The sequence below is a fragment of the Linepithema humile genome, chromosome 3 (genome assembly GCF_040581485.1).
Source record: "Linepithema humile isolate Giens D197 chromosome 3, Lhum_UNIL_v1.0, whole genome shotgun sequence".
In the NCBI taxonomy this organism is placed as follows: Eukaryota; Metazoa; Arthropoda; class Insecta; order Hymenoptera; family Formicidae; genus Linepithema; species Linepithema humile.
The window spans coordinates 11,719,818-11,791,906 of NC_090130.1; the positions used below are offsets into that span (position 1 = coordinate 11,719,818).

General features: G+C 37.2%; 3 protein-coding genes, 2 long non-coding RNA genes and 1 pseudogene across 5 annotated transcripts in view; 2 read left to right on the top strand and 4 right to left on the bottom strand.

Moving 5' to 3' along the window:
• LOC136998328 (uncharacterized) overlaps nt 1-1,566 on the bottom strand; it is a 4,433-nt gene extending 2,867 nt beyond the window's left edge. The window contains exons 1-2 of the mRNA XM_067350858.1: nt 380-1,566; nt 1-320 (exon numbers count right to left, since the gene is read on the bottom strand). The exon at nt 1-320 is cut by the window's left edge and continues 2,867 nt beyond it. Of these exons, the coding sequence (XP_067206959.1) occupies nt 1-71 (71 nt within the window). The 5' untranslated portion in view covers nt 72-320; nt 380-1,566. The remainder of the gene's footprint in view (nt 321-379) is intronic.
• A 5,248-nt stretch (nt 1,567-6,814) lies between these two features.
• Nucleotides 6,815-8,389, bottom strand: LOC136998330 (uncharacterized). Its single transcript, XR_010888895.1, has 2 exons — nt 8,258-8,389; nt 6,815-8,064 (listed from the first exon to the last, which is right to left on the bottom strand). It is a non-coding gene; the product is annotated as an uncharacterized lncRNA (long non-coding RNA).
• LOC136998331 (uncharacterized) lies at nt 8,354-8,873 on the top strand. Its single transcript, XR_010888896.1, has 2 exons — nt 8,354-8,633; nt 8,786-8,873. It is a non-coding gene; the product is annotated as an uncharacterized lncRNA (long non-coding RNA).
• Nucleotides 8,874-21,173: 12,300 nt separating this feature from the next.
• LOC136998329 (putative nuclease HARBI1) lies at nt 21,174-23,212 on the bottom strand. Its single transcript, XM_067350859.1, has one exon. It carries the CDS (start codon nt 22,897-22,899, stop codon nt 22,015-22,017), a length of 885 nt encoding a protein of 294 aa, XP_067206960.1. The 5' UTR covers nt 22,900-23,212; the 3' UTR covers nt 21,174-22,014.
• Nucleotides 23,213-39,477: 16,265 nt separating this feature from the next.
• Nucleotides 39,478-41,869, top strand: LOC105669646 (uncharacterized). Its single transcript, XM_067352004.1, has one exon. It carries the CDS (start codon nt 39,647-39,649, stop codon nt 41,282-41,284), a length of 1,638 nt encoding a protein of 545 aa, XP_067208105.1. The 5' UTR covers nt 39,478-39,646; the 3' UTR covers nt 41,285-41,869.
• Nucleotides 41,870-54,525: 12,656 nt separating this feature from the next.
• LOC105669645 (uncharacterized) lies at nt 54,526-60,345 on the bottom strand (annotated as a pseudogene).
• Nucleotides 60,346-72,089: the final 11,744 nt, after the last annotated feature.

The window sequence follows — 72,089 nt, forward strand, 5'->3', positions numbered from 1 at the left end:
ACTGCATTTTTTTTATATTCATACGGAATACGTCCATCTGTAGTACATATAACTTTAGGATTTGCGTCCATAGCTCACCTTCTTCCTCTTTATCTCCTAGTTCGAATTGCTCTGCTGTTGGAATATCGTTATCGTTTTCATAATCTAAAGATTCTTCTACTTCCATTTTGTATCTCTCATCGCGCATTTCTTTCAGCATAGATTCTATTTTATGTGCCATTTCTCGTTCTTCAGATGTTATCGGACTTGTTGATAGATTAAGGGCCGAAAAAGTTACGTATACTAACATTATTACGTTAAATGGATTTAATTGAACCATTCTGAAAATAATAACAATTAAATATTTCTCCTTATTTGTGTACAAAAAAATAATATCTACTTTATAGTGAATTTGCTGTTCTTTTTTTGATGCTGTTTTGTATATTGTTTTTTCGTAATCACTAACAAGCGCACAACTTTAAAGCGTAATATGCACTGACGGGATATGACAACACGCTGCGCTATAAATGCACTCGAAATGCGACTATAAAAGTGTAAAATAGAGGGGATGTTTTGGCAACAACTTTAGTGAACTTTGTTCTTTGATCAGAACATTTTTCCGAATGTTTCATAACATGCTAATCTTTATTTCTAATTTTATTTGTCTTATCAATTACACATGCACGACAAACATCAATTACACAAGCGGCACAAACGATGCGTTATGCATATATATGCATATATCGCAGCGCGACGCATATAGTGCGACATTGACAGCTCATTTCTGAAAGATGCGATTTTGAAATATAATAAAATCATATATGGTTGTATTCAGCGTAAAAAATGCTACAACTTTTGTAATAACAAAAATTTTGAAATTTGTAAAAATAATAAGAAGGGGTGAGGGTAAATTAAAAAATATAAAATTTTTTAAAAATCGAGCTATGCGGTTATAAAGCTCATAAAAGACCATGCAACTTTTCTTCGAAACATTTTTTGATATCTCTTACAGTTTTGACGATATTCAGTCAAAACCAAAAAAACCGTTTTAGCTTGTAGGAGTTGTTTCAACCCTAAACGTGCGAGAAAGCACATAAAAAAAAATACGTGTCTCTTATTTTGAGCTACTTTACAACATATTTAAAGCTCGTCAAAATCGGAGGGGGACACTTGGGTCCCTTTCCTTGTAAGTGCTACATATGCCTGGCCTTTAGCAAATATTTTTTTGCCTAAATATATTACAGCTCTTTCAACTGTTGTACCTTGCAATTTATGAACTGTGACTGCCCAACTTAAAATAACTGGAAGCATTGTTCTTTCTACGTTTCCATATCCTTTATTACCTTGATAAACAACACTAATTGGGGAAATACCAACCCAATCGTTAGATTCCTTTAAACTGTTTCCTATTGTAGGATCATCAAACTGAATAAATATTTTTTTAGGTAATTCGCCCTCTTCCAATTGATCTCTTCGTAAAGCCGGCCATTGAAATCCACGTACGATACCCATGCTGCCATTAACTAAACCTTCACTAACATTTAAATTAGATCGCAACATTACACGAGAATCTATTGCGAGTTTCATTGTATGTAATAAACCACCCGTATTATTAGGATCAATAGGAATTGCTGCTGCAGGAGGCCTTTGACCATAAGTTGCAGGCTCTCTTGATTCATCTCGAGCGTTTATAACATATGTTTTTTGTGTCTTTGCTAGTTCTTCGATCATTTTATTATTATAACTGTTAACTAACTTTCTAGTAGGAAATATACGAATAGCTTCACCATCGGCAAATTCATTGATTAAAGGAACGTATGTTTTGTTTAGTAACATTTCATATTGTATTATATTCAGTTGCCCAACTCGCAAATTATTTAACAAATCAATAAATTCTACATCATTTTGTTGACGCATATTAGTCTTTAATTCACATAAACCAAAATATCGCCATAAATGTGGCTCTCCTTGAAAGCATGCAGATTGTTTAAAACACCAATTTCCTTTTACAGGTGGTAATTGCATAATATCTCCAAACAATAATATATTAACACCACCAAATAATTCATTATTATTTTTAAATTCCTGAAGACGAAGATGAACTGCTCTTAATATTTCATATGAAACCATTGATATTTCGTCAATAATCAACCATTTAATATAGCGCCATTTACGTCTGGCATCTTCAAGACGCTGCCCTGTTAACTGTCTGTATACTGTAGGTTTTCCTTTTTCTACTGCCAAAAAGAATGCACAGTGTAAAGTACGTCCATTAATTAATCTAGCTGCGACACCAGTAAGAGCAGTCACTTCGACGAACGTCGGTTTAAATAAACGATCTATAGTAGGGACATAACATCGTTTAATCTGTTGTACTATCATTTTTAAAAGAAACGTTTTCCCACATCCTGCTCCTCCTGTAATAAACAATCGTAAAACTTCAATAACTTGGCCTTGAAGTTCTTGTTTAATATGATTAGTAATTGTATTGAATAAATGAGATTGTTCTATATTCATACTTCTAACATTTTTTTCAAATTCTTCAACAGATATAACATGATCTATTTCATTGAAATCATCATGCAAATCAAAATCAATATTATCATCATATTCTTCTACTATACAACGTGCGCGATCTTCGTTTCTTACTGTGGAATGTGCATTAACTTCATCATTATCAAATGCAACAATTTGGGCTATAACTTCTTGTAATTCCCGTTCTACAAATTGAAACTGCTCAATATTCTGTTCTCTACGTAAAGGTCGTAATAAATGACGCTTTGCATTAAATGCTTGTTCTGCTGATTCATATTCTTCAAGTAATTCTTCCTCCTTTCTGAAAGGAACATGGGCTACTAAATAACTATAGAAATATGCTTCTCGATTAGCAGTTTGAACAAAATATCGCGTTCTTAAAACTGCATGCCGTGTACGTTTTTTCATTTTTGTACCATCTTGCAAACGAATGTATTTAGTTGGAATGACGACATTATTTTCACCATAAACTTCAATATCTCCATCTTCTTCATAATTATCAAATCGTGATACACATTCATATGTGATAGCAAATTCAGCTAAACTGAGATCACTTAAATTCTCCGGACGTAAACAGTAACGATCAAATATATTTGCGTATATATCATTCATATAACCATCACAACGTAACATACGATAACGTTCTCTTGGAAAGCAAGTGTTTAGAAAAACAACTTTTCGCGAACTATCACGTAATTTTAAATGACATAAACGGAATGCGCATTCACAAGCAGATACTTGTCTATGTCGAAGTATAGTCATTGATACAGCAAATAATTGTTTTCTTATGTCCCCACCGTATCTCTGCACTCTACTAATTGCATCTTTAATAGCTTGATCTACATCTTGAGGTTCGTGTTTAGCTGCATATTTAGCTATATAATACGCTATACCTGTAACATTCCCACAAGGTTGTAAGTCCATGTTACCACTCCATAATTTAATAATTACAGGATTGTAATTGTTAACATAAATATCTGAAGAATTACGTTTTAAAATACAAAAACGTCCATTATGACGGATAGCTTCATCTGGTCCTAGCAACTTAGTTTTATCACTAATTAATCTAGGAAATCCAAATCGACATTGACTATGTTGTCTATCTTTGTAACATGTAGTAGTATGTTTATGTACTTGAACGCGTGCTATAAGTGAATCTAATGCCTCATCTCCTGTATGAGATGTACAAGATACAACTTTATCAATAAGAGCAATACCATCTGGAGTTTCAAATGGCGGGATTCCTTCATTCCAGCATAACATATGTAAATGTGGACTACCTCTATTTTGAAATTCTATTCTCCACCAAAAATCTATTAATTTCCCACCTAATAAAGTGTTGTCATTCTGTAATACACGCATAATAGCATGGACACGAACCATAAAATGTCGAGATAATGCTACCGGATGTTCAACAACTAAACGTTGTTTTTGATCGAATGAAAGATCATCTACATTCTCTTCTTTTCTTCCTGCTGCAATTAAACATGCTTGCAATATATCTTTCCAATTTAAATCATTGCAACTTAATGTTAAAAACCATTGTGGGGGGCCTAAATTACGCACCATAGCAATTAAACCACTACATACGGTTTGCCAGTAAGCATTAGAACCACGTAAAGCTCTCATATTGATATGCAAATTTTGTACAAGACCTTCTGGTATATTATTGCCTTGTCTTAGTCTAAGACATACACCAACATTTTGTCGAGCTCGATAATATTCCATAACGGATAAAGAATAAAAAAAATAAATAATCATTCCGCTGAAATCTAGAATCCTGACACATAATGCGTGCTTGAAAATAATCTAATGGCGTTATAGAATATGGCCGTGATGGCTCGTGAAGTCCATTTCGTCCTTTTGGAAAGAGGAAAAACCAAGCTAACTCTTCAGCTCGAAGTTCAGTATACATTTGTATGGGTTCTGTAGTCTTCCGTCGTAATGTATAATATGGAGCATTTTGCACTTCAGCGTTTTCAATAACAGATTCAACATCGGGTATAACTTCATTAATGGGTCGTAAAACTGAGGATGTTATAATACAATTATCATTATTCCTATTTTCAATATTTTGATCAAATTGTGCAATGTTCTTGTTATCAATATTTTGATCAAATTGTGCAATGTTCTCGTTACATTCATGAATGGGAATATTTAAACGAGTAGTTTGTGTTTGATTGTGTTCATTAGAATGTATACAAGGACAAACAAAAGTTATAGTATATTGATTACCGAAAGTATTATTTGAAGATTTTGGTATAGTATTTTTCAACATATTATACATTGATAATATTGTTGGAAAACGAATCAGACATGCTGTACCATTTTGTGCTGGTCTACCTTTTGGTCCTCTTGAATGCGAATCAAATATCCAAAAAGTATTATCGAATTGAAATATAGCAACGGAAATTCCATTGGCAGTTAATATTCCATAAATTTGATCTTGAAAGAAAATACTTAAAGCATTTCTCAAATTTGGAAATCCTTCAGCGCTATTATCATTATATAAATGTCCTGATATGTTTTCATTATTAGTGATTAAGAGAGTAATAATATTCCCAAAAATTTCAATATCTCTATCTAGTTCATCAACTGATAAAAACTCTCTGTCAATTTCAGCAAAATGAGGCTCATTGCGCTTTAATAGACTTTTTAAATATAACGCATCTCCTATCAATAAAATATTATCAATAAGATTTCTTGTCCAAGTCGAAGGACAAAGTAATAACACATAGCTATTGCAACTACTGCATTCGCCATACATTGTTTTCCTCTTGTTAAATCAGAAAATATCTCGTAACCTTGATGCATAGAATCTCTGATAATTGCTCTGTCCCCAGATATTTCTATTAAATCTATCTTGCTTACTTCTTGAGTTTCTATAGCAAAATTATTTATATTCCCATAGTTAATTATATCATTATCTTGTGCTACAATTACTTGACATATTTGTGAAATGTCAAAATTTGTAGCGTCAAGATTAATATTAACGTTTTGATATAAAGGATTATTTTGAATTAACCACGATAAAGCAGCTGATAAATTCTGCACGTTTACTTGAAATTGTCGGCATTGTTCAATATTTTCAAGTTGTTCACATACAATAATCATGCCTGTTTCTGCAACTGGTAATGGTAATTGTTCTGAGATTTCTTCAACATCACGTGCGAATAAAACAGCTTGCCCTCGAAAACCTGATTGACCAAATCGTCCACCTAATTTAATAATTTTTATAAATGGAACGATTCTTGATAAAAGTCTTTGCTCCATATCACTTAAATTTCTTATAACGTCCGGAATGTCATCTAAAAACATAGCATTCCAATATGCTTGTGTCGGAACTTTTTCTTTTTTTATCAAATTGGCACAACGAAAACATGTAATTATATCGTTTAATTTATTTAATTCTTTAGGCAAAATATTCACATAATTGTAGCAGACATTGTCGTAGTACATATTTGTTTCTTATAATATAATTTCCTACAAATATCACAGGCGATATCTGCAAAAGACCATATAGTTGAATGAAATTGTAATAATAATTTTTCTCTGTGTGTATCAATAATGGTTTGTTGTATTAACGGAGTTTCCTGATTAACCTGATTTTGTAAAATTTGAGGATTAGATGAGGGTACATTAACAATAATTATACGTTGCGAAATTAGTTCATTACTTATTATTGTACATATTCTTTTTTGCCTTTTTTTATGTGATTGCTTTTTCGCTTTCGTTTGTAAAATTTGCTTATTATTAGCTATTAAAGAACATGTTGTTGCTTTTCGCGTTCTATATAGCAATTGATTTTTCGCTGCTTTACTTTTGCGTCCAATATTTTTTTTCTTCGTTCTTCGTGATACCTGAAGAAGAATTAATATATGTAATATTTATATTACAATTTCATATTAATAATAACTAGATATAAATAAACAATTTTTTATATATACATATAATGGGTATAAACTATAAACTATAAATAATAAAACACACAAAAAAATATTAGTAAATAAATTATATAAATATATTCTTGAATTTATTGATGCCTCTTCAATTGATGTCTGATGTCTTATTAAACTGATTATCACCTTTTTCTTGATTTTTTATTCTTAATTTAAATCCATTGATGTTCGTTTAACTAGTGATGGTTTAAGATTTTTTCTTTTTCAAGGTAATTTCTTTCTTTTTTTTCTGGATAATAATAAGGCGCATTATTGCTGCCAGTATGCACATTATATAAGTGCGGCGCAATCATGCTGCCAGTATTGTATATGTATAGCACAATCGTTCCTTTCTTCAATACATACAAATTATAATAATAATTATGAATGAATAATAAATAATTGAATATGATACTATATAATTATATATAATAATAATAAATAAAAAATTATTATATACTTACATTTCTTACTATTATGCAACTCCACATACAGCAAATATTTTTTTTCACTATAATCTTATTGTAATATTAACATATAATATTAACATATAATCAAAAGATGAGACATAAATAAATGATGTTAACTTTAACAAATATATATAATAATGTAAACTTATTCAATAAATATAAAATATATTATATATAATTCTGTATAAAAAGGTTTTAATATCCCAAAACTGTGTCACAAGAAATTTCCTCAAGAAATAATTCATACATTAAAGAGCCAGTATCATGATGGTAGATAGGAAAAATTAACCCTTGTTAATACAATGTCAAAAGAAGACATAATCCGAAACATAATACATAATAACGTACAATAAATATCAGATATAATATTTATAAAGAGGAATCAAGAGATATAAGATCATAAGGTATTAGCGTTGAGTTCCAAAAGAGACATAAAACTATATTATTCAGTAAATAAATTCAACTCTTTTTATCGATTTATCAGTAATGAAAATCGTCTTAGTGGACTGTATTATTTTGCAAAAACATGCTCGTCAATGAGCAAACCACAATAAAAGAAAAGCAACTTATAAGTCAAATGTACCGTTCAAATAATAAATCAAATATCTCTCGATTAACACAAAGTCATATCGCAAAAGGTTAATACTATATTGTAATTTTGAGTCGACTCAAAACGCAAAAGATAATACTTATAATACTTAAGTACTATTTATACAAATAATCTTCAATTATTATATTAATGTAATAATTTTAAAAGAGCACAGCAAGACTCTATCGCAGAAGTTTTACATCAAACGCTATGTCTAGCGATGTTCAAACGTAAATACAATAATAATATTATTGAGTCACAAAGAAATAAATGTGATAGAAAAGAATCTCAATCATTCCACATTCTTCGTTGTGAGGTAATGAGTCGCTCATTATTGCAAAAAAAAGGCCGCACCTGACCTTTACAAAATAAAGGAAAAGATACACTCACCGCAAGACAGGCAAATGTATATTATGTTAAATAGTTCAGTCAAGGCAAATTATTCCGTGCATGTGTGTGCAGGTGTGTTCCAAAGAAAAGCCAAGCATTCGTCCATTCCAAGATACATGCAAGTGGGATAGGTCTCCAAAGAAACAAAGCAGGCTATCCTAATCTGTTGTAAATCAAGAAAAGAAAAGAAAAGACTTAGATTTTCTCACAGTCTAGAAATCCGCAAACGTAGTGCTGCGTTAACTTGTAAGGTTAACTCAGGCTTGCAATGCTGTATAAATACAGCCCATCCAGCGCCTAATGGCGATCGGCAGGAACACGCTTACGCGTGTTCTGTGCAGCAATGATCAACTCACCTTGTGATGTGACTATATATACAATGGCCAGCAAGGGCCGCAACTCTCTATAATGGCCGGTTTATGCTTCGGTCTTAATCTTAATATTAAGAGTTGATAACGTAGAATGCCATAAGGGCGTTTATACTTCCCTAGTCTTAATCTTAGTCTTAATCTTAATCTTGGAAAGATCCCATCTTTTAACTTTAGTCCCTAATGTCCTAAGGCCGGGCCAATGAGGTAAGTCTGACGTCCGACGCAGCACGAAACCGCGCGAAATAATGGTTTTCGATTCTTGTAAAATACGAAAATGAGTGATGCTGATTTAATTGAATGTGTCCAACAATTCGATGTTGTTTGGAATAAAAAAAATCCAAATTATAAAAATAAATTAGTGGTGAAGAATAGTTGGAACGCTATTGGAGAAGCGCTAAATTTAAGTGGTAAGTTAGTATGTAGAATCTAACCTAATCTAACTTAAATTGAAAGAACAAAAACTGTGTAGGAGTGTTTTTATAGTTTTTCTATTACAATTTGTGGTTAGGTTAGGTTAGGTTTTGTTACATTTGCACATGCGTAGTCCGAATTTCCAGGGAAGCATAAACGAGTCCTTAAGATTAAGTTAAGACTAAGACTAAGATTAAGATTAAGACCGAAGCATAAACCAGCCATAAAATGGCCAGCAAGGGCCGCAACTTTCTATGACCAGCAAGGGCCGCAACTTTCTATGACCAGCAAGGGCCGCAACTTTCAATGGCCAGCAAGGGCCGCAACTTTCAATGGCCAGCAAGGGCCGCAACTTTCAATGGCCAGCAAGGGCCGCAACTTTCAATGGCCAGCAAGGGCCGCAACTTTCTATGGCCAGCAAGGGCCGCAACTTTCTATGACCAGCAAGGGCCGCAACTTTCAATGGCCAGCAAGGGCCGCAACTTTCAATGGCCAGCAAGGGCCGCAACTTTCAATGGCCAGCAAGGGCCGCAACTTTCAATGGCCAGCAAGGGTCGCAACTTTCAATGGCCAGCAAGGGCCGCAACTTTCAATGGCCAGCAAGGGCCGCAACTTTCTATGGCCAGCAAGGGCCGCAACTTTCTATGGCCAGCAAGGGCCGCAACTTTCTATGGCCAGCAAGTGCCGCAACTTTCTTCAAAGAGATCCCAAGATTGAACAACGTTCTATGTCGCGACGAATACACGACGGCGACTAGACTCGATTCGTGCACGGCACGCGCAAGATGATGCAACGTACACGCGACGAACAACAATGACGACACGCGCGATGAACAACAAAGACGACACGCGCGACGAACAACAAAAAGCGACTAGACTCGTAACAAGGTCTTGGCGGATGCCGGAATGCAATCCAGGCATGGCGCGGCCGTTCCTCCCGCATCGGTAAGCGCCACTCGCGGATCGGAGACGAACCGGCATATAGTGCCGCTCGTGCTGCACGCTTTGCCTTAGTGGCGAAAAAGCGCGCATTTTAAACAAATTCAGTTAAAAATAAAATATATTATATATAATTCAGTTTAAAAAAAATTTAAAAAAATAAATAATATTTACCTGTTTTTTTTTTATAGAACACCCATTTTTTATATGCAAATTCACTATTATATGCAAATGCACTATCACACTATGTACACTCGCGACAAGAAAGTTAATAACTAACCTAATCTGCAATGTCCGCGCCGCGCGCCACCATAAACTAATAATAATTTCTTCCTCGAATGAGAAAGTATTGCTGCTTTATTTGCAGTGTGGCTTCAGTTCAGCCCTCTGAACTATACAACACCTTCCAAATATCCTTTGGACATCTTTTGGTTATGTTGTACTGTTTTGGTATATTATTGTAAGATTTCCCTAAGAGAAGGCGCTATTGTCGCACGAACCAACTCTAAGTTATTAAAATTCTCTATTCAAATACGAATTTCATTGGTAATCAATTTGATCCCTAGTTTCACTTGGTAGCCAATGAGAGAGCTCGTAGACAAAATAATACTGTTTTTATACTTTTTATTCACAGCACAAATAACAATAATTATACGCTTTAAACCTTTCTTAATTAATAAGAAACCTATGCACAAAAGATGAAATCAAACTATGCTGTAGTTATCGAGAACTAAGATAACAACCGATTCAAGCTCGGTGAAACGCATACTCCCTCTTTTGCGCCAACTTGCAGTTGGCAGCAGTCGGGAGTAAAAATAACTAGATACAGATGCAATTATTTTAAAAAGTATACTTAAGAAAAATTAACTAGATAGATATAAACACAAATATCATTTTTAAATTTAAATAACTAGATATAGAAACAAAAGTAACTAGATACAGATGCAATTATTTTAAAATGTATACTTAAAAAAAAATTAACTAATTGTAGATATGAATATAATTTTTAAATAAATAACTAAATAAAGATGCAAAAATAACTAAATACAATCTTATCGATGCTTATTGGTTAAAAAGCTGTAAGCGCAATAAGCGCAATAAATTAATCCTTTTTCGTAATATATATACATACAAGTTTTTCTGAAAGGTTTTTTTATTTAAATTTGGCGTCATTTTCTGATGATATCTTTTATAGGCAGAATATATAGCGAATTTTTATTTGGTATATACAACTTTTTTTAAAATATATACATACAAGTTTTTTTGAAAGGTTTTTTATTTAAACTTGGCGTCATTTTCTGATATCACCTCTTTTATAGGCAGAATATATAGCGAATTTTTATTTGGTATATACAACTTTTTTTAAAATATATACATACAAGTTTTTTTGAAAGTTTTTTATTTAAACTTGGCGTCATTTTCTGATATCACCTCTTTTATAGGCAGAATATATAGCAAATTTTTATTTGGTTATATATACAACAACTTTTTTTGATTTGGTTATATATACAACTTTTTTTGAAAGGTTTGTTATTTATTAATATATATACATTTTTTTGTGGAAGATAAATTTTTTGGAAGGTTTATATATACAACAACTTTTTTTGGGAGGTTTGCGTGTATACAACAACTTTTTTTTGGTATACAATAACTTTTTTTGGAAGGTTTGCGTGTATACAACAACTTTTTTTGGGAAGATTTGCGTGCACTTGGCGCCTTTTCTTTACCTTTTTTTAAAAAGGTAATTTGTTGAAACTTTTTTGTAAGGTAAAATACACAACAACTTTTTTGTAAGGTTTGCGTGTTTATATATACAACAACTTTTTTTGGGTTTATATATACAACAACTTTTTTTGGAAGGTTTGCGTGTATACAACAATTGGAAGGTTTGCGTGTACTTGGCGCCTTTTTTTTACCTTTTTTAGTATATACAGCACGTTTTTTTAATAATAAACAATTTTTATTAATTTGGATATTTATTTACCCAATTTTTGAACAATTAGCTTATCTAAATTTCCTGTGTTGGAATTTAGATATTAAACTGATAGAAAAAGTTATTACATCTTCAAATTGAAGACTTCAATATAATTACCCGTCTTTTGCAAGTTTTATATATAGTTCTCATGATTAAAACTTAAATACGAGATAGATAGCGCATAATGCGTCACATAGCGGCAAGCGAACGAACTAATGACGATTCTATATACAGGGTGTCCCGTAAAGACCGTAACAACGCTTAGGGGTATATTTCTGAGATAATTCTGAGCAAAAAATCTTAATACTAAAATACTCAGGGTGTAATGGTTTTTGAATTAGAAGCATTTAAAGTTAGCGAATAAGATAGCCTGAAATTTGCGCGCTCAGGTGTGTACAACGTAATGATAAAAGCGAAATTGACTATCGCTCCCTTGTTGTCAGTATTAATATTTGGAAAATAAATTTGCTAATACATATTAACATAAATATTGTTTATGCAATTAAGATTTTGTTGAAAATATTATAAAGAAAAAAATATTATGATACACAAAACGCAAGCTGTCAAAAATTACATTTCTTTGACATTTCTTTTTATCTTACAGATATTTGTACAGAATATTGTGATATGTTACTCATTATTTGTACAGAATATTGTGATATGTTACTCATTTATGGTAAAATGAAGAAGAAGTGCTATGTAATGTAGAAGAACATCCTACAATGAGTATTCGTGAAATTAGTCGTCAAGTTGGAATGTCAAAAATAATGGTTCATAAAATATTAAAAAACAATAAAATGCATGCATTTTATTACTCAAAGGTACAACATTTATTACCTCAAAATTATGCGCAAAAAGTCTTTACATATTCAATATTATTTAATTATTTTTAACTGTTATTAAAATAAAATATTGTGAAACTATTTCAATTATTTAATAATTTTATTGTACAAATATCTGTAAGATAAAAAGAAATGTCAAAGAAATGTAATTTTTGACAGCTTGCGTTTTGTGTATCATAATATTTTTTTCTTTATAATATTTTCAACAAAATCTTAATTGCGTAAACAATATTTATGTTAATATGTATTGACAAATTTATTTTCCAAATATTAATACTGACAACAGGGGAGCGATAGTCAATTTCGTTTTTATCACTGTACGTTGTATACACCTGAGCGCGCAAATTTCAGGCTATCTTATTCGCTAACTTTAAGTGCTTCTAATTCAAAAACCATTACACCCTGAGTATTTTGGTATTAAGATTTTTTGCTCAGAATTATCTCAGAAATATACCCCTAAGCGTTGTTACGGTCTTTACAGGACACCCTGTATATCCATACGATATCTTATGTACATCCATAAATGTACCTACATCAGCGTATATCGTATGTATGTACGTTACATGTATATACATGGAATGTACACGAGGTATATTCTATGTATATACAGGCAGCGATCTCGTTCGAATATACATTGTATGTATATCCATACGATATCCTATGTATATCTATAAATGTATCTACCTCAGTGTATATCGTATGTATATACGTTTGATGTATCTCTATTTATAGAGAATTTAGTGATTGCTTTTCGGAAACAAGTCGCAAAATTTTACGATTGTCCGATACACGGTGGCTTTCTCACCATTCATGTATTGAAAGAATTCTTGAGTCTTGGGATTCTCTCAAGCTTTTTCTTATTGATATAATGTTGTAACGGTGCGTATTTTTTCGCCTCACGGGCGGTGCGTAACGATGCGGAATTTCGACGGTGCGTAGGTAGCAAAGCGGATTTTTACGATGCGGAATTACGACGGTGCGTAGTTAGCAAAGCGGATTCTTACGACGCGGAATAACTCGCCGGTTTGCCAGAATTTGTTCGTGTGATTTTTCGGGAGACTCTAAATTAACAAAAACAAATTAAAGTAACAAAATAAATATTTATTCAAGAGAGCATTTGGATCAATGATATAATTATAAAAGAAAGGTATAAACATTTAACAATGAGTACATAAGTAATTCCTTATCGGTTAGACGATTTAATGTTTCAACGGTATAAATGGGTATAATTCTAACTGTGAACGAATGAACAACTATCGGAATTAATCGGATAATAAATAAACTGCGTAAATCGTTGGTGCGCCTTTGGTTGAATAATAAACAACTTAAATTATTTAATTTTAAACTAATCGTCGGTCGGTTCGTACAGTACGGAGTCAAAATATTAAAAAATAAGCGATACCGCGTATATCCGAGCCCTGCTGAGTCGTCGACGGTTGCCGGTGCGCTGTGTCCGAAAACAGAGAGAGTCTTCTCTTGTGCGAGGGATATAGGAAGTCGAACACCGGGAACACCCGACCGAGGCAGAGAACGCCCTGCCCCTAGGACGACGGGAAGTCGGAAGTCGAACGCCGGGAACACCCGACCGAGGCAGAAAACGCCCTGCCCCTAGAACGACGGAAAGTCGGAAGTCGAACGCCGGGAACACCCGATCGAGGCAGAGAACGCCCTGCCCCTAGAACGACGAGGTATAGGAAGTCGAACGCCGGGAACACCCGACCGAAGCAGAGAACGCCCTGCTCCTAGAACGACTATCGAGATGGGAGCGAGTACGACCGGAGCTTCAGAGTGCGCCCTGAGGCTTGTCCGAGTCGTACTAGGGGGAATGGTATCGGTCTGCTCCGCGAGCCGGCTTTTATACCGGTCGCGCTACCCCCACTTGGGGTGCTACCCTACCCGGCAGCTACCCCTTCTCGAGCTACTACCCTCGAGTTGGGGGATCGAAATGCGGCCCGTAACGGGGGGTGTACACGTGAAGCCCGTGTGGCGCTTAGTAACAGCGCGTGCTGTTACACTACTTCCCCCCCCCCCGAGAAAGAAAATAAACATATCTTTCTGATGCGAAAAGTAAACATAGTATTTCGGTACGTTTGTTGATTAAAATAAAAACTTATTACGCGGTTTATGACGCGTTAATCTTAAAATTACTGGAACGGTGTGAAAATTAACAAATCTTATTCTAGGCGGAACGGCGCGGTAATTAATTCTTGAACGATAAACAATCTATAAAATCTAATGAACACTTAGAACAAATAATTAACGCTAAGAATTATACGCAGAATACTCTAAAAACTTTGAACGATAAAGACAACAAGTAAAACGCTAAGAGTTTTAGACGCTAATGAGCGCGATACGCAAGAACAAAAAACGTTTATTAATTGGTAATATTTTTAGTCGGTAACGGACGCGATTTTTTTTTTTTTTTTTGTTTTTAAACGCTAGAACAAAAATGTTTAGAACATTGAACGGTAATGAACGCGAATATAGCAATAAAATTACTCCTCTGTTGCTCTCGCGGCGGTCTCTTCCAGTCGGCGCGTGGACCGGAGCTGACCGGCGTGATCGAACCGGATCAGCCACCGGCCCGTTGGCGTAGAGGCCCGGTATTTATGGGAGTAATAAGCGGCGTGATATGGGACGCTCACCTTTGATCCGTCGTCGAGACGTACCCGGACCGGTAGCGGTGGTGCCGAATTCCCGGTAGGAGCGACGGCGGCGGCTGTGCTTGGCACCGTCGACGGCCTCCTTGCCACGGTCTCCGTCCGGGCGGTAGTGCTTGTCGGCGGTGTCTGACGCTCGGTGTGAGTGGCAACAATGGTTGTTCCTGCCATCGTCGGCGGCCTCCTTGCCACGGTTTCCGTCCGGGCGGTTGTGCTTGTCGGTGGCCTGGTGGTGGCATGGGCTCGCCTAGCGGTGGCGGTTAGGAACTCGGGTGGCCTGGTGACGACGGCCTTTGCCTCCATTGCCCGTTGCAGAATTTCCCGGCGCAGCGACGGTGTTTTTGCCGGGATCTTCGTCGGCGGTATGGCACTCGGACCAGGCCGACGGCGCTGAGAGACCGTGCAGGCGTTTATTCGCCGTTTTGGCTTGATTGGCGGTGGCGTTGTAAGCCAGACGGCCTTACGGCGATGGTCTGCGTCTGACCGCTGGATCGTTGTTCCCGGTTTTGGAAGCCGCTTCCAATTTGCGGCTTCCGTTTCCTCCTCCTCCGAGCTGTCAGAGAATTCTCCGAAGAATTCTGTAACCTTTTCTTTGTAATTGTCCATAACGACTTCGAATAATTTTGATACCTTGTTTTTATAGGTTGACATATTTTTGAGTGCGTATTTCTGCGCTGTAACGCGAAGGTTCGAATTAAAAATTCTGTGTGACGTCGCGCTATTTATACTAAAGTTCGCGGGTACCGCGAGGGGGCGCACTCGGGGGGGTAGTTACCGCGCCGAGTACGCCGCGTAGCAACGGGTTGTTTACAACGACGTAGGATCTCGGGGACCTGAAAATCCACGGGTGTCGCCTCAGGGGGGCCTTTTTTTATAAGGTAAAAAATTTTATTTTTAATATATTTTTTTTCCAAATACAGCTGTGTGAGCTCTGGGGGGCCGCGGTACAGTGGCGTCGGTTTTTTAGATTTTACTCGATTATTTCTTCGCCTGTTTCTATTTCTTTCGGTGCTCGTTTTAGGTCCTGGACGTGTACTTGTCGGTACCATCTGCCTTCAGAGTCTCGCAGGTCGACAATTACCGGTGAAATAATCTTTCGGATTTCGAGCGGCCCAATATATTTAGGAGCTAATTTAGCATTGAATGTTTCGGCTTTGTCGGATAGTGATCGTTCACGTTTCCACACGTGTTCTCCTATTTTCGGCCGCCAATTTCGTCGTCTTAAATTATAATGACGCTCTTGTCTTTGAAAGGAGCGTGCTAGTTGTATTTTAACTAGTTCGAAAGCGTCTTCTAGTTGACGGCGACTATTTTCAGGATTTCTTATGTTGCATCTATTACTCCGGTCTTCTGGATGCGGTCGAGATAATTCTCGGCCGTGATTGAGATAAGCCGGTGTGAAGCCGGTGGCTTCGTGTTTCGCGGTATTCATTGCAAATTGCAATGCTGGTATTCGCTCATCCCAATTTCGGTGATCCCGTCCAACGTATTGAGCAATCATTGTCTTAGCGGTTCGGTTTGCTCGTTCGACGGGGTTACAATGCGGTGCGTAGACTGGAGTCGTACGGTGCTCGATGCCGAAATCTTTCAAAAGATCTTGGAATTGGCGGGACGCAAATTGAGTTCCATTATCGGAGATAATTTGTTCAGGACAGCCATGTCGGTATATTAAACGGTTTGTGACCTCACAGGCAAGATTCGTCGCGGTAGCTCGGCGTAATGGAACCATTTCAATCCATTTGCTGAATCTATCTAGCATGGTTAATAGCCATGTGTGACCTTGCTTGGAACGCGGTAAAGGGCCTATCAAATCGACGGAAGCTTGTTGCCAGGGTGCGATTACTGGAGCGGTGTGTAAATTTTCGGCTGGTTTTTCCTGTGGTGTTTTAAATGCCAAACAATTCTTGCAGCAGCGTACATATTTTGTGATCTCCCGGAACATACCCGGCCAGTAGTAAATTTGCGCAATTCGGGCTATAGTCTTGGCGATGCCAAGGTGTCCTACCGTAGGATCGTCATGAAGACGTGTTAGAACGGACAGGCGCTGATTCTTCGGTACACACTTCTTCCATTGCTCGGTACTTGGCGTTTCATGGAAGTTTAAATCGTGTATTATGTGCCGAAATAATTGCCCGTTTATTACTTTGTAGTCTGGTAGTTCTTCCGGTTTATTCTTTACTGCTGCCTTGATTCTATCGTACCATCGGCAGGCGGTGGATCGACTGACAGCATTTATTATTGGTTCTCTGGAAAGAGCATCGGCAACGCGATTTAGTGCGCCTTTACGATATTGAACATCGTAATTGTATTGCTGCAATTTAAAAGTCCATCTGCCAAGTCGTCCAGTAGGAGATTCTAAACGTTGTACCATCGTAATGATTGATGGTCAGTCAATACGGTAAAGTGATACCCTTTGAGGTAATCACGCATTTTGCGAATTCCCCATATGACAGCAAGGCATTCCAGCTCGGTAGCGCCGTAATTCTTTTCTGCCTGATTAAGTGTTCGGCTTGCATACGCTATTACCCGCTCGCCATTCTCATGGTTCTGCGTGAGTACTGCCCCTAAGCCTTGAGTGCTGGCATCGGTTTGCAGCACGAAAGGTTTTGTGAAGTCTGGACAGGCAAGCACCGGTGCTGTCGTCAAAGCCTTTTTTAGGTGTTGAAAAGCGGCTTCTTCTTTCTCTGTTTACTTCCATCGTGCATTTTTGCGTGTTAATTGCGTAAGAGGCGCAGCGACAGTCGAAAAGTCTGCGATAAAGCGTCGGTACCAGGAGGCCATTCCGATGAATTGCCGTATCTTTCTTACGGTTGTTGGAGCTGGCCAATTCGTTATTGCGCTCACTTTTTCTGGATCGGTGCGGATGCCTTCCTTGTCAATTATATGTCCAAGGTATCTTAGGCTTTCACGGCAGAACTGGCATTTTTCTGGATTGAGCCGTAATTTAGCCTTTCGTAATCGGTGGAATACTTCGGCTAAGTGACCTAGATGCTCCTCGAAAGTTCGGCTAGCGACGACGATGTCATCCAGGTAGACTAGCACGTGCGGTTCGAGCTCTGGTCCTATAACGGTGTCGAGTAGCCTCTGGAAAGTTGCGGGTGCTGAGTGTAACCCAAAAGGCATCACTCGGAATTGTTTGAGTCCTCGGCCAGGTATGGTAAATGCGATAACTGGTCGGTTTTCTTTAGATAAGGGCACCTGCTAATACCCATTTTTCAGACCCAGAGTTGAGAGATAGCGGGCTTCTCTTAATTTTTCGAGGGTAGCAGTTATATGCGGCAATGGATAGGCGTCTTTCTCTGAAGCATCATTTAATTTTCTGTAATCTATACAGAACCGGTGAGTTCCGTCTTTTTTTCTGACTATTACTACCGGAGAACTCCAGGCACTGGTTGATGCCTCAATAACGCCTTCGTTTTTCATTTTCTGGACTTCGTCATCAATAATTTTCTGCATGGCTGGATTTCGTGGCCGATATCGCTGCTTTATTGGAGGCTCTGGCTTTAGTTGAATCATATGTTCGATTAGATCTGTGGGGCTTTCAATCCTTTCGAATTTTGGTAATTCTTTATCCAGAAATTCTTTTAGCCTGTATGGTTCTTTTGCCTTGTCAAGAACCAGAGCGGCAGTAACGCAGCCAAAAGTCAAATGTTTATATTGCGGTTGAGCCGGAGGGGGCGGTAAATTAATCTGTAATTTAGCCCAAAGGCTTAGCGACGGTAATACCGCAAATTCATGACGAACTTTCTTATTGTCAGTGACAGATGGACAGTCTGATTAATGGTCACTTCCGAACCATCTGCTAAGTGTATTGTTTCGCTTGTCGTGTCGGCTTTTTTTTTATTAATTGAGCGGTCTTGCTATTGAGCAGTGAGGCTTTAGATCCGGAGTCAAGCAGAGCCCAAACGGATTTTCTTTCGATCTTCAAAAGGACGTGCGGTCTCGGAGTGCACTTTATTTTGATTCGGGCCGGGCGTACGCCGCTTTTCCCCCGACCCGCGTTTCGTTTCCTTTTAGAGGGTGACAATCTTTAGTCAGCACTCCATCTTTCCCGCATTGGGAGCAAAATTTCTTAGGCGTGTGTTTGCAGTTCCAGCAGGTGTGTCCTCGCTGCTTACACCGCCAGCAGCATTCATCTTTGTTATACGTAGCTGTGGCGACTGGGTTTCGGTTGTTTCTCTCGGGGAACCTTGGTCGTCGCTCTTTTTGGCGTTGTTGAATCTTTTCTAGATTCTCGACCTTTGCGTGCAGTTCGCTCAACGTGTGAATATTCTTGAGTGGAATATATAATTGGAGATCTGGATTCATATTTTCATAGATCTGCTCTAATTTTTCTTGCTCCGAGTACCCTCCGGCTCGTCGCATTAGCGTCTGCAATGCTATGGCAAAAGCGTCGAATGGCTCGCTTGGTTGCTGCTGCCTGCCTTGTATCTCTCGTCTGAGTTGTCGCGGGTATCCCGGTGGCAAATAGAACGCCTTAAAGTCTTGACGAAAATCGTTCCACGAAGCCCTATGGTTCCTAAACCATAATAAGGCATTGCCTTTCAATGCTTTCGGTAGGCCGAGGAGTAGCTGCTCGTTTGTGAAGCCATATTCCTGACCGAGCTCCTCTACCCGTTCCAAGAAAGAGAACGGATCCTTGCCATCAAAATGGAGGCCTCATTTTCTCATTTGGTTTAGGAGCTTTGCCCGCTCCATTATGCTTAATGCCGGTGGGACAACCAGTTCCTCCACTGGTTCGTCGTCGGCTTTGGCCGAATAATTGCTCTTTGGCACATTGTCCAGGTTACCCGCGGAAGTTTGAAACAGATCAGGCCTTCGCGAAATAAATAACCGAAGTCGTTTTCTTAAATTATTTAACGTCCCGGTACTATCAATGTTATAAGATTCTAATATCTCGACAACTTGGTCTTTAAGTACGTAATTAACCCATGTACTCATTTATCTCTAAATCTGGAGTCTCGTTTTAACTTTAAACCGGTCCTTGTTCGGGCGCCATGTAACGGTGCGTATTTTTTCGCCTCACGGGCGGTGCGTAACGATGCGGAATTTCGACGGTGCGTAGGTAGCAAAGCGGATTTTTACGATGCGGAATTACGACGGTGCGTAGTTAGCAAAGCGGATTCTTACGACGCGGAATAACTCGCCGGTTTGCCAGAATTTGTTCGTGTGATTTTTCGGGAGACTCTAAATTAACAAAAACAAATTAAAGTAACAAAATAAATATTTATTCAAGAGAGCATTTGGATCAATGATATAATTATAAAAGAAAGGTATAAACATTTAACAATGAGTACATAAGTAATTCCTTATCGGTTAGACGATTTAATGTTTCAACGGTATAAATGGGTATAATTCTAACTGTGAACGAATGAACAACTATCGGAATTAATCGGATAATAAATAAACTGCGTAAATCGTTGGTGCGCCTTTGGTTGAATAATAAACAACTTAAATTATTTAATTTTAAACTAATCGTCGGTCGGTTCGTACAGTACGGAGTCAAAATATTAAAAAATAAGCGATACCGCGTATATCCGAGCCCTGCTGAGTCGTCGACGGTTGCCGGTGCGCTGTGTCCGAAAACAGAGAGAGTCTTCTCTTGTGCGAGGGATATAGGAAGTCGAACACCGGGAACACCCGACCGAGGCAGAGAACGCCCTGCCCCTAGGACGACGGGAAGTCGGAAGTCGAACGCCGGGAACACCCGACCGAGGCAGAAAACGCCCTGCCCCTAGAACGACGGAAAGTCGGAAGTCGAACGCCGGGAACACCCGATCGAGGCAGAGAACGCCCTGCCCCTAGAACGACGAGGTATAGGAAGTCGAACGCCGGGAACACCCGACCGAAGCAGAGAACGCCCTGCTCCTAGAACGACTATCGAGATGGGAGCGAGTACGACCGGAGCTTCAGAGTGCGCCCTGAGGCTTGTCCGAGTCGTACTAGGGGGAATGGTATCGGTCTGCTCCGCGAGCCGGCTTTTATACCGGTCGCGCTACCCCCACTTGGGGTGCTACCCTACTCGGCAGCTACCCCTTCTCGAGCTACTACCCTCGAGTTGGGGGATCGGAATGCGGCCCGTAATGGGGGGTGCTCACGTGAAGCCCATGTGGCGCTTAGTAACAGCGCGTGCTGTTACAGAATTATTAAAAGTATCGTTAGAGAAGGAAAAATTATTGAAAAATACACTTGAAGAAAAAAGGAATATCTCACAATCTATCTTATAATAATTAAATCTTATAATAGAAAAAAAGATTGCAATATTTGTTGATTGTTAATGCTTTTTTTTTAATTTTTTAACTTTTGTTTAATTAAAGTTGATTAATATTTTAGTTTAAAAATGTGATAAATATAAAATATTTATTTAGTTATGTTAAAGAGAAGAATAGCAATCAATCAATCAAGCAATCAATCAACAATAATTTATGTTAAAATATTTACAATAAAATTATTAACTTTAATTTGTATTTGAGTTTAACTTTTATTCAATAAGACTGTTTAATAAGACTGTAACAAGTTAAATTATTTTACTTTAAAAAAAAATGTGATCTTATATTAAGCATGTTATATTTTGTTAAATCACTTTTATTATTAACTCTGAAAAGTATTATGTTCAAAATGTAAATGTTAAAAACAATATATATGATTGTATCATTTGTTTATCATGAAATACATAAGAAAAATATAAAACAAATTTTTTTATAATTTTTTAAATAAAATTGTATTTCATAAAACTGTAACTGTTTATTACCCCTAATAAATCCAAAATAAAAGTATTTATTTATTGTTTATGCCGTTATTTTCAAATTTTATTTAAAATAACCTGTAATTATTATATTAAAAATTAAAATATATTACTTATTATAAATGTCATATATTATAATAAATTTTTATAAAATTGAATATAAAATTTTCATTACTTATCAAAATATTCCAAAATTAAACGTTGTCGTTCATCATTATAATTCTCATTATCCAGGTTTATATTTTGCACTTGTGCTATAACATTATTATATGTTTCAGGATTATACAAATTTGGTTCATTTTCCTGCTGCGCAATGTTGTGCAATACAGCTGTCGCTATAATAATAGTAAGTATTTTATCAACTGTATGGAAACGCGATCCAATAGACAAAACAGGAAATCTTCTTTTCCATATACCAAAACATCTTTCAATTTTTGAGGGTGTTCGAATCTGCGATTCGTTATAAAGATGTTCTGCGGGTGTTGTCAAATTTCTTAACGGAGTCATCAAGTATAATAGATTCGGATATCCAGAATCTCCGAGCAGTAAACCATCACTGAATCTATTTTCTTCAAATAAACTCTTAATCCTTGAGTGATGAAATATAGTGGAATCATGTGTAGACCCTGGCCAACGTGCTACTACATCTATTATTTCCAATCTTGCATTAATAACTACTTGTACATTTATAGAAAAATAACCTTTTCTGTTACGATACAATTCATTGTTTTCTCCACCTAAAAATAAAGAATAAAAAAAAGTATATTTTAAAGATATATTTAGAAATAAATTTTTCTTACCATATGATTGAATTTTGACATGAGTACAGTCCATGCAACCAATAACACGTATAAATTTGGCTATTTGAAAAAATTTTTGTTGGTTTCTTTGAATGTCTTCTGGAGATATAGGAAGTTTTATAAATTCATCTCTCAATGCAGCAATAGCAGGAAACACACGATGAATTATATTTTGTGCACTTACTTCACTAATTGCACAAAAATCGCCAATAGTTTTTAAAAATGATCCAGTAGCATAAAATCTAAGAGTGACCATTAATTGGATTGCAGGTGGAATAGCATTATTACTGAAATATATAAAATATATAAATTTTAAATATCTATACTATATATATTTGTATACATAGAATATTCACACATACTGATTGGTTTTATGTTGTATTTCATCTTCAATTCTTTTTAATAACATCATGAAACTAAATCTTGAAATTACAAATCTTTTTTTGAAGTCGACTTCATCAAAAATTTCTAAGTAATTAATACGTGACCTAATGAAGCGTGGTCTTCGTCGATTTTGTCTATAATATTCATGTTCGTCATGAAACAAAATATTTATAATTCTTTCCATGTCAAAGAGAGTCATGCACATGTCACGATTATAAATTTTTAAGGTTATAGAAAAGAATAAAAGATCTCTTTCTATATTTTATTTTTCATGTTGGTAGCACTTTAATCGTCGATTAAGTTAACCGGAGCTTGGTCAAAGTGGCCCTAAATGTGCGGTGAGAATACGCTAACTTTAGAAGCATTTCTCTAAAGTTGGTCCGCGTTGCAGCATTTCTTTAAAGTTGATCGGATAAATGTATTCATAAATGTGAGCTCAGAATACGGGCCAAAGTCTTTATTATAATTATCGTTGGATCACACTATACACGTTTGTCCTCTCGTGGTCTGAGCGCTACTACACACTACTACACGCCCGCAGGCTCTATTACCCCCACTCCTACCAATACCACGCGCACGTCCTCTGTTTCTATAGCAATCTTTTCCTGACATCTTTTCCTCTTTTTAGTGAAATAAACTCTTAAATGCTACCGTAACAAAAAGAACGAAGTATCAAGGTTACAATGGAACTAAAAATAACGCAAAACTTCTATTTTTCTTAGAATTAAATTTGAGCTTTACACTAGTACTTAAAACTAATTGGAATTAATATCCAAAACGCTCCGGTTTCTTAACTGTACGTCCACTTCTCGTGGTCATACTTTTCTCATCGCGGTACTCTTGCTTGCAGACTAATCGTTCGCCGTTACTATCTTTACTTGCTTCGTTGTGACGTTTCTCAGAGTTGGCTCGCTTGCCTAAATTTTTAGTAAGATTGTTTCGCTCGTCTCGTGCAATCTCCAACGGGTGGATTCGCTGTATGGGTCTTTTGAGCATACCTTTTTTTGTTTTTAGAACAGCTACTCTCGTTTGGCCGTCTCGACCCTGAATTGTCTCTATCACTCGTGCGAGAGGCCAGTCAATACGTCGGTGGGTGTCGTCTCCTATTAGTACGACGTCGCCTATTTCTAATTTTCACGTTTCTTTTCTCTTGTTATCTTTTAACAATAATTTTCCTAAATATTCCGAACGAAACCTTTTACGGAGATCTTCTAGAATCTTTTGCTTGTGGTTGGCCTTCTTATCCAGTTTCGTTCTATCTAACATGTCACAATCCGGTACACCGTATTCGTGAATTTCTTGTAAAAACATCGCAGGTGACAAAGGTCTAAGATCCTCGGGATCCTCTGAAATATATGTCAAAGGGCGAGCGTTAATAATTGCTTCCGCGTCGCACAGAATCGTGTTCAAACTCTTGTAAGAGAGGCACGCTTTGCTTAATATTTTCCGTAGCATATTTTTCAAAATTTCTATAAGCCTCTCCCACCAACCACCCCATCACGGAGCAGACGGCGGGTTGAAACGCTATTCTATTTGGGATGTTGCACTATGTTTTGCGATTCTTTCCCAATCTAAACTATCAAACGCATTAGCGGCACCCGTGAAATTAGTACCATTATCGCTATATGTCGTATTTGGGCGTCCGCGTCTTGCTATAAACCTACGAAGGCATTCTATAAAACCTTGCGTGGATAATGTTGACACTAATTCTAAGTGCATCGCTCGGTATACTGCGCACGTGAAAATACAAATCCATCCCTTCCCCCTTCCACGCAAAATTATTGGTCCTGCAAAGTCTATTCCAATAATCTCGAAAATCTTTGCGTCGCGGACACGATCAAGGGGTAATGGTGGCATCTCGCATTCCATCCGTTTTGCTCTCTGTCTTTTACAGATTACGCAACTAGCCAGAATTCTCTTTATTGTTTTCTGAAGAGAGATAATCCAGTATTTCTCGCGTATATGGTTCATAATCGTTTGAGTTCCTGTGTGGCCTAAATTTTCGTGAATCTCTCTTATTATTATAGATATAATTTCGTGATTGCTATCTAAAAGAACTGGACACAGAAAATTTTAATTATCTTCGCGATTAAAAATCTTAGTTTTTAGAGCATATAATATGTTCAGGATTACAAGTAGCAAAGCGAGAATTTGTTCGAAGCTTCGAGAATCGTTGACTTTTTTTTCGCCGCTGTTTGTTTATTCCAAGCGAAGTGGCCTTCAAGCGGTTAGTTCGCGTCCGTATAAGAAATCGCCGAAAAACGATTAGTTGTATTTTTCTAACGCCTAATGCGATGGCAGCTTGTTGCCAAGCTCGTGGTGTCGATCGCTGATAGGCAGCTTTTCGGAGCTAGCGTCGACTACATGCCGGTTGCTGCATGCCCAGCCAGAGTCCGAGACGAGAGAGCAGCGAGCACGGACGTGCAATGCGAGTGACTCGCGACGAAAGACTTTGTAACGCGAGCGCGCGAATGAGTTCGATGTCTAGACTGATCGCCGGGTGTGATTTTCAATAAAGAACTAGTGAAACCCACAAGGCGGATCATTCATTTCCAAGTGCAAACCGGCTGCCGCGAACGAGCAATAAAGAACCGGCACAAATAAATATTTTCTCTCTGCTACGGGAGAACGAAGGCTCTCGTACATAATCCGTCTTTGTTTTTTATTGTTTAAGGAAGATAGTTTCTCTTTAGAAGTAGCAAACATCTGATTCTGTAAATATTTGAGCAGTTTCGTTTCGGCTGCTCTTATTTCCGCAACGGTCAAATGTAATTTTTTCTGTTCCTTATTTGACAAATATGATCTTTCTTGTGGTTTACGCGTTTCTTTATTGTTTCTCTCGCGGCTTTTGTTTTTGGTTAATTTTTTGTGATTTACGAAAAATCTCTGCATTCAAGCTAAAAATCGAAATAATTTATTATATGATGAGAAATAATTTTTAGTATTAAACGCGGGAACCGTTTCTTTAACGAGATGTACTAAAGTTGATTTCTTAATTTCGCTTGCTATTTCTTCTTCTACAAGATTGCCTTTTGCCTTAGGCCACTCGGATTCGGCCTTGTACAACCATGATGGACCTAGCCACCATTCTGATTGTGCAAGTTGTGCAGGACTACAACCCCGTGAAGGGAGATCGGCGAGGTTTACTTCTCCAGGAATATATTCCCACTCATCTCGTTTCGTGAATACGCGTATCTCTTTCTGTTTGATACAAAAGTTTGAAACTGTGTTTGATACAAAAGTGCCCCATTGTCGATCATGTTTAATCCACGCCAACACCGTTGTGGAATCTAATCAAAATGTATTTTTTGATATCTTTCGTGTTAGTGATTTTCTTACCGATGTGAGTCTTACCGCTATTGTGGCCGGCATTAATTCAAGTCGCGGTATAGTAGTTTTTTCTAGAGCTATGCGAGATCTAGCGCTGATAAGATTTACTGTTACTACGTTTCCGATCTCAAGTCTCGCGAAGACTGCCGCCGCATAGGCCAATCCGCCCGCGTCGCTAAAAGTATGCAATGTTAAATTGCCCTGACCTAATTTCCGCGGGATTTCGATATTATTTAACACGGATAACTCGTTTAGCCATCGCAAAAATTTATCGGCTCGATCATCTGTGATTTTCTCATCCCAAGGTATCTTTTCGGCTCACAACTCCTTGAGCAGTAATTTTGGTAGTAACAATACCGGGCAGGTGAAACCGATAGGATCAAATACTCTATGTGCCGCGTACAATATCGTTCGTTTCGTTATTACCTTTGAGTCATCTATATTTACGATCGACGGGTTAATCGCTAATGTATCTCTTTTTTTATTCCAGAGAACTCCTAGGACTATAGTTGTTTCATTTTCCATTAAATCTTTTGAGCTCTCCCATCCGCGCAAATCGAATCCGCCGGTTTTCATTACGTTTGTAGTCTCAGTTATAAATTTTCTTAGCTCCCTTTCTGAATCAAGACTCGTTGCACAGTTATCTACGTAAAACGATTCCTTGAGTTTCTCGACTGTTTCTGTGTTTTCCGTAAATGTTGACAAATGTAGTTCGATTATTGCAGCTAATAAAAATTGGCTGCACGCTAACCCGAATACCACGCGGCAGTGTCGTCAAACTATGGTTTTTCCGTCTAGAACCCAGAAAAAACGAAGATAATCAGTAGTATAGCTAGGAGAGTTCAAACCCATGGGGCAATGAAGGGGGGTGCGGGGGAAGAGGGGGTATCGGATTATGCTGCGTCAGCACTTTTGGAGGGAAAGGGGGTATTAGATTACGCTGCGTCAGCACTTTTGCAGGGGAGGGGGGTATCGGATTATGCTGCGTAAGCACTTTTGGAGGGAGGGGATATCAGATTACAGCACTTTGAGGGAGGAGGTATCAGATTACAGCACTTTGGAGGGGTGTCAGGTTACACACGCTTACAGTTGTAAAAGCGCAGCATCAGCACTTTTGCGATGTGTGTATTAGGTTACAAGAGATTGGAGGGGACCACATATTTTACGGATTACGTCATCACTTTTTAGAATTTGCAGGCGCCATTTTGCGCCGTCAGCATTTTGAGCATCATTTTGCGTTGTTACAAGAATGATATCATCACTATTTTTAGCAACAGCCACGTCAGCATTTTTGACATCATTGTTGCCAAATTTCATTATATTTAATCAGCACTTTTAATAGCGCCATGTGCAAAAGTCTATAGCAACAGCCACGTCAGCATTTTTTGACACCATTGTTGTCAGATTTCTTTATATTTAATCAGTACTTTTAATAGCACCGTGTGCAAAAGCCCATAGCAACAGGCAGCCACGTCAGCATTTTTTGACGCCATTGTTGCCAGATTTCTTTATACTTAATCAGCACTTGTAATAGCACCGTGTGCAAAAGTCTATAGCAACGGGCAGCCACGTCAGCATTTTGGGCGCCATTTTGTTGCCATATTTCAATGTTTTAATCAGGATTGTCAGCATTTTTAAAATTAGTGTCGTGTGCAAAAAGCGGGTATAAAAAGCTCGCGAAAAACCATGGTAATATTCAGTCTCAACACATCGTGGACCAGTTAATCATCGATCTGTCAGCAGTCTCCAGTAAGTATGATTTAATATATTTTGATAATAATGATTTCGTATTGTTAGAAACGTTTATAAACGAGTATTTAAATCTAAAGAAACTATCATAATATATACACCATTACAACCTTATAAATTGTTTTAGGTTCACCATGAACAAGCATCAACCGAAAAGTCTCACCGAGCTTGCACGCAAAGCTATAAACAAAAACATCAAATCTGTATCACATCTCAAGGACCTCGCGCTTCCACCGAGGCTCATTCGTGACCTGGAGGAAACGTTTGCAGAGGATCGTCATAATTATGAACAACTATTATCAGGATATACTACTCAAGGCGATTTGCACAAGAATCTAAAACATCTACTCTTTATATTTGTGCCTGAGACTGCCTTACCGTGGCAAATGGCGGCTCTAAGGAGGTATACGGAAGAAAATGTACCCTTTGGTTATCACTCTCAGACGGTAATCAACGCGTGGTATATCTACAACTATGCCGGTCGGTCATATAAATTATGCCATAGATGTGGTGATAGACACCATTCGAGAAAGACTGAACAGAGTATTGTTAAGTATGGAAAAAAAACTATCTGCAATAGTCACCAGTTACTAGTACATGTGAAAAATCTGGACAATTGATGTCACCTGTGTTTCCATGTATCACTCTTTTGGATAAATGATCGGATTCATACAAGAGACATCAGCAAGCAAATAGAATTTGTGATGAAATTAAAATATGATGATTATTGTTATTGCAAAGACGATGATGATGATAATGATGAAATTTGTAATTATGAACATACATGTGAGCATTGTAGAAATTATGTGCAACACATCGAATATTATATATGGCGAATAGAGCACGAAGATACAATGTGATGCTACGCATCGATGACTAAATCACATGTTGTGATTGTGACGTGACATTTTTGAGGTCCGTCACAAGGGCGAGAAAGCCCGATCAAGGAGGGAAATTTGAGGTCGGAAACCCCACCGCGGGGGGCGACGACCTCTCCCTCTTGATATTCTTTTTTTTTAGCGTTACAGCGAATTGCGCGAGTCGTGGTGAGTGGCCAAACTCCCATATTGTTATTGAGGTGGAGCCAGCCTTCGTGGGACCTGCGAGGGACTCAGCAGGCAGGACGACGGAGGCCCGGATGGCGTGCAGACAGATCCAGGATAAGGGCAAGTAAAAATACCCTTGCAAATATCATTCGATTCCAGACACAGTCGCTACCGCAGATACAATTTCAGATTCGGAGAATATCGAGGCCGGTGAACGCACCGAGAGAGATGACGCCCGAGAGGGAAGCGCGCTCTCACACACCGGAGAACTGGAGTGGAGAACCCGAACAAGGAGCTGTCGTAACGAGCCAGGGAAGCAGAATCAGGTCGGAACCTGGCCAGTTCCCGGCCGATTCAAAAAAGGTTCGGATCCGGAAACGGAAAAGGCCACGAAGGGCGTTAACGGCAGCTGCCAGAAGAGAGAGACCGGGGTCACCTCGGAAAAGCGTCACCGAGGGCCGATATATCGAGGAGCGACGCGAGGATCGAGATCACTAGAAATATCGAAGGATAGTGTAGCGTTAATCGATAGCGAGGATCTACATGCGCAGGACGATGCGCGGAATGTCAGCGCTGTCCGGCGAGCCTCGCTGTCGTCACTGTTCGGCGAGTCGGCAACCTGGGCGGAACCCTGAGGACCACAACGGGCGTACCGACGATTTGTAAGGCCACCACTTCGACTTCGCGGTAAGAGCGGTATCAGTAGGCGGCCCGAGCCTCGCGGAACTAAGAACCCGCATATTTTGCGTAAAGAATATAGCATATCCCAAGATGTCTCGCGGTATCGTGCGAGGTTAGATTTTGGCCGGGCCCCGCTGACTACCGCTTCTGTAGACTAAGATTTCGCCATGCCTTCTTTCCCCTCGGGGCTGCCGAGCCGACAGTCGTTTGTATAGAATAATGTCTTTCTGTGCGTAACAATTTCGCGTCAATTTATGTATTGCTGTACCGAGCGTTAGAATCTTTGGAGTTAGCCTGTCGCGTATCTCTCGCCTCGGCCTTCTGTCGAGTGCTTACAGTCAGAGCCGTAAGAATAGAATCAAGACGGAATAAGTACGGTATGCAAAATTATATGAAGAGCAAATTGAGTTGTGTGCTAACTGCTATTAAGAGAAATGTGGGCTAACTATTATTAAGAGAGATTAATAGAGTGAATCGTAACGACCGTACCTAAGGAACATAATAGAACTTGTACGCCGAATATAGTATACCGCGTGAGAAGGAAGTACGCGGACTTCCGCAAGCCGAATATCCAAATAATAACGCCTCTCACAAAGATAATTAATGTCTCCGCTCCGCGGGATGGTTAAGGCGCCTATCACCTGGCGTCAATCTCATTTAATTTCATTTAATCTAATTTATATAATTAAATGTTATTTGTTACAAAATTAATGTGTTCTCAATTACCATCTGATTTCAGACTCCTCTCTCCAAATCGGTATTTCGCGTCTCGAAAGAACCTCGCCCCTCTGCCATTTGTAGAGTGGGCTAGTCGCGCTTATCGCCGTTATTTTTTTTAAATAAAATATTGTCTCTAACGTAATTTGTTCGTGCGGCGCGTTAATCCGCGCCTGGCGCCCAACCATAAGTATTGTAGTAATTATTAACATCCATTGAATAAAGCAACGAGGTTTGACACGCTTACCGGCGGGTGTACTTCTGCCCGACGGAAAAGTCGTCGCATGATATATAGATGTGACTTTTGCGAATTCCTCTTAATGTACAAAGAAAGATTATACATCATAGATGAACAAGAATGAACCATGTATGCAGACCTAATCATTTTTAATAAATATTATTTATCATTAAATTAATTTTTTATTATTATTCCATCTTTCCTGTGCCTCATCTTATTCACTGACCTACCCTACTGCGAGATAAGCGCGTGCATCATATCATACTACATAATAGAAGGAAACGGGCGAATCAGTGACTATCCCATACAGCACACAAACGTTGAATCAATATCTAAAAAACGTAGAATTGCAACATTATAAATGTTTCAGCAACGTTGCGAAATATAGATTCAATGTTGAAAAAATATTGAAGAAATGTCTAATGTCCGCTGAATTGCAATGTCTGCAAGACAAGAAACATTAATTCAATATTGATTCAACATTTATTCAATGCAGAATTTATATATATTATACATTATAATAACGTTTTGAAAAATTGAACGAAATAAATGTTTAAAATTAATTTTTATTTAAATATATATATATATATATATATATATATATATATATTACATTGCAGCATAATATATTTTATATTATTTTATATTATATTTGGATAAAGTTCCGAATAGGTAAAACGCCCGATTTTTTTGAAACTGCACTATTTTATGTATTTTGGCGCGCTGATTACGAATATGATAATGAAAATCGCCGACAAGGCGTTTTTGCGTTTTTTAATAAATATTTTTTTATTTTAATTAAATTTTTTTAATATTTAAAAATTTTTTTTGCTAAAATATTTTTATTTTTTTAATATATTTTTTATTTTTTTTATTTATGAGTTTAATTTGTTATAATATATATAGTATATGTAATATTATAAATAATATATATATCGTATAGTATATGTAATAATATATATAATATATATAGTATAGTATATGTAAAATATGGTGAAATATAGTATGTGCAATATAATAATATATGTACGACAGCATTTTTTTAGATTTTTTTTTTAATATATACGACAACTTTATGTACAAAAGTTTTATAGAAGAGTTTTATAGAAATAGTGTACAACTTTTTTCATAGTTCTTTAATCCCACTTGGCGTCATTTCCTGATATCATATTTTTTTATAGTTTTAATATACACAACAGCATTACTTTTTGAAAGGTTTTAATATGTACGACAGCTTTTTTTGAAAGGGTAATATATACGACTGGTTTTTTGATAGGTTTAATATATACGGCAATTTTTTTTAAATGTAAAACAATACTATTTTGTTTTGGTTGTGACAATTATTTATACGTGAATATGATACTAATATATGATACTAATATATATGTATATGTTTATAATATACATATAGTTTTTATATTGTAATATACATAATATTTACATAGTAATATATTTTTTGTGGTATTTTGCAATAATATGTAGTATAATAGGGCTACAGGCGAAGATCCACTTTAAAAAAATCTAGCGCGCTATTAGTGGCACCTCATGGGTGGCGTGGAAGGCCACTATTAATTACTAATAAATTATTAATATATCTTTCTTTTAAGTTTAAAGAGGAAAATGTCAAGTAACAAGCGTGGCTAAACGGGTAAAGCGATTAGCTAAAATGTTGAAGATATTTTGTTTGGAAATTGCTTCTTGCAACTTTTTTTGCACATGAGTTTCTAACAGTAATCAATCAAATAATTTAATAATGTTTTCGACAAAAAAGTATTATTTTATATTTATTAATAATCTTGGCATATGTTAAAGTTGCATTTTGTTGAAAAATTGTAAAATTATATTTTATTTTTCTATTGACAAGTCACAGCAAATTAATATCTTTTTCAACAGTTAATAATTTAACTTATGCGTATATTTTTAATGAATATAAAATAATACTGTTTAGAAAAAAAATTTATTTGATTATTTACTCGATTGTGCATTAGATTGTGCGTTAGAAAGAAATGCGAAAAAAGAAAACAAAACAAGTTGCAAGATACAGGTCTAAAAGACGGAATCTTTATTATTCAAGCGATTCGCCTTACTCAATTAAAAACGCTTGGCTTCTTAGCATTTTTCGTACGTAGCATTTTTCGCGGGCTGGGGAAGTGACAAAATATAGCATGCTACGCTGACGCGTGCGCACACGGACGCGTGACGTGCGGTTCTCGCTTGTGTAGTGCCCGCATAGTGGGGGCCGTTCTCCTCATGTTGCTCTGTTGCAGGATGCTCGATCTTGCAGCACTGGTTGGATCCGATATTCGAGATGCGACTGGACAGAATACCTATTATTCGGGCTTCTGATAGGCGCTTTAAGGTGCATATACCGAGGCCGGAGGAGTGGGAAAAGGAAGGTGGAAACTTAGGGGCTCGAGTGCCTCTGAGGCTGCTGGCCAGGTCTTCTCTATAGGAGTCCCACTTGATTTTCCTCGGGTTCCTGAATTTGACCTCCTTCCCCCTAGCCTTAGCTATCCTGAAGGTGATTTGCCTATGGTCTGAGAGCGAGGGCTCCGTCGAGACCCTCCACTCCACTACCTCCTGTATCAACTGCCTGGAACAAACAGTGATGTCGAGCACTTCTCTTCTCGCTATAGTGCAGAAGGTGGGCTTGTCTCCTGTGTTGAGAATCTCCATATCCGTAGATGCTAGGAACTCCAACACTTTTCTTCCTCTTTCGTTGGTGTCCGAGCTTCCCCACGCAGTGTGATGCGCGTTAGCGTCACATCCCATGATCAGGGGAAGCCGTTTCTCCTGGCAGTATTCTGCCAGTTTTATCACCGGTGCAGGCGGCACCGCCTCCCCCTCGTCATGAGAGAAGTAGGCCGAGCAAATAACCATTTTCTTCCTGTCACCGGAGTCATCAGTGAAATCCACTTCTACAGCCGCAACGTACCTGGAACACAGGTGAGGTATTAGCTGGGCTTCCATACCCTTGACGGCCACGCAGGCCCTGGGCCGATCCACTGATGGGGCCCTAAAGAGCCTACCACAGGCCGCCAAGCCCCTGATGCAACCCCGGATTACCCAGGGTTCTTGCATCAGTGATATACATGTTTGCCTCCCAGCTTGTTGCCTGGCCAAAACAGCCGAGGCCTCTTTGCTGTGATGCAGATTTATTTCGTTCGAACATTTATTTCGTTCAATTTTTCAAAACATTATTATAATGTATAATATATATAAATTCTGCATTGAATAAATGTTGAATCAATATTGAATTAATGTTTCTTGTCTTGCAGACATTGCAATTCAGCGGACATTAGACATTTCTTCAATATTTTTTCAACATTGAATCTATATTTTGCAACGTTGCTGAAACATTTATAATGTTGCAATTCTACGTTTTTTAGATATTGATTCAACGTTTGTGTGCTGTATGGGATAGTCACTGATTCGCCCGTTTTCTTCTATCATGTAGTGTGATATGATGCACGCGCTTATCTCGCAGTAGGGTAGGTCAGTGAATAAGATGAGGCACAGGAAAGATGGAATAATAATAAAAAATTAATTTATTGATAAATAATATTTATTAAAAATGATTAGGTCTGCATACATGGTTCATTCTTGTTCATCTATGATGTATGATCTTTCTTTGTATATTAAGAGGAATTCGCAAAAGTCACATCTATATATCACTACATGTGATTTAGTCATCGATGCGTAGCATCACATTGTATCTTCGTGCTCTATTCGCCATATATAATATTCGATGTGTTGCACATAATTTCTACAATGCTCACATGTATGTTCATAATTACAAATTTCATCATCATCATCATCATCGTCTTTGCAATAACAATAATCATCATATTTTAATTTCATCACAAATTCTATTTGCTTGCTGATGTCTCTTGTATGAATCCGATCATTTATCCAAAAGAGTGATACATGGAAACACAGGTGACATCAATTGTCCAGATTTTTCACATGTACTAGTAACTGGTGACTATTGCAGATAGTTTTTTTTCCATACTTAACAATACTCTGTTCAGTCTTTCTCGAATGGTGTCTATCACCACATCTATGGCATAATTTATATGACCGACCGGCATAGTTGTAGATATACCACGCGTTGATTACCGTCTGAGAGTGATAACCAAAGGGTACATTTTCTTCCGTATACCTCCTTAGAGCCGCCATTTGCCACGGTAAGGCAGTCTCAGGCACAAATATAAAGAGTAGATGTTTTAGATTCTTGTGCAAATCGCCTTGAGTAGTATATCCTGATAATAGTTGTTCATAATTATGACGATCCTCTGCAAACGTTTCCTCCAGGTCACGAATGAGCCTCGGTGGAAGCGCGAGGTCCTTGAGATGTGATACAGATTTGATGTTTTTGTTTATAGCTTTGCGTGCAAGCTCGGTGAGACTTTTCGGTTGATGCTTGTTCATGGTGAACCTAAAACAATTTATAAGGTTGTAATGGTGTATATATTATGATAGTTTCTTTAGATTTAAATACTCGTTTATAAACGTTTCTAACAATACGAAATCATTATTATCAAAATATATTAAATTATACTTACTGGAGACTGCTGACAGATCGATGATTAACTGGTCCACGATGTGTTGAGACTGAATATTACCATGGTTTTTCGCGAGCTTTTTATACTCGCTTTTTGCACACGACACTAATTTAAAAAATGCTGACAATCCTGATTAAAACATTGAAATATGGCAACAAAATGGCGCCCAAAATGCTGACGTGGCTGCCCGTTGCTATAGGCTTTTGCACACGGTGCTATTAAAAGTGCTGATTAAGTATAAAGAAATCTGGCAACAATGGCGTCAAAAAATGCTGACGTGGCTGTTGCTATAGACTTTTGCACATGGCGCTATTAAAAGTGCTGATTAAATATAATTAAATTTGGCAACAATGATGTCAAAAAAGCTGACGTGGCTGTTGCTAAAAATAGTGATGATATCATTCTTGTAACAACGCAAAATGATGCTCAAAATGCTGACGGCGCAAAATGGCGCCTGCAGATTCTAAGAAAAGTGATGACGTAATCCGTAAAATATGTGGTCCCCTCCAATCTCTTGTAACCTTATACCCACATCGCAAAAGTGTTGATGCTGCGCTTTTACAACTGTAAACGTGTGTAACCTGACACCCCTCTAAAGTGCTGTAATCTGATATCTCCTCCCTTAAAGTGCTGTAATCTGATATCCCCTCCCTCCAAAAGTGCTGACGCAGCATAATCCGTCTTGCTGTATATCGGGATCGTAGCGAGCTGTGCTGTATTGCCAAATCTCACAAACCCTCGTTACGAGATAACCTTTGTCGATGGTTTTGTGCAATTCGAGCGATACGTACCCTCGAATTCTCGCTCGGCCGGCTCGTGGGTACATTCATCGTGTGAAAATGTTTCGCAACAGCTGCGACACAACGCAAATAGCAGCTTTCCACGCACGTTGTTAACGATCGAACTTCGCGCTGCATGCGTTATTTCACCTTTATAATTTTTCGTCATATATTTCGATAATTTCGTCTTCATAATTCGTTATCGTATACATTGTAACAAATTCATAGTAACGGGCAGAATATGACCATGTTTAGCGTTCGCAGCGGAAAAACATGCTTCGGTAAACAATCTCGAGTGAGCCGCTGCTATTGTTTTTATTTTTCTTTCTAACAGCGAAGGCCACGAGAGAAGCGTTGAAAAGTCGAAAATTTCAAAATCATCAGAGATAGCGTTCCCCTCTCTGGCGCTTGAGTTTAGGTCTGCACGAATCATCATAGACCATCTGGCCCTCTCTCCGCTGTGAAAAGGGCGGTCGCAAGCAGATCAACCGGACAGGCGCTTCACTCGGTCATTTTTGCAAATCCGGAAGCCTTCTTCAATTCCGAGTGAGAAGACGCTTCAAGTCGCCGAGTGCTATTAATTAGTTTCTCATTTTCATCTCAAGCGTATGAAAGCCTAGTTTTGGGCTTCGAAATCAGCTGTTTCTCGAGTCTTTTCTTATTGCGAGATTTAGACGCTTGTCGCGTGAACGTATTCGACGGGCTTAAGGGGGGAGCCTCGTGTAACCGGTTAAAAAAATTGAAAAATTTTTTTTTGCTTTAATCAATAGCAATCCATGTAGAAAATATATTCCCAAAGTTACAAAACAAAATTCGAAGTTTTAAGGAGTCCACAGCCTATTTCTTGCGCGCAGATATACAAGCGCGCGGCGGGGCGCTTGGTCGACGGTACCATAAGATATAAGATTATAGAATTTGTAACTGTTTTTGGCGCGCTTTCGGAAGTACTTATTTGAGAGTGCAATTTGGAGAGTGCAAGCAAAGTGTGAAATTCGAAGAAGCAGGAAATCGGAGCCTCAGTTTTAAACTTGTTGTTACACTTTTCTTTTTACTTTTCAATACCGAAAACTTTAAACGCGTTTTTCTCGAAATCAGTTTTTGGCAATTGGCGGGAAAGATTACTCAAAAACTATTCGATCAATCGAGTTGTCCCTGTGCATACATGTAGTTTAATAATATAAATTGTCGATGAACCTATAAAATTAGTAAAATAATTAATTTAAACAATTTTTATTGCATAAATAAGGTGACATTTTGTGGGTCAAAATCGCAATTTTTTTTTTAAGTGTTGCCATTTTTTCAATTTTCAACTTTTTACTTATTTTTTAGGTTTATCGACTAGATAATTTCATAGAAAAGAAAAACTTTTTTTTTTTTTTGGTTTTAAACGAGTGCAAAAGACGCTACAACTCCCGCCAATTCACAACTCCAGTGACGAGGCTGCGTCAACATTTGTTTATAGTGGCTCTATAATCAATTATTTTTAAACAAAAAAATTTTTTTTTTACTTTTTAATATATGTTATAAAACACTAAAAAGTTTTAAAAAGATCCGTTGCATTGTTTCTTAAAAAAAAATTCTTAAAAATCACCTTTGTTTTAGCGATTCATACGAGGCTCCCCCCTTAATCGCCAGCGAACTTTTGTTAATTCGTTTAATTAATTATTGACAATAAAGTGCATTATTCTGCAAATATCATCGCTCTACAAACATTTATCGCGCTCATTCGATTTGATCCGTTTCCACCGCGCCTGCGGATCCTTACTTTTCGCTCACTTAATTTTATTTGGCTCTCTCTCTCGCTCGGTTGCCGTTTTGTGCGACCGCCAGCGTTCTCTCTCCTTCTCGCTCCTTTCGTTGCTCGCTCCGTTCTTTCCTCGCCGCCAATCTGACCCTTCGCTCTCTCTGAGCACACCCGGCACCTCTCTGTTCCGATCGGAGTCTCATTTCGATCGCAAACACACGTGATAGGGTAATACAAGGTGAAAGAGATCGCGGGGGGAGTACCCTGCAACGCACGAGACCTTCGACGGAATCAAAATTGTAACACAGACTTATGCCAATTAGAGTCGAGCATTCCTCCGCGACGTACACCGTGGGATGTCCGATCGAGAAAACTCCGGTTTTCAGTACGTACGGGTACAGAGAACAAACATCTACGTAACGTATCTTCTCCGTACCTGTAATCTCGTACCGCGTCACGATATTTCCCGTGCGTCCACTGTAGAACGCATCGCGCGGATTGAGCGGCTCAATCTCTATCATTGGGTGATTCTGTAAAAATTCGCGCATTTCCCTATTTTTCGTCATCTCGCGATCGAAGACGCATTCCCACTTCTTTATCACCGTGTACCCCCGTCTTCGAAGACGATACGTTGTTGCGATGGTACGCTCATAACGCAAATCAATCGTATCCCCGCGTTCGTTGTTTACCGCTAGTTCTCTATTGCGATTAATCTTGAAACATGACGGACAACCGTGCCAAAAACAACCGTGAAATTGCAACACGTGATAGTGCGTTATACCGTATAGGGTATTCGCGCGTTATAGGGTATTCGCGCGTCTGTACCTACCCGATGGAATTATTCCAATTTCTCTTTCACGTTTCAGAAAGTTTTTTTTAAAAACCCTCATACACGTGGAAGCGATGGTTGTGCATTCCTCGAACGGACACACGCGCCCGCACTTCAAGAAAATCTTTCTGAAAGACATGCACGTGCGTCTCAGAATATTCACGTCGTTGCGACAGTAACGCAATATCTCGCATTCAAAATCAAACACAATTCGTACGAATCATTTCCGCGTGCCACGCTAAAAACTGTTCGCGCTCGTTGGTATTCATACTATCGGGTGAATAATATCGAATATCCGCCAACAGACTGACATATGACTGATTATTGTTAGTATTAAATAAATGCGGAAAAATGCCTTTGTCTGAAGTATTCGTCAGACCAAAAGCCTTCGGTAACTCCGATAAACGCATTGGTAATTAATACTATCGATAAATTTCGTATGTCCCACTGTTAGTACTACAATTTTCGTCCCGTTTAAGATTACCCGCGGTTCTAATGCGGTTCCGCTCTCAACAATATAACGTAGGATAAATTGCGCATCGAATGCTTTCGCGTTATGAGCTATACAAATTATGTGTTTAAAATATTTAGTCGGACGTGTCGCGAAATCTACAAACTCCTTACAGGATCACGACAAAATATGTATTCACGAATACCGCACCACCGACAGCACACCGAAGTATTCTCTATCTCGGCACACGTTTCGCAAATCTGTTGCGCGACGCAAAGTGTAGGCACGTGAATATTTACGCTCGCGGTACCTTGAAGCGTGTCATCCTGTTGCGTCTCGAAATCATAAAACAAGAATGCGACGCGATTTTCTGTTTTAAATACGCACTCACCCGCGTTTTGTTGCTGCTCTCCTTCTCCCTCTCCCAAAACGTGCTCCGTGTCGTTAGTACGGAAATTAGCTTTGCGAGGGGAGGAAGCATGTGACAAAAATGATTCAACGACTGGGGAGAACGACACGTCGAACAGTAAGTCACACCGCATTCGTGTTGTCTATTACGCTCGATCCTATATTTTGTTATCGTATTATTGAGTTTTTCACCGTGTTTACAGCACTGTCGGACATTCTGGTTTGTCGAAATTGCAAGCAAAATATTAAATTTGAAGAGACTGGAATCCGGGGACTAGGTTTCAAAATTGTTGTCAAGTGTAAATGCGGATCAAGAAATATCAATTCAGACCCTTTAATTAATACTGGATATGAGATTAATCGGAGGATTGTGTTCGTCATGCGACTTTTGGGTGTTGGAAGACAAGGATTACAATTATTCTGTAATTATATGGACATTTGCAGCGGCATATCGGAAGACACGTATAACAGAATTTACGGTTACATCTACTCCGCAGCGAAATCTATATTTGATTATTGTTGCAAAAAAGCCGTAGATGAAGAAAAACAAGAAAATGAAAAACGTGAAATTCCCATTACAAATTTCAAAGTGTCCGGAGATGGTTCTTGGAAAAAGAGAGGATTTAAATCACTGTACGGCGTAACGACTCTAATAGCATATTACACAGGAAAAATCATCGATCTCGTCATTAAAAGTAGTTATTGTCATGCATGTGCACAATGGAAAAATAAATCAACAAATTCTGAAGAATATCTAGCATGGAAAGCCGAGCACGACGAAGAAATCTGCACAAAAACTCATGAAGGCTCAGCAGGAGGCATGGAAGTCGAGTCTATGAAAACGATGTTTTTGAGATCAAATGAGCTTCATGGTGTGAAATACGTCAGTTACATCGGCGATGGAGACTCGAAAACATTTTCGGCTCTTCTAAAAATAAATCCTTACGGTGATGAACAAACAGTTGTCAAGAGCGAGTGTGTTGGTCACGTTCAAAAAAGGATGGGATCTCGACTTCGAAACGTGAGAAAAGCTAAAAAACTCGGCGGAAAAGGTAAATTGACGGAAGTTTTGATAAAAAAACTCAGTACCTACTACGGCTTAGCGATTCGGAGGAATGTAAACAGCGTTCAAGACATGAAGAAAGCTATCATGGCCACTTTTTATCATATGATTTCGACCGACGAAAACCCTCGTCACGAGAACTGTCCAACTGGCAGTGATAGCTGGTGCCAGTGGCAGCGGGCTACAGCTCTTGGGAATGCGCCTGAATCTCACCCTCAACCATTACACCACGATGTGCAGAAGGAATTACTACCGATTTACGAAGATCTTTCAAGAGATGACTTGCTGACCAGATGTTTAGGTGGCCACACTCAGAATGCGAACGAAAGTTTCAACTCGACAATTTGGCGTCTTGCTCCTAAACATCTGCATTGCGGCTTAAAAATTGTTGAAGTGGCATCATATATCGCAGCCGTCGTGTTCAACGAAGGAAATTCATCAATCTTAATGATGATGAACGAGTTACAGATTGTTGTTGGCTCACTAAGTTTCAACTTCGGCAAACAAACGGACGAGCAGCGCGTGAAACGCCAAAACCGACGCAGCAGCCTCGAGACCAAAGAAGCGAGAATAGCGCGAAAAAAACAAATGTTGGCCGCAAATCTCGCTTATGAAGAAGAAGAAGGCTTGCTATATGGCGCAGGAATCGATGACTAAAAGGTAGGAACTTCGTATAATTCATTAAAAGCCATAAACGTTCAGTTTTTCATAACTTTTTTTTCAAACGCGTTTTTCTCGAAACGACTTTTTTTCGGCTTGCGTGACGTCTAGCTAAAAAAATAATGAACCAATTTTAAAAAACCAAAGTGATTATTGTTCGTTATTAAATTGTCTTCGATATGAACTTCCAATCGGAATAAAAAATGGGTTTTAAGTGCATTTTTAAGGGCAAATAACTGAAAAAAAAACGGTGAAAATTGATGGTTTTTTTCAAACTTGCGTAATTTTTCAAATTTTTGATTTTTTTAGCCGATTTGAGGTTCATATCGAAGAGAAACTTGTAATTAACGTAAAAATTTTTGGATTTTTGATTTTAGGCGGAAATTACGACCTCTATATGTTACGCAAGCGACATGTTCGTGCGGCGAACGTCCACGGGTGCGGCCTACAACTGCTCTATTTTTAAATATAATGACTTAAAAAAATTTGGACATGTACTTCAGAATATGTATAAAATGATCCCAAAGTTGCAAAAAAAAAAATTTTTTTCTACCTAAAAAAAATTCTCAAAAAAACATGAAAAATCGGGCTCCTAACCCTATGTCCCCCCTTAAACGACCGCATTCTTCGCAAAAACATACGGTGCTGCAAACGCTACGAGGCGATTGCCCATCGTATGATTTTTGCGCACGATGATGCTCAAGACACGCGTGATTGAAAAATTCGCGATTAATTTTCGCAATGAATACGCTCCGTGTCAAATCGCTCGCACGAAGGTATCGCGTAACACCGAGGACATTTATTCGAGCATCGGTGTCCCCTACATCGCTACGGTAACCAACGTTACACGGTATGCAATAACCTCGGCTACCCACGGCGGCTCTTAAATTTAAAATAACGCTATAATGTCGTGATTCAGTGTGATGTAATAGATTTAAACACGAGGCCGGTTCGCGATGTAGAGAGGCTAGTATCGCATTTCCATCGAATAAAGCTTTACCCCCGCGGCCAAAAGTTTCCACGCTATAAACCATTATCGCGATGTTTTCAACGACTAGATATTGCTGGAAATGCTCGATTTCGCGAATACCGCAACCCTCTTCTGGAATTGTAATACCGACTTTCCTCGTTAAATCACGTGCCAACTCACGTTGTAACGTGGAATGTCGGTATCTCACGGCGTTTCATCTTTCCTGTAGACTACCCGTGCGTAAATTGCCACGGTCATTGTAAATTTGCGCCCTTACGAGTGCGCGAGGAAAACATAGGTTATCCGAGTTGGATATCGTTAAAATCGAGCGTTTACCCGCGATATCAAGCGCGTTACCCGCACGACCCGTAGGAGGAGTGACTCGGAAAACTCGAATGTTTAATTCCTGCGCTACGTTCAAGTCCTCGGAACTTTGAGCTAACGAACTCACTAGGTTCCAGATATTCTCGTGAGTCAAATCACGAGATGATCGGAACGAAATACCCGCGGGCCCGTGCCAAAGATTCGGGGAAAAATCGAAACTAAGTCCGATGTAATCACCGGAAACGCAGAAAAGTACCACGTACGCGTGAAGCTCGCGAAACGCGTTTTCTAACCACGCGTAAACCTCCTCCCCCTCTGGTAATGGTCGAAGGCGAAAACCAGCCTCTCTCCCTACTACACCGAAATTTCTAAACTCACGCACGTTTTCCTTTATTAAATCTAAATAATTAAAATTATCCCCGTTATGATTTGCGATCTGTTCCGGCGCACCAACTTGATTCTCCGGAAACAGCGCTTCCTCCTCCTCCTCCTCTTCTCTCTCCAGTCTCCCCTCCCCACAAACTCCTATCTCGTCGTCGTCGGTTTCTTCGGCTTGATTTTCCGCCGACTGCTGCTGCTGCGTATTTTCTTCCATTCCTCCCTCTCCTCCACCGATTTGAACTGGAAAAATCGAAAACAAACGAATTAGTTTACCTTTAAAATTTTAAAAATTATTGTTTTTACACTTCCATACTCGAATTTTACGCGTTGTTAAAATTAAAAATAGTAATACATTTTATGTTAAATTCTCTCACCTCTATACAGGATTATTCCCCTTCTTGCTCACCGTTGATCGCGTTGATCATTGAACACTAATATTCCGGCGAGTAAGAAATTTCCGGAAAAATAATTCCTAAAAATTTCGTCCGATTAGAATAAAGGTATTCAAGTATGAAAGCGTTATCTGTGCAAAAATATATAACTATTTACCTCTTTCTCTCAAAAGTTTCTCTAGATTCTGTTCTTCCACTCTACTCAGTTCCTCCCTCGTATCTTCCTCTTGCATCTCATTATCCTCCTCCTCCTCCTCCTCCTCCTCCTCCTCCTCCTCCTCCTCCTCCTCCTCCTCCTCCTCCTCCTCCTCCTCCGAATCTTCTATTATTATTGTATTTTTACCTCGTTAGTTGAACTCTAGAAAATTCACCATTATTTTTTAGCGGATAAAAAATTTTTATCCTTTTTCTTACAACGACAAATTTCTTATTACTCACCTGGTGAAAAAATCTCTTCCTCGTCTAATGAACTCACTTCGTGAGTTTCAACTTCTTCTTCCTTGCTCTCGCTATCCAAGTTAACGAGAGGTGGCTCAGATGTGAGCTCGATACGTGCACGTCCTAAAAACATTTAATATTTCATTATTTTTTAAAAATTTACCAATATGAAATGATTATTTTCCATAAAAGAATATGTGCTAAGATTCACGTGAGGGTCCGGCTTTGGGCGAAGTATCAGCCCTCTGCCTTATACCGCGAGGAGTATGCTCTTCGGGGCGTGCAATACGTCGCACTCCTCTCACCCTCGCGATCCTGCGAGGCGATGCGTTCCAATGTTCTACTCCTAAAAAATTTTACTTTTAATTTTTAAAAATTATATATACATATATATATATATAATAAAAATTGGAATAGAAACTTACCGTTTTCATTCGCTTCCGAAATCGAACGCTGGAAATGAAATAATAGAAAGACTATATGCCCACCCGCATCCTTCTTTTCTTCACCGAAAATACTCCTCATTTCGATAATTTCACCGGCGTAGATTGAAAGTTGCCGATAGGAAGCAAAATGCCCCAAGCAAAATAGTACCGCTAGCACTGCACTAGGACACACCCCCTCAAATTTCGCAAACACTTCAAAATTTATTTCATCGTTGTCTGATAACGGCAATAAATACCTACTCACATCGAGCCCGCATAAACCGCGTGACAGTAGTAAGCATGTCTCGACGGTTTTTCTTAAATTCTCACCCATTTTCACGTACTCAAGATAATCTCGCCCGAATTCACGATATGAAGAAACACGACGCGTGTTGATCGCTACAATAAGAATTTTGAAATGCCCATTTTTCCCGTCTCGAACGCCTATTTATACCCTCAGTCGGTTTAAAAAAATTAATTGACTTCAGGTTGTGCATCTTTCACAAAGATTGTCACACAGTAGCGGCAACTTTACAAGATGTATATTACTTTAGTGTTCAAAGAGGTTATCAGACAAAAAAACATCATATATCCTTCGGACGATGTCGATATTCTTTTCCTATAACTTTTTACAACTTAATTGAATGTTAGTACATGAGCAAAACTTAATTTCGAAAACTTTCACAGTACTCACGCAATATAAAAAGGTTTGCACATGTTTACTTTATTGTAAATTGCTTCTTTTTTCGGTATGGGCATTTCCGATCTTTTTTTGGGTCTAACCTATTAGCTCGCATATGTTCAAAATAAAATTTCGAGATTTTCCAGGGTCCGGGTGTAAATAAGTAGTTTTATTGGGGTTGGAAGTTTATAGTTTTAGAGCTTTATAATTGAAAGCTCGTAAAAATTCCACGTTGACTGCAATATTTTAATTTTTTCTCAATCCTCAGTCCTCAGTTTCTCACTCCGGTGAACTTGGCACAATATTCTTTTGAATATCAGAACTTTTGAATAGTTCTAGAGTTCTATATAAATATTTTAAATAATTCTGATGATTAAATACAAAAAAATTGAATTCGAAAATATGGTTCGCCAAGTTCACGCAGCGCACCAAATCATGAAAATCAACTGTTTCTTCGGAGTTCTAGTTAGTTTTACAATAGTTCTACAGTTCTACAGTCAAATATATCAATAGTTCTAGCGATTAAAAGCAAAAAATCGATTTTTGAAAACCTAATGCCTAAATTGTAATTAATATAAGCTTGATAACAGCTCCGACCAGATTGTATTTTTGCGACATTTTTACGTGACGTGTAAAATATTTTAATCTCTTTTTTCCTAAAAATAACTATTTTTATCAAGATAACGTTATTTTTAACATGCAAAAGTTAACTTTTACGTTAAAAAACTTTTTTTTATTAGCTCTAGCCGATCTGATAAGAGTTCTGAGTAGCGTTCCAAGAATTCTACAGAACAGTCTTATGACTTTTTTCTCTAAAATAATTGTTTTTCAAGTTAAGAGGATGCTGAAGTCATATTGTTACCGACCGAAACTTCAATTTTCTAAAAAGGGTGGCGTTTTTTATTGCTTTAATAGAATTACAAATCCTTTGGTGTAAATAAAGTACATATGCTAATCTTTCGGCAGTTGGTCAAATTTAAACCAAAAAATAAAAAAAATTTTTGAAAATTTACCGACAATGTCACCTCAAAGAATTATATCTTTTATATCAAAATTATACTGCTTCAATCTGCAAAACAAGACCATGTGCCGAAGAAGAGCGTATGAAACAATAATGGAAAACCAAAAAAATAGAGCTTAGAGACTTATTTTCAAAACGCCACCCTTTTCCAGATTTATGTAAAGCATGTGTGCAATATAGAAAGAATAAGGTAAAAAAGAGCTATAGATTAGTTCCGAGATTTTGGGATAGAGGCGCTATACAGTTCTCAGTGCTATCTGTCATATACAGAATCTTTTAGGTTAGTTATGTGTGTGTTAGTTGTGCGTGTGTGTGTGTTTGTGTTATGTGCTACGAAACCCGGCTGAAAAAAATGGGTTGAAGGCACTCTGAAGGATAAAAAAGTGTATGTATTATACATAAATTTTGCAACATTTTTGCAAACATTTATATTATTTAATTACATACATTCATATTCTAATTTCTACAAAATACTTTTATTCATGTGCTTTATGTGTATATATTATGTATATTATGTGCTCCATATTATGTATATTCACATCAAAGTATCTATGTAAAAAGTTAATATCATTTTGTATATTGTATATATTTTTATAATAAATGTATATGTCATATAACTTATTTATAAAGCATGAAATATAAAGGTATTTTTAGTTTCTTGTATCATTTGTAAAAAAATCTTGATAAAAAAAACATTAATTTTGTGATTTGCAATTATCTGTTTCAATATATACTTCTTTTAAATACTTACAACTAGCCTTATTTTATGCGTTTTCCTTGGTATCTAAAATACACATCAAAATATAAAATTAATTTCTAGTTCAGTAGAAAAAAAACATTGTAGTTTTACACCAGAGAGGAATGGTAAAATATCATGTATATGTAATGACAAATAAATCACTTTTCCACTGACATTATACACAACTTTGCAGAAATAAATTTATTCTGTGAATTTTGAATGTGTAGTGCAGTTTAAAACACACAGTCGAAATATATCTATATTTTTGAAATAATAATTCTGATTTTTCATGAATCACAGTGGTTTTAGAAAATGTTCAATTTTAACAGTTTTTATTGGACTGTACTTTAGACAATATTATATTTTGCCATTTCTCTCTGTTGTAAGACAAGAATGTTTCGTTTCTACTGTAATAAAAATACATTTTCGATTTGGATACGTATTTTAAATACCAAGTTAATCACATAAAATAAGGCTAATTGTAAGTATTTAAAAGAAGCATATAATGAAACAGATTATTGCAAGTCGCAAAATTAATGTTGTTTCTTTTATCAAAATTTTTTTACAAATGATAGACACAAAAAAATAAAAATATCTTTATATTTCATGCTTTAGAAATAAAAAATATGGCATATATCATATACATTTATTGTAAAAAGAGTATACAAAATGATGTCAATTTCTTAGAAAAATATTTTGATATAAATATAGATAATGTGGAGCATATAATATACATTATATATATATATACATAAAGCATATGACGTAATAAAAGTATCTTACAATAAAGAATAAGACAAGCCAAAGGCGGTTTTCTCGTGGACTGGCAATATATAATAAGACAAGCCAGAGGCGGTTTTCTCGTGGACTGGCATTAGAAAACTCTTATTCTTGTTTCAAGCCAGAGGCGGTTTCCTCGTGGACTGGCAATATAGAATAAGACAAGCCAGAGGCGGTTTTCTCGTGGACTGGCATTAGAAGAAAATTCTTATTCTTGTCTTCAAGCCAGAGGCGGCTTTGTCGTGGACTGGCAATATAGAATAAGACAAGCCAGAAGCGATCTTTCGTGAGCTGACAATTTTAAATAAATATAGTCAGAGGCGATCTAACGTCAGCTGACAGTTTAGAAGAAAGAGAGCTAAAGGCGATTTATTCGTGAACTGGCAAATTGTAAGAAATATTGTCAGAGGCGATCTATCGTGAGCTGACAATTTTAAATAAATATTGTCACAGACGATCTAACGTCAGCTGACAGTTTAGAAAAAAGAGAGCTAAAGACGATTTATTCGTGAACTGGCAAATTGTAAGAAATATTGTCAGAGGCAATCTATTGTGAGCTGACAATTTTTAATAAATATAGTCAGAGGCGATCTAACGTCAGCTGACAGTTTAGAAAAAAGAGAGCTAAAAACGATTTATTCGTGAACTGGCAAATTGTAAGAAATATTGTCAGAGGCGATCTATCGTGAGCTGACAATTTTTAATAAATATAGTCAGAGGCGATCTAACGTCAGCTGACAGTTTAGAAAAAAGAGAGCTAAAGACGATTTATTCGTGAACTGGCAAATTGTAAGAAATATTGTCAGAGGCGATCTATCGTGAGCTGACAATTTTTAATAAATATAGTCAGAGGCGATCTAACGTCAGCTGACAGTTTAGAAAAAAGAGAGCTAAAGACGATTTATTCGTGAACTGGCAGATTTTAAGAAATATTGTCATAGGCGATCTAACGTCAGCTGACAGATTTGAAGAAATACGTATTTACTTTAGTTAGCAATTTACTGCACGTGTGGTCTGTTTATATTTTATCAGATAATTTATAAGGTCATTTAACTTTTTTTCTCGCAATTGAAATTCTATCGTATGGCTGAATGATGTACATACGAGACAAAATAGACTTATACAAGGTGTCTAATAGATATAAGTTAGATATAATAAAATATTTTATTTGAAAAATGTATGTATAATACTATATATCTAATTGGAAAAATATGTTATATGCTTTTCCTATTTTTATTCTTATGTAATAAATACAAAATAAATAAATAAGTTAATTAATTATTGAATACATGCATATACATATTGAATATAGTTATCTTTATTTTGTATTTTATATAACTGAAATAATATATACTTTCATTATTTCAGTCATTATCATATAAAATACAAAATAAAGATAACTATTTATTGAATATATGTGTATATGTATATATTAATTAATTGATTAATTAGTTATTTAGTATTTACTACTATAAGGATAAAAGTAAGAAAAGTATATGACATTTTTCTTCAATGATATATATAGTATTATATGTATATTTTTTATTTATTATTTTGTCATATTTAGTTTGTATTTATTTGACACCTTGTATACGCTTATGTTTTCTCGGACATTATATTGCAGCTTTGCGACGAAATTTCAATCGAGGAAACAAGCGCAAGCATCGTTTGTTTACAAACTTCCGATGACACACGTACACAGACCACACGTCAGTGTAGTGAGTCACCACTACAAACAAATGCGTACACACGGACCTACGCGGCATAGGTCCGTAGGCTGCGCCGATAATGTCATTTCATTTTTAGTACCATCGAAATGATGGCGCTTTCGCGTCGGAGTTCGCCCGTCACTTCAGCATCCTCTTAACGCTATTTTTAACTTTTTAAAGTCAACTTTTAAGAAAAAAAATTTTTTTGTTTGTTCTAGCCGATCTGATAAGAGTTTTGAGTAGCGTTCCCAGAGTTCTATAAAAAAATCTTATGACTTTTTTCTCTAAAATAATTATTTTTCAAGCTAACGCTATTTTTAACATTCAAAAGTCAACTTTTAAGAAAAAAAATTTTTTATTAGTTCTAGCCGATCTGATAGGAGTTCTGAATAGCGTTTCCAGTGTTCTACAGAAAAGTCTTATAACTTTTTCCTGTAAAGTAATTATTTTTCAAGCTAACGCTATTTTTAACTTTCAAAAGTTAACTTTTAGGTAAAAAAAATTTCTTTATTAGTTCTAGCCAATCTGATAAGAGTTCTGAATAGCATTCCTAGAGTTCTACAGAAAAGTCTTATGACTTTTTCCTGTAAAATAATTATTTTTCAAACTAACACTATTTTTAACTTCCAAAGGTCAACTTTTAAGTAAAAAAGAATTTTTTATCAGTTCTCGCCGATCTGATAAGAGTTCTAAGTAACGTTTCCAGAGGTCTATAAAAAAGTCTGATAATTTTTTCCTTATAAAAAATTTTTTTTCAATTTACTGGAGATAAGACTATTGTTAAAGTTGGAGTTTAACAATATTATAAAATAACGCATAGTCCATTGTATAATTAATATATTTTATTAGTATTGTTTTTTTATTTTTTGTATAATTTTTCAATAAAACATTAGCTTAAAAATATTGTTTTTTGTTATTTCTACTTTTTTGATTTGTAATTATTCGCGATTCGGTAATTGTATTTAAAATTCGTGTAGCATTTTAATCCCCACACTTAGCGATACCAGAACCACGACGAGGACGTGGTGGAGATTAGTTCCATGTTTTTTTGTTTTTTTTTTGTTTTTTTTTTGCTTTTTTTTTAATTTTTTGTTTTTTTTGTTTTTTTAGGCTTTTATTTTTTTTTTATATTCTTATTTTTTAAATAATTTTTTTGGTTTAAACAAAAAAATAAGTTTTTTGTTTAACTTTATATTATCTTTATTGCCTAATGTAAATGAGAACGTGTGGAATAATTTCAAAAGTGGATTGTAGGGGTGTTCGTTTACGTAATAAATTATCGTACTCATACCACTTTAAACCTGTATATACAATTCCTGTATAATGCCCGTTTACTCCAGTATCTCCAATAAATCTAATTGCTCCAATCAAGTTATAAGATTTGCCTCCAACTTCAATGCGTTTACTTATTGCATTGAGCTCTATGTGACCTAAAGGCAATTTTGATGATGGAATATAATTTGAATCTGTCAGAATGCTCATATCGATAAGAATGTGTGAGCCATATATCAAATTATATTCTTGAGCCTTTTTACAATTTTTACAGATATAATTAGTACTGATCGCACTACTGTTTATTGCATCTTGCATATGACCTGGTCCATTTTGAAAGATTATATCGACATTGATATTTAAAAATGTAAAATTGCGTTCGCTTGTTGTTTTACAAGTATTGCAGTAAAGAGATCTTGTATAGCTCGGATGTAAAATATATTCCGCAAGATGAGCAGCATTACAGTTAGCATTTACAGTTTCCAATTGTCGTGTGTACTGCGACTTTTGGAAAATTGGAATATTTCGTAAAATTCGAGCTCTCTCAATTTTAGTTGCTGCTGTTACCTTGCCATCCGTTAAAAGTTTTTCAGCTAATTTTAAAATTTTAAAATCAATTATTGTACGAGTTGCTTCTTTATAAGAAGGATATGTTGTTATTGCACTCATTATAACTTGTAATAACGAGTCAAAAGCACATGTATCTTTAACAATAACTTTAATCCCGTCAAAATGCACTGGTTCGCATAGATTGCCATTAGAAATCAGAGGTATACCTACTGCAGCGCTGTTTGGCAAAAAGTCCCAATCGGCACAAGCATCTAAATAATTAAGCTTCTTTCGATATTTTCTATTATTTGTATCAATCTTTTTTTTTTTTTTTTTATTTTCATCGGTTTTACCTTCTCTTCGCCAGTTTTCTTTATTATTTAATGCATTTTCATTGTCATGAGATACGACAAATGTTATGTTTTTTTCCTCCTGTGGCTCTTCTTTTAATGGAGTGGAGGTTTTTGCATAATGTGCGATTGATTCTAATTCGGATGGAAGAGTGTTATTGCTTAATTTCGAACTATTTTTAAAAAACGATGAAGAAATAGATGATGTAGATGTTTCAATTATCTTGACCTTATTATTAGCCCAAGATACATTTCTCTCTATTTCATTTAATGAAAATTGTTTTGTATCATCTACTGTAACTTGTATCTCATTTTTCGTTGTACTGAATGATGTTTTGTTAGATGTATATGTTGAACTTTGCGTTTTTTTTCGGTAGATGTAGACTTAACTATGGCATCTAATCGTGATTTTGTAATTTCAGGATCTGGGATTATATTTTTAGTTTTATTGTGCTCGGCGTATGCTAATTTTAATTTTCCATTGAGATAGTTAAGATGTTGGATTACAAATTTATCCACTCTCATTGGTAGCCTACCTTTGAAAACTACATTTTTTAAATTAGAAAATGCTCCTTCAACTGGCGATGATTTAGCTACTGTACCGCCTATTTTAAAATATGGACGCATTATACCGGTCCACAGAGGTACAAATGTTATTAAATCTTTTAATTTAGATGCAGCCATTGGATTGTATAAGGCATTGAGTACGTTGCCATCAACAGATTGTTCTACCAGTTTTTGAGCAGTGGTGAATATTCTGTGAGCCCATGTTTCCCAGCAAGATATTCCATCGTCAGATGCTGAAATTGTTTCGTACTCATCTTTCTCTTTTTCGTCATCGTTCTCCAGTACATCATTGACAAGCACTCCTTGTTTAATAATACAACTAACATGTCGTAAGCATAGTTCTGATTGTACTGGATCATTTGAATCATTAACGCCGATTTCTTGACTTAAGGCTACTGTCAAGATACATTTTAATAGATAAGTAATATCCTGTACATCAGACATTTGATATATTTGAGCAATAGACCTGATATAAAATTGGCGAATTTTTGCTGGTTTTTTACGTAAACAATCCCATTTTGCGATCATTGCTATTAAGTGACTTACATCAAGTCGTAAAAAACATGCTGGCATTCGTGTATTCCAGTTCTTGGGTGATAAGTCTATTTTCATAAAATAAATTTGAAAACATATTTGCAAGTAATGTTTTAGATCGGTACAGTTCGCAAATGCTCTTGCCAAAGCAACTAAGATAGCTCTACCAAAATCAGACGTTATAATTCGTGGTACACGAGCACTTGATCTTATAATTTCTGAAAAAAAGTATGTAATTAACGATGCATCTTGCTTCGATTATATCATTTGAAAAACTGGTATACTTGGATTACTATTATTTTCGAATGCAAGAACACATTGATATAAAAAGATATGAGCAGATGTTATAACGCGATGCACAATTAATTTCTTAGCCACACTACTCGTGGCATCGACTGTCATGTAGCTATCCACAGAGCGGTGTCCTAATTTGTACATTTCTAATTGTTCTTTTAACCAATACATGCAATAGAAAGGATCTATTCCTATTGCATGTATTGAACCAACCTGCTCTTCATATTTGGCAACGCGTAAGTTAATAACTGGATTAGTACTTTCTAAGCCAAGGCATTTATCTACTTCCTGTTGCTTTGCTTTGCGTAGAACGTGTTCATGTGGTATAATTGGAGGTATTTCATCACCAAATTTCTTAAGTGATTTTGCTTCTTCAGCTCGCTAAACCGATGCAGGTTTATTAATCTCAACTAGGTGAGCAGCAACTTTCTGTCGTAAGTATCCCACCAAAGGTCTTTTTCGTTTGTGGATAATTTTGGTATCTAAATCTGTTACTAAGAATTCAAAAACGCAATCTTTGTCTGCAACCGGTTTTGAGAATAATTTACCATCTATTATAGCACCGCATTCGTTACAATGTCTTTTAATATGCACATAACATTGTGCAGATAAACGTTTATAAATTCTACCATTTTTAAACGTAATAGCACATGGAATATTAGTTTGAGAATAAATTTTGTCTGCTATAATATGTGTCCATACACGTCTTTTTAGCGTCACGTATTGTTTATCGCCGTAAACAAGGGATTCAGGTTTCATTTCTTTCCATTTTTCAGGGGATATTATTATTTTATATGATACAGATATCTTCTGTTCAGTCTGTGATTCATTATTAGTATTAGTAACGTTAGTTGGCTCGCCCTGATGTACATCAATTTGTTCTTCAATATTATAAACGCGTAAAACTTCTGACAGAAAGATTCTTCGATTACTGTTCAATATAGTATACACGTGTTTCGGGGTAATGTTGCTCCCCTGACTTTTCATTTCATCTGAAATTTTAACATAAACTGCATCACGTGGAGTTACCTTTGAAGGTACCTTTGGAGGTACCTTTTATACAGTTGCATGTTGCAAACTACATATTTTTTCTTGAAAGCAACTATGTGTTTTCTTTATACCAATTGATTCGTTTCATTATTTTATGCATAAAAGTATTAAGGTAAGATTCCCAAAAATTGAATGTTTTACAAGATATTTTGTATTTTATGTCAAAATACTGTAATTTACAAGCCTCATAACTCGAAAAGTACTTAATGAAAAATAACTTCATTATAGTGTTTTGAAAAGCTCTTGACACCAGCTATTAGATTTTGGAATCAAAAATAGGGGTTTCTATTTAAAAAAATAACTCTAACCTTTAAATGACCTTGAAAATTGACTTCAAGGTCAAAGTTACTAGCATAAATAGGTGACCCCCATTATCCTGAACAACTTTTGTCTGAACCATTTTTCTGTATTTGTTTTACTTACGGAGTTATTTGCGTGGATGGATTAAAATGGCCCACCCTGTATAATATATGTACATACACACAATATAAAACAATAAATGGCCATGATCCTATTTTCAGTTTATTCCTCAATAGTTAATCAATTTCTAAATTATTACGTAGTCAATTTATACTTCAAACTTAGCTCAATAAATTTTTTAATTATTTTTTTTTATTATATCTACGATTATTAGTGATATGACTTTTACAATTACGAAACTTGTGGAAAAACGGCTTGTTCATAAACGAATGTGTTAAACAGTATTATATTAAAAATTAATAACAATTAAAAATATAGTGAAAAATTTTGAACTATTTTACATGTCTTTCTTATATTAAAACCAACAATTTTTCAAATTTTCAATAAATTCCACGATTCTTGATATTTATTCAATTCCTCCAACTGAATCTCATTCCGAATAGCTTTATTTTCAATAACTTGAAAAATAATTTTTTTACAGGAAAGAATTATAAGACTTTCCTGTAGAACTCTACGAACGCTACACAGAACTCTTATTAGATCAGCTAGAATTGACAAAAAATTTTTTACCTAAAATTGACTTTCGAAAGTTACAAATAGCGTTAGCTTAAAAAATAATTATTTTGTAAAAAAAAGTCATAAAACATTTCTGTAGAACTCTGGGAACGCTAATCAGAACTTCTATCAGATCGGCTAGAACTGATAAAAAAATATTTTTACTTAAAAGTTGACTTTTGAAAGTTAAATATAGCGTTAGCTTAAAAAATAATTATTTTAGAGAATATAACATAACATAACATAACGTAACGGGGGGGGGGGGGCATTCCTTTTTTCAAAGCGCCGCCCGCGGCAGCCAGACATTGTCCATTGTGCCTCCCCTCATAAACTTACTCATGAGAGACCTGTTTTTCTCCAAAAGAGAATCAGATCCCTCACCGGCAGCTCCCTGATCTGCTCGGGCCCAAGTAGTGCTGAGCCCAGCATCTTGTGTCTCAGCCCTGCATGTGCAGGACAGTCGCTGAGTACATGAAGGCTTGTTTCCTCGTCGTCTCCACATGCCCTGCACCTGGATGTATCGCTACGCCCAAGCTTGTACATGTGGTAGTTTAAGGTGCCATGACCCGTCAGTATCTATACCGCTGTCCTGGCATCTCTCCTACTCAGAGCCCTTATGCTCCAAGCCAGTATTAGGAGTATCTCCCATCAGAGCTCTAGCCTGTCTGCATTTGGACTCAGATTCTACTCTCCAGTGTCTTAGATGTTCTCTGCGGAGCCATTCTTTGATCCTCCCCCTTCCTAGACAAAAGGGGATTCCCAGAGTCGGCCCCGGTCCTACCATCGTTATTTCTGAACCCGCTTTTGCCAGGTGGTCCGCACATTTATTACCCTGGATGCCTGAGTGACCAGGCACTAAGATAACGGTGACTTCTCTCTCTCTCGCCAATTCGTTCAGAACGCCTCTGCACTCCTGAACCAACCGCAACGTTATTGTCGGAGCCCCCCAGCGCCTTGATAGTTGCCTGGCTGTCCGTACAAATTCTGATGTGCTCTCCCGCTTCTACCCTACTCCGCACGGTCTGAGCACAGCTTAGTATAGCCACAATTTCCGCTTGGAATACCGTGGCATAATTGTCGAGAGAAATACTCTCCTTTCATCCCTCTAGACTGCGAAAGAAGCCGGCCCCGAAGCCCGTGTCCGTCTTGGAGCCGTCCGTATACCAGACATCCCCTCCTCGCAGTCGAGCCCCTAAGTTTCCACCTTCCTTTTCCCACTCCTCCGGCCTCGGTATATGCACTTTGAAGCGCCTATCAGAAGCCCGAATAAAGGTAGCTTTTCACTCGGCGTTAAAGGTCGCTGGAATTGAGCGATAATCGAGTAACGTGATTCGATTTTGTCGCTAGCGACAAAGTTTATGAAGTTGAAAATTGCTTGACTTCATAGTATCGAGGCAACGATGTAAGTGATAGATAAGTGTAGTAAGTGTACAGTGATCTTTACATATTAAAATTTTGATAAAAATTTATAAATATTTTAAAATTTTAAACATTTTTAAAAACTAATAAAATATGTCGGGAAATGTAAGTACGATTTAATAATATTTTGTAAAATAATATTTTGAGGTTATGTTTTTTTGTAATATTAATCAGTTTTAGTAATAAAAAAAATGATAATGTCATTAAATTACATGTTACAGATATCAGAACATCAAATACTATCGTGTGCTATATGTGAAGATCAATGTACACTTGCAAACATTTCCGAACATTTTTGTTTACAAGGATATAAATCATATGTTTTCGATGAGGATTATACGTTTTATCCGCTGTGTGGTAAGTATTTCCTATTAATAAATATGCATTGATAGTGCATATATATATATACAATTAATGAAATACTTTACACAGATGATGGGCACATACTTCGTCCCAAAACTGTTAACGGACAAGTAATTTGCGTTAAGGAAGCTTGTTCGTTCGCACTTGCTCAGGAAGGTTGCGATCAGACAACACCGTCGACTTCAAAGCAGAGCACAGGTAGATCTGTAATTGCTGTTGAAGAAAGCCTCATTTCTGAGGTACAACAACGTAAAGCATTGTGGAACTTTACATTGGCAATAGACCGAAGAGGCAAGCAAACCAAAGACCAGCTTTGGGAGGAAGTGTCAAAGAATATGAATGGTAATGTTTTTAAATGCAACTGTTTCCAATAAGTTTATGTTTATAGAAATAAAATAAAAGAAAATAGAAGTAGAAAAGGATTGACACGTTATGTATTACAGGTGAATTGACAGCTGAGGAGGCCCGGAAAAAATGGAAAAATTTGAGTGACACTTACTTCGCAATACCGAAAAAAATCAGGCAAGCGGCTCTGGTGCAAAGAAGCCAAAGAGAAAGTGGCATCATTATGATCATATGAATTTCTTAAATGATTTGGATTTGCAGAAAAAGTATGTATGCTCTAATAAGTAATATTGAAATATATAATGTGACGTAACCAAATACATATACTTAGACTAATATAATATATATTTCTTTGCAGAACAATATCTAATGCGGAAGATCGGGAGATTAACGCGGACGTTGATTCGGCAGAAGATGGATCTGAAGCATCAACTGTGCCTGATAGTAAGTTTAATCCTTTATTTTATACATAATTTATTCACACCTATAATATACAATTTATTTTTACTGCACTTTACACTTCCCAGGTTGTGTGTTTAATCACGCTAATACATTTGTTGATGATAAAAAAACCATTTCATTTTTATTTTTAGAAAAGAAGTGTAGGAAGAGTAACAAAGGCCTCGAAGTTACTGATGCAATTGAAAAAATTGCTGAAGCACTCAGTCAGCCGAGAGCACCTCTACAACTGCCGCCTCTCCAGGAAGATGATGAGATCGACGGTTTCCTGACGATGCTTGGTTTCCAGCTTAGAAAGCTCAATCGCAATCGGCAAGCGCAGGCGATGCTGCAAATTCATAAAATAATGTTTGACATACGCTTACTAAAAGATTGATGTTTTGATGTAAACATGTTGCTCATAATAAATTTTTAACCACGTTTTGTACTTACATCTTTTACCGATTTTCTTGCCACGAAATTGCGCCATCGCCATTAAAATAATCCTTGAACTCATTTCGGATTCTGATTTCCCGTGTACTTGTGTTTGTTCCACAGTGCGTTATATCTTGCAATGCGCATCCATCTTCCACGATTCTTCTCCAAGATCCAGGTATTAATTCACCATTATCGCCATCTCTATCTGTCAGATATGGTGGTATGTATACGTCTTTTTCAAAGTCATCTTCGCGGAGCCAATTATGTATACAAATAATTGCCTGAACCATTTTCATGACATTGTCGACACTAGCAATGATTGGTTTCCTTAAAATTCTCCATTAACTGGCTAATATACCAAAGGTATTTTCGATCATTCGTCTCGCATGGCTCAGGCGAAAATTGAAAACGTGCTGTTCTTTCGTTAGTCCGTTCTTTCCAGGATAAGGACGGAGTATGTACGGCTTTAGCGGAAATGCCTCATCGCCTACAAGGCAATATGGCAAAACGGGTCCTCCTTCCCAAAGGGCTTGTGATTTTGGGACGTTCATTCTATTCGTCTCAAATTTTCTTCCCATTGTGCAACTACTGAATATTCCTCCATCACTTCGCCGACCGTACGCTCCAATATCCACAAATCGAAACATGTATTTAGCGTCACAAATTGCTAGAAGCACTATGCTGTGACTATTTTTATAGTTGTAATAGCTGGAGCCAGCATTGTTAGGACACTGAAAAAATTGGACGAAATTCTAAAAATTAATATAACTTTACTTTTCTTTCTTATTAATGATACTTTATCATAGAAAAAGTATTGGAATAACCAACAGAAAGGTTTTGATAATTTATTACATTTTTCGAAAATATTGGATTTTTTATTGCATATTCTCATATTGAGTAAAATACATCTGTAAATACAAAATCGGTCCTTTACAATAATTGTAATTGAACTTATCATTTTAGTACAACCCAATATTTTGTAAAATGTGCATATCAAAATTTCTTTTCAATTGTTTCAATATTTGTTCATTACCGTAAAATGATATTTCAATACATTGTTAAACAATATCGTTCTCAAATTGTCGATATTTATGATTAAATAATACGAAAACGTACCTGGATTACTATGTGCTTTCCATCAATGGCCCCGATGCAATGAACAAAGTGTAGCAGATGCTCAAAATCTTCAGCAATGCTAAACCACTGTTGTTCAGTCAACGTACTCGGGAGAACCTTTTCAACCAAATATTCCCAAATTGCTGTACATGTCTCAGAAATGATTTTGCTCGCTGTAGTTACTCCAACTAGATATTGATATGACATGGACGTCATGGAGTCGCCGGAAACAAGATATCTAAAATGTTACCGATACATGAAATTGGCATACATTTAACTTAAACAATATCAATATATTTTATCTTCAAATTGGATAACTTAATCAATAAATATGTTGCTCTTACTAACCTCAATGTTATGGCCAAGCGTTCAGCTGGACTAATAGGCTCTCGGAGAACGTATTGTCGAATTAATCGTGGTGCAATCATACACAGTAAATCTTCAAACTGCGTTCTTGACATTCTGAAGTAGTTCTGGAATCGTAAATCTTCCAATATCAAGTTTGGAAATGAAGCAGCGAAGAATCCATGTCAAAACCTCTCCTTGAATATCGGTGCAACCCAGAATTTCTTTTTGGTATAATGCCTCTTTTTCGGCATTATGGACAAAAGAGCCGCAATAACATCACCTACTTCTTGGCGTCTTACATCTTCTTCGTACGCGTTGATCATGTTAACGCATTGCACCATCCACTTGTAATTATTTTTTTTTGGAAGGCATTGTTTCTTAATTGTCGCTATACAATTATTTGACAAATATCACTCCTTACTTATATTATCAATGATTCCAACAATTCTTTACAATCTTTTTCTGAGCGACGTTATTATAACCTATTATGTGACGGCTAAACCAGCGACCGTTCAATGACATTACAAACGGTCGCTGTAAATCCAGCGACAACGGTCGCTGTAAATCCGGCGACAACGGTCGCTCATGAAAAGGCACCTTAATAGGTATTCTGTCCTGTCGCATCTCGAATATCGGATCCAACAGAACGTCTTCCGGCAGCCTCGTATGCCGGGCTCCCTTCTTCTATTTTAGTTCGCATCTCAGACGGTATGTCGCCATTGCTGCCGCAGCCACCACCATCTGGTGAAACGGTTCGATGCCGAACATTACGCTCATCGCCGCCACTGGTGTCGTAACCATAGCATCCAGGGCCCCTCTCAAAATCAGAGCCCTGACATGCTCCAGCGCAACTTTGGCTGTTTTCTTTCGCACCCTAGTCCACCATACTACGGCTGCGTATGTGAGTCTGGGGCGAAGTATGGCTGTGTAGATCCAGTGTATCATACTCGGTTTCAAGCCCCAAGTCTGGCCAAAGGTCCTTCTGCACATCCAAAAATACTGGCATAAGCTTTTGCACCGGTTACGAAGGTGCTCATCCCAAACCAGTCCTATCCAGGATAACTCCCAAATATTTCACTGATTCGGTCGGAACTAACCTTACTCTTCCAAGAGTGGGTCCCACAATGGTGCCCACCTTGTATTTGCGAGTGAAGACAGTAAGACCGGTTTTCAGTGGATTCACCGCTAAACCCGTCCTCTGACACCACTCTTCTACGACTTCCAGTGCCCCCTGCATGAGCTCTAGAAGCGTCTCTAGAAAAAAGCCTTGCACAAGTATTGCCATGTCGTCCGCGTAGCCTTGTGCAGTGAAGCCTCTATCGTCCAGTGCCTTTAATAATCCGTCTGCTACCAGGCACCATAAAAGTGGGGAAAGTACTCCGCCCTGCGGGCAGCCTCTTCCCACCCACCCACAAACTTTCGCAGTTCCCAGCGAAGTCATCACATGCCTTCCTAGCATGCCCCGGATCCACTCGACGAGCTTCATCGGGACACCTCTTCTGGCGGCTTCCTCACACACTATCTCGTGCGGTGTGTTGTTAAAGGCACCCTTTATGTCCAAGAAAACACTGCGTAGCCCTTCCTTTCCAGCTGCTCCTCAATAAACGCTACCGTCTGATGTAGAGCAATCTCAGTGGAATAGCCCGGACGATACGCGTGCTGATTTTTGTGGAGAGGGTGCCTCCACAGAGTTGTCTCCCTCAGATACGCGTCCATCAGCTTCTCCAATGTCTTAAGGAGAAACGATGTTAGGCTAATTGGCCTGAAATCCTTTGCCTTGGTGTAGCTCGTTCTTCCCGCCTTTAGGATGAATATTACCCTGGCCAGTTTCCATGCGCAGGCTGTAAGATTTTTACCGACTGTCTCTAAAATTTAAATAAACGATGATAAAAATCAATGTTCGGCAACGACTTTCTCAAATGATAGGACGGTTACGTCCTATCTCTGACTTTATTTATTTTTAAGGAATAATACCGGCACAAGTTAATGTTTTGTCAGGAACGACAGTTTATGTTAAAAAAGAATCGACACTGCTTTGAAATTCAATACTTTAACATTTAATATAACAAAGATTGATATAAGTGATTTTCGTATAACGACTTCAACGTTTTACAAGTTCCGATATTCGACAATACTTCCGATAGGCTCTCTACTAAATTTCTTTCCACTTTTGACTATTTCGTACGACTCGACGATAGAGAGTGGAACTCGATCTTGAGTTCTCTCGCAGGTCGACTTGCAAGAAGATTCTCGAAAATCAGATCGGTTACATTTTAACATATAAAAATATGGGGCCCGCGCAGAATCGATTATATCGAGGCGCTACTCGATACATGCTCTTAAGGTTCGAGTCAGTGGGCCCACGATCTGTTCCAGTCCCTCTTGTAGAAGAGCCGGAAAGACGCCATCCGGTCCCGCTGACTTGTAGGGCTTAATGGTGTTAATTGCCCATTTGACCTTCTCGGTCATGACAATCTTGGCCGCCATTCGCCAGTCTGCTTGTCGGGCTGTTCTGAGTGAGCCCGGCTCCTTATATGCAAATAGCTCTCCCGGCTCCCTATGGAAGCCCGGAAAGCTCACTTCCAGTAGATGCTCCAGACATCGCTCTCCAGTCACTACCGTCCCATCAGGGAGTGCGATGGTTTCCAGGATCGCATCCGGGTTCCTAGCGAGGATCCTGCAGATTCTTGCCGTTTCAGGCATTCCCTCTACTTCCTCGCAAAACTTTCTCCAGCTTTCCAGTTTCGCCCTAACCACAGAGTCTCTATACTCCTTCTGTGCCCTCCTAGAGAGCTCTCAGTCGGATTGGCGGCCCGTGTTCCTAGCTCTATTCCAGGCCCTGCGAGCCGCCACTCTGAGACCCTGCAGTTCAGGGGTCCACCAGGAAGTTTCTCTACTATTTGTAACCTTCCTTTCGAGGCAATTATTTTTGTAGCAGTTTACCAGAGACCTCTGCAAGTAGTCTACACAGGTCTCCAGTTCGTCCTCTGTCCCGTGCCTTAGGGAAGCCTCTGAGACTGCTGGCCAGGTCTTCCCTATAGGAGTCCCACTTGGTTCTCCTCGGGTTCCTGAATTTGACCTCCTTCCCCCTAGCCTTAGCTATCCTGAAGGTGATCTGCCTATGGTCTGAGAGCGAAGGCTCCGTCGAGACCCTCCACTCCACTACCTCCTGTATCAACTGCCTGAAACAGACAGTGATGTCGAGCACTTCTCTTCTCGCTATAGTGCAGAAGGTGGGCTCGTCTCCTGTGTTGAGAATCTCCAGATCCGTGGATGCTAGGAACTCCAACATTTTTCTTCCTCTTTCGTTGGTGTCCGAGTTTCCCCAGACAGTGTGATGCGCGTTAGCGTCACATCCCATGATCAGGGAAAGCCGTTTCTCTTGGCAGTATTCTGCCAATCTTATCACCGGTGCAGGCGGCACCGCCTCCCTCTCGTCATGAGAGAAGTAGGCCGAGCAAACAACCATTTTCTTCCTGTCACCGGAGTCATCAGTGAAATCCACAGCCGCAACGTCCCTGGAACACAGGTGAGGTATTAACTGGGCTTCCATATCCTTGACGGCCACGCAGGCCCTGGGCCGATCCACTGATAGGGCCCTAAAGAGCCTTTTTAAGTATGGTGTGCCAAGTTGACAGGAGTTTATTATACTGTACAACAGCACCCGCAATTCTAGCATTGTAAGAACTTCGTAGGCCGAAATTTATGCGCATTCCACCTATTTCTTTGCAGATTATAGAATTAAAAGATTCTGCAGGATTGTTTGTTAAATTTAACAACAAACTATCTGAATAAGCACTGAAGTACATAACAGCACTCTCAATTTTCTGATATAAACCGTGGAATTTCAAATACGGTACATAATTCTGTATTTTCTCATGATTTTCGTTGCATATACGGCCGCGTTCTTTACATCTTTTATGCTCACCAAAAATATGGCTAGGAATGTTCAAAATATCTTTTTGCAATTCCGTAGCTTTGCTATGGTGAGGTTTTTTTTCTTCCTTTTGCAGAGTGGCTGCCTCTAGCACTTCTTTCCGTATTTTTAAAATGTTGTTTTTTACAACATTTCGTAGCTCAACAAAGCCACGTTTTCTTCGCTGTTTTGGCTGATCTGTCTCTGCAACAGTTTTCAGCTTTTTGCATAAATTGCGAAGCAAATGATTGGTGCATTCTATTTTTTTTACAGTCACCATTTGTTCGCGATACGGTGCATTATTTTTTATGGAGTGATATACACTGCTGTCGCCATCAGCAATAACTGTTTGGTATAACAATCCATGCATTTCAAGGCTTTTTTGAAAGCCCTCTACAATGGCGTCGCTTTCCATACGTGTAGAGCTAGCATTACAATCAAAATTTTTGTAGCATTTATGATTATTTGGCTTCAGAGCATTTCGCTCCGCCATGTCACACACCGTACAAAATTTATTGCGGATACCAATAAAGAGGACTTTCCTTGTACGGTAACTAATTATAGCACCAACACCGGAAAGTGAATCGTAGGCGTTGCCGTACGATCTCTTTAACCAATTACCATCCGCTACAATTGTTATGTACAGAATGCCATTTATTGTTTCATTTCTTTCCAGGGTGAGTTGTTTTTCAAGCTTGCCTGCCATTTTCATACTTTCCATGGCTGTTTTTTGAAAATCATCGACTAGATTTTCTCGATATTTTATATAAGTCTTTTCAGACATGCAAGAAATATTTATACCCGCACAGAACTCTTTTAGTTGGGCATAACCATTCCCAACTGTTATAGTTGTAACTACAGCAGCTTTATTTATATCCAACTTTTCAGGTTCTGTGGGTTCTGACCATGCTGTCTGTATAGTGACACATTTGGCACTTGAAGAAAAATTGAGTCAGTAATCCACGACGACGAGTATTAATGAGTTTCCAATCTTTAAATTGGCACTCAATTCCTCGCGCATGATTGTCAAAAACTCTATGTATTTCATTTAACATAAAAGTAGTGTCGACAATACTACGACTTACGGGCATACTTTCTTGGATTGCATTTGCATCCAAAAGGCCCGTGTTATCGACAACAAAACTATCGTTATCTTTGTCGTTATCTAAGTCGACATTTGGATCAGACGTATTTTTTTCTTGTTTCAGACACTGCATTACTTCCGTAGTGACTTTGGAATCTGTTACGTCGTACAATTCCGCACGCAACGATTCATTGTCAATATTATTAGTAAGCGTGCGTTCTTTTTTTTCTGAGCACTGCATTACTTCGGTACTGACTTCTGAATCTATCATGTGCAATTCTTCACGTGACAATTTACCGTCATTAGTAAGCGTGCCTTCTTTTTTGTGTACCTTACTTACCTGTTTTAACTGTTGACGCCTGCAAAATAAAATCAATCATTAATATATGCAAAACAAATTTTAAATAGATCTATCTTATACTACACACATACTCAAAAAAACCCAAACTTTGTTATATTACTGTTAAAAAAAAAATGTAAAGAAACAAATACAATGAATAAAATTGTAAGTAATGACAAAGCAATCCTTTTTTACATTTGTTTTAAATAATAATTCCATATTTAGTACCTATTTATATATCTAGTCAGATAGGTGTCTGTAATTTTATAATATATATAATACATCATACATTATATAATATATTAGTCTAACAGTGGCTATTTACTAACTTATGCAATTATAAGTTATTTACAAACTAACTGCATACAAAGTAATTGCATAGCCACTGTTAGACTAATATATTATATAATGTATGGTATTTATAATAACCAGCTCACGAGAAAACCGCCTCTGGCTTATTTTGTATAGCCAGCCCACGAGAAAACCGCCTCTGGCAATTTTGTATAGCCAGCACACAAGAAAACCGCCTCTGGCTTATTTTGTATAGCCAGCCCACGAGAAAACCGCCTCTGGCTTATTTTGTATAGCCAGCCCACGAAAAAACCGCCTCTGGCTTATTTTGTATAGCCAGCACACGAGAAAACCGCCTCTGGCTTTAAATTTACTTTTACCAAGTATTATATAACATTAAATACATAGCATTAATAAATATACTATATGCAGGATGTCCCATTGTCTCAGGTAAATATTTAAAAAAATATGCAAAATACGAAGTAACGTTTACGACAATTAATGCTAAGAAAACGCATTGTAAGAAAAGTATGTAGTATACAATATATAAATGCTAATTTTTGTTTTAAATTAACTACGCATTTTTTACACCAAATAACTTATAACATTTTTGTATGCATATAATTATTACGGTAAGATTATGGAAGACTAAATATTTTACAAAATATATCGCCTTTAAATCAAATTTATAGGTATAAAATATTTCGTAGAGTATTTCGTATTTGACCAATATACTCTTATAACTTTTTACATCAAATATTGCGATAAATTCATTAATATAAACAAAATTAGGCTAATTTAATTTAAAAAACTGAAGATGACTGAAAACTTTAAAATGTCTTCACCCAAAGTCAAAGTAAAAAAAAAGTAAATACATTCTATTGTTACGTTCTGATAGAAGTTGAATTTTTTCGTTGGGCTCGGCGATCAACGTAAACGGGCCTGACCGCACGAGCCGAGCGGCACATTTAGGACTTGCAACGGGTCAGCAACTGGAAGAGTCGTTTTTACTCCGTCGACAGGTCAACCGCTCGTTGGTTCCTTTTTTGGGTCAAGGAATTGAATCCCTTTTATCCGGGACGGAACCTTTGTGCGCAATTTGAGAGGGAAGGTGTGAGGGGGTGACGAACGAGGAGGGTGTGGTTAAATGAAAAAGAACAAATGTTTAATTTACTAAAGGCTTAACATTTTAATTTAATTAAATTTTTTAATTCTGGCACAAATAAACTTAACTCTTAATCGCATGTGTTTATAATTTTGTTTGTGTATTTCCTACAATAGTGTGTGTGTGCGTGTGCGTGTGCGTGTGCGTGTGCGTGTGCGTGTGCGTGTGCGTGTGCGTGTGCGTGTGCGTGTGCGTGTGCGTGTGCGTGTGCGTGTGCGTGTGCGTGTGCGTGTGCGTGTGCGTGCGCGCGTGTGTGTGTGTGTGTGTGTGTGTGTGTGTGTGTTTCATTCTTCCGGAGGGAGGACAGAGGAAATAATAAAATAAAGAGGAATGAACTGACTTACTCGTTGCAGAGTAGCCTTGGATAGTGCTGAGTAAGTACGGTGGTTCTAAGCGGGCGTCCCGTTGAGGGATGGTGTTGTATAGGCGTCGGACCCTTTTTGTAAACGTGTGGGCACCTTGCTGCGGGATGGTGTCGTCAGGGCGATGGACCCTCTATTCGAGATGCATCACTTGGTCGCGACAAAGTATCAACCAATTTTACTTTTTTAATTTGCACCCCCGAACTACTCGAAAAACTGTTTCAAGAAACTGAGCTAAACTGAATAAAACTGCGCAAAAACTGCTTGAAGAACTGTGTGTTTGGAGCCACCAAAACACGGGTTTTTATACCCTTTCCTTTTGGTGGATCCCTTTGGAAAATCTTAGGTTTTTGAGGCGGGGATCGAATACGAATTAGTCTTGTGAGAAGATTTTTAATGTGGGGGAGGATGGCGTCATTTTTAGCTAATAGGATTGGGTTTAGATGATTAGGTTACTTGAAATTGGGTAGGAAGAAAGAGGCCCTAACGAATAAGAAATAGCGTCGTTTCGGGTCCATATACGATGGAGGTAGGTTTTTGAGGTGGCGTACACCCGGTTGGTGTTAATTAGTATAGGTGGGGTGCATCTCAGTGTCTTAAGATCTGGGTGGGCGTAGTCTTTAGACCGTACGATGGAATGATGCGTGGTCTATAGAGGTGCTTGCCCCCGATTCCCGGCTTTCGGATTGGAGGGTTAAGGATTGGTATATAAGTTTGCAAAGCCTTTGGTCACTGATCTAATAAATTTGACAGTTTACGACTGTCGCGTGCCCTTGGTATCGCGTGGAGAGTGCGACTAATGCATCTCAGTTTCCCAGACCTACTGAACACGTGCACCGTATCAGGTGTCGCGCCTTCTCGGCATGCGACTGCGGTCATTCCCCGATCGTTACTCGGTAAAACCCTATCTATTAGCTAGGGTTCCCGTAGGTGGAATCCAAGAATATGACTAGCTGGTGCCAGTTTTTCTTTTTATCTCTTACTCTAACCGTCTGGAGTCGGTTAAGGACTCCAGTTATCGCAAAGTTTTGACTTTTACGGTTTTTCTGGCGACGATAGGCACGCTGAGCGGCCAAGTTATTTTGAAATATCCATGCCCCTTGCTATTTTTCTCTGTGAGAAGATTCGAGCTCCTGGTGTCTCATGAGAAAAACAGCTCTGGCGTTATAATATTCCTTAAGAGTTTTTGTTGGTCCCGCGTTTACTAGGTCTGGTATTTAATGAAAAGAAAAGAATCGTGAAGTCTGATCAGGACGTAACACTATTCAGCCTTATAATTTTTGTCCAAAAGACTTTTTCGTATCTTGTGTATTTGTCGAAATATTTTGCTATGCCGAGATTTCTTGAACATCCTGTTATAATTTCATAAAATGAAAATGAAGAAAGGATTGCTTATATTTTTTATAGTTGCATGAAAAAGTATTGTAAAAAAATACATAAAGAAACAAAATTATTAAAATAAACTTTGATATTTCAAAACTAATATTTTTTTACAAAAAGTATGAAGACTACAAACTAATTTTTTTTATATATCATATTAAAACTATTAAAAATATTAATTTTACTTTAAATATAAAAGACTCCAATCTCTCTTGTAAAAAATAGTACAAAATTCGTACAATAAATGTAAATATCCAAGTTTATTTAGACCAGCGCTTGGAATTAGTTGCATATTTCGGGACGATTTCCGATGCCTCCTGTTCTTCCACTACCGTCCGGCCGCTGGCGGCCGAGCCGCTGATAGCTCTGGCTCAGGAGCATTTTATATAAGAAATAGGCTGGGTTGTTGAGACATTTATCAGGAAATCGTAACATTTTCTTCGCTACATAAATAATGTTTATTTTTATTAATAATTAAATATATATATATTATATTATTATATATATTATATATTATTTCATTATATCTTGTAATATTTAATATGTAAAAATTCATTAAACTTTTAATATAAAAAAGTTTTAAATAATTAAATTTTCTTTAGTTTTTGCACATGTTTATACTTATACTTGTTATGACATAAAATATAATAAAATGCTTTATATTGAGGAAAGGTTACATAAATAATTTTAATTGTATAATAAAATTTCCAAATTTGTTCAACATCTGTTATAAAAACATGCAAATTACAAATAAAACTGGTGATTGCAAAAAATATTATTAATAAAATGACAGTATATGAAAGCTTCATAGTCAAAAGTCTTCATTTTCTATTTTATATTGAAAGTGCAGCAGCAAATACAAAAGCAAACTACAATTTTAAGAAACAAAGATATTGCAATGTTAACAAATAAAGAGAAAATCAATCATGACTAATAATAACCATTGCTCTATACATATTTCAATTGAGGGCGCGAATCAAAGAACTCGCTCTGCGCTCGAAATTGTGTAAAAACATTGTCTAAACGTCTTAGAGCATGATAATTTTGAAAGTCGCAAAATTAATTTTTTTAAATATAGACTTGTAGAGAATGACGAGACGGAACTTTTTTCTATTTGCAGTTTTTTTGTTCGATGCTTATTTTTAATAATAAAAATAAAAAACTGAAAAATTTTTATCCCTAAATTCAATAAGATTTTCAGATATAAATCGTCGTAATTTGGCCACATTTTGTTGAAATTGTTTGAAATTTGGTATACGCATGCAGTATAGTCTAGCGATGCCTACAAAACAATAAAGAAGCTGAAAACCGCCTATTGTTTAATAATAATTAATTGGAAATTGAGGCCAATCAGTAACCACGTTTTTTTAGTTTTGCCGACAAAAAGTATCGAGGGAACTTGAAATTTGAAACAACTTCCAGTGAGACATTTGTTCCTCACTATTGAAGGAAGATTTCTGGAAATTTTCAGATCAATTCATTGAAAATTTGCGGAAATATGCATTTTGTAAGAAAGAAAACATGCGACGTTGCCAATGATAGCTCCGTAACCGCTGAGCACTATCAGGCAGCGTACTCGCCGTTCGACTTTCCAGGACTCTATTTTATAACGATTTTTTACAATTTTAACTATTGTTATTTATTAAATTTCTATCGTCCTAGAGACCGCGTCTCTGGAGTGTATGTGAAATATTTTAAAATAACAATAATAAAAGTATTTAATTAAGGAACCATATAAATAATAGTTCGTCATTTCAATATTTCGTGGGGAGTGAGCGATTGTTCAAATGTATAACCATTAAAAAATCATTATAAAATCGAGTCCTGGAAAGCCGAACGGCCAGTACGTTGCCTGATGATGCTCAGCGGTCACGGAGCTATCATTGGCAGCGTCGCATGTTCGCACCGTGCGCAATTTTTTTTTTTATTAATTAGTTGCAAAATAAAATATACTTCCTCCATTCTATATTATGATATACATGTCATCTTTATTTTTGTATTGAAATTTCTATGCATAAATAAAGACGAAATGTATACTATAATATATAGGGTGTTTCAGATTAAACGCAGGTCCTTGAAGGGGTGGATAGATCTCGATAACGTGAGTAAAAAATGTCCATACAAGAAAATTGTGGGGTTAATAGTTTTTGAATAAAATGTATTTGAAGTTAACCAATTACGGGGTTCGCATTTCGCGCCGTCAGGAGCGGCGCGGCATGAATCATTCTTGTTTGCAATACATTCTGCCACATCAATTATATATCGTTTAAAAATTATTATTAACACTATCATATTAGTAAACATTAAAATAAAACTCAATTGTTTTAAACAATCGCTTGTGTATAAGAAATAAATTCTTCAGTTACTAGAGAAACATTTTTATTGCTAATTTCACTATTACTCTCACTTATCAGTTGTTAGTAATTTATTTGACGATGTTATTTTATAATAAGCCATTTAATTATAATTTCAAAGAGTCATACGAATAACTTTAGACTTATTTATTACAAGAACTTAACAACTTAACAAACAAACAAACTTTTAACGTAACAAATTTAAATTTTTTATTATCGTCGTGTAATGTTGAATGCCGTTAAAATAAGTTTTAAACAATTATATTGCACAATTTTTTACAGCAAGTGTTCGAATTGGCTTCCACCCACTTCAATAGTTGGGCGCGTCTTATTAAACTTTGTCTTGACCGTTGAATCATTTCTGGGGTAATGGTTGCCACCACTTCTGTAATGCGGTCATTTAATTGTTGAATATTGTTAATAGATTCAGAATACACGTATTCTTTTATAGCAGCCCATAAAAAAAATTGAGTGGTGTAAGATCAGGAGATCTCGCTGGCCATGCTCTAGGACCACCACGGCCAATCCACATATCGGGATACATTTCATTTAAAGTCTCTCGAGTTCTTCATGCGTAGTGTGGTGGTGCTCCATCGTGCTGGAACCACATTGCACGACGTTCCGCCAATGGCATATCTTCTAGAAGTTCCGGTAAATGCTCAACCAAAAAATCATGATAGATTTCGTCAGTAACTTGAGCGGGAAGCTCGAATGGTTCTATCTAATATTGAAGTATCGTTGTGTTACTTAATTGTACTATTTTCTACAAAGTTTGTGTAGCTACGTTATAAAAGCAAAGACTGAGATTGAAATTATGCTTACTTAGAAATATGTTATAATAAATGATAACAATAGTTAATAGCAAATGTAAAGTTGCCTTTTAAGGTAATCTCAGCATTAAAAATTAACTATAAAAATTTACATACGTTTTCAAAATTGGCATTATTAGTTACTGAGATAATCATAAAATAATCAATGCTTACTATACTATTATTATGTATCTCAGCCCACAAGTTTATGCTAAACCGATGCTGGAAACTCCTGACCCGGAATTGGTGGGGATTTTCATTTTCCCAAAAGTGATAATTATGGCTGTTAAATATGCCCTCGCGCGTGAAAATTGATTTATCGGTGAATAAAATATTCTGTACAAAGTGTGCGTCTTGTTCGTGTTGTTGCAATAATCACTGACAAAAATCAATTCGATTTTCATAATCTGGAGGCATTAGATTGTGCATTCGCGAGAAATAGAAAGCGTGAATTTGGTTAGAATACAAAATTCGATGCGCACTCGTTATGGATACATTGACCATACGAGCTACCGTTCTGATGCTCCTTGTAGGATCTTCTTCGACTGCTCGAAGCACAGCTTCTTCATTTCTGACGTTCCGAGCAAAACGTTGGATTGCTGCACCCTCTTCTTTCCTTTGACGAGCAAGCACTCCTGAATTTCTTGTTCTATTTATTAATCGCCGAATGACATTTCCATCAGGATGTCTATGATTCGGAAAATTTTCGGCGTAAACTCTTGCAGTAGCTTCTGCGTTTCGCATACATTCGCCATACAAAATGATCATTTCGCAGTACTCTTCTGATGAATAATCCATCGTTATTTTATAGCACTAGAACACCTTGTTAGTTTTACCTAGCTTGAAACTTAAAAAACTTATTTAAGTTACTTTCAAGTTACTTTCTTTGCTAATTACAGAAAATCTGTATGTCATGGTCAATGTATCCATAACAAGTACGCATCGAATTTTGTATTCTAACCAAATTCACGCTTTCCATTTCTCGCGTGTGCACAATCTAATGTCTCCAGATTATGAAAATCGAATTGATTTTTGTCGGTAGTTATTGCAACAACACGAACAAGACGCACACTTCGTACAGAATATTTTATTCGTATGACTATTTGAAATTATAATTAAATGGCTTATTATAAAATAACATCGTCAAATAAATTACTAATAACTGATAAGTGAGAGTAATAG

What these genes read in the sequence shown, in the direction of transcription:
- LOC136998329 (XM_067350859.1), bottom strand. Translation starts at nt 22,899, where the DNA reads ATGGTCACTCTTAGATTTTATGCTACTGGATCATTTTTAAAAACTATT.
- LOC105669646 (XM_067352004.1), top strand. Translation starts at nt 39,647, where the DNA reads ATGATTCAACGACTGGGGAGAACGACACGTCGAACAGTAAGTCACACC.